General features: G+C 38.5%; 1 long non-coding RNA gene across 3 annotated transcripts; it reads right to left on the bottom strand.

The window, feature by feature from the left end:
- Window positions 1–2,355: 2,355 nt before the first annotated feature.
- LOC147357019 (uncharacterized) lies at window positions 2,356–38,452 on the bottom strand. Of its 3 annotated transcripts, XR_015143723.1 has the most exons (3): window positions 38,106–38,420; window positions 37,283–37,517; window positions 2,356–3,297 (listed from the first exon to the last, which is right to left on the bottom strand). It is a non-coding gene; the product is annotated as an uncharacterized LOC147357019 (long non-coding RNA). The 3 variants fall into 3 exon arrangements; XR_015143724.1 differs by lacking the exon at window positions 37,283–37,517 and having other exon boundaries at window positions 38,106–38,425; XR_015143722.1 differs by lacking the exon at window positions 2,356–3,297 and having other exon boundaries at window positions 37,012–37,517; window positions 38,106–38,452.
- Window positions 38,453–72,089: the final 33,637 nt, after the last annotated feature.

A 72,089-nucleotide genomic window follows, 5' to 3' on the forward strand; every position in this document is an offset into this window, starting at 1 on the left:
CTTTACTAGTGTGTGAGATGAGTGCAATTTTGTGGTAGTCTGAGCATTCTTTGGCATTGCCTTTCTTTGAGATTGGAATTAAAATTGACCTTTTCCAGTTCTGTGTCCACAGCTGAATTTTCCAAATTTGTTTGACATATTGAGTATAGCAGTTTAACCTTGAAGTGAAAGCTGCTCAATTGTATCCAACTCTTTGCATCCCCATGGACTATGCACTCCATGGAATTCTTCAGGCCAGAATACTGGAGGAAGTAACCTTTCCCTTCTCCAAGAGATCGTCCCAACCCAGGAATGGAACCCAGGTCTCCCGCCTTACAGGCAGATTCTTTACCAGCTGAGCCACAACGGAAGCCCTTTTCTATGTTAACACTATTGAAAATCTTGCTTTTATGTATATTCCTCACCAATCGATATTGTGTAAGATGATACATGGTAGACTGTGGAAGAATTCTTATCCCCTCTCTAACGCATGATGCTAATTTCAAGTATTCATTTAAGCTTTCCTTGACTACTTATTATAACATGCTCTATCATAGTAAAGAAAAATTAGCTAATGTTATCTTGGATGTAGCTTGGGTAATAGAAAGGGCAAAGGTTGAAATTTTCTGATTAATATTCAAAGAATAAGGAAACCTATCTAGCAGCTTAAATAGGCAATTTACTGCAATTTTGCAGTAAATCCATGATTATTAAATGACACAGATGACAGATTTTGTTTTACAACTTGAGCTCTGTGCAACTCTTCTCAAAATTTGCTGTGAGACATATTGGAATGTCCTCTACTTGTGCAGCAGAAAATTGGCACAATCCTGTCTTTCCCTTGGTGTTGATAAGCCTTAAAAAAGTGGTGGTTTAAAGACTTGGACTCCTTCCAAGTTGGTCTTAATTTTAGTTTACTACCCAGCATAGAAATGGCAACCCACTTTCCAGGCCCATTCTGGCCTGGAAAATCCCATGGACTGAGGAGCCTGGTAGGCTACAGTCCATGGGGTCACAAAGAGTGGAACACAACTGAGCGACTTCACTTTCACTTTCACTTTCGCCCAGCATAGAGCATTCCTAGGACTTCTTCGACCCTTATCATTTTTTAACATGAAAATACATAACTGTGATATGGTAATAAATATCTCAAATAACATGAAAATATGTAACTTTGGCACAGTAGTAAATATCTTAAATGGTACTGAGTTACTATATAGTCTCTCCTTTTGTCACTGGCATGCAAAACTGAGCTTGCAAGTCTGGACTCTTCTGATTTGACAAGATGACTCATTTTGCATAGTTCAGATTGATCAACTAATATCAGACTCAACTCGATGGGAAAGTTGTTCAGTTGTGTCTGACTCTTAGCAGCCCCGTGGACTGTAGTCTGCCAGGCTCCTCTGTCCATAGAATTCTCCAGGCCAGAATACTTGAGTGTGTAGCTGTTCCAGGGAATCTTCCCAACCCAGGGTTCAAACCCAAGTCTCCTGCACTGCAGGTGGAATCTTTACCATCTGAGCCACAAGGGAAACTACCCATTCCAGTATTCTTGATCTTTCCTGGCGACTCAGCTGCTAAAGACTAAGTTCTTGCAACTTGTCATATGTGATTATGAGCTGATTTGGGGGTGAGTTGACTATTAAGGTAGAAATACCTGTTTGTGTACTAGGCTGTGTCTAAAGGCACATTTAAAACATTTTGTTATATTTAATTGATATTTCTTGTATTCTAGAAGTTTTTTGAAAATGTAAATGTACTTAAAGAAATCCAGGATGTAGAAAATACAGGCATTCTATCTAACTTTTTTTTGCCTATAGTGGGTGCCAAGAGACATAGCAATAATGTAGAAAAAGAGTCTTTCCTTTAACTCACATTAACTTCATGAAATAATGCCTACAAGCTGAGAGTTCTAGCTACCAGATACCCTAACCACCCTAAGACTGCTTCAGCCTCTGTTACTGTGATGTCTTGAAACATGGTCTCCAGAAAAGAAATGGATCCCTGGCAACTGTTTGCAATATTTAGCTACCAAAATAGCAAATAATATTAGAGACAACATATGTGTGGGTGTTGTCAGTATCTATGAATATGTTTGTATAATTTTATATTTTAGGTTAGTGAAAAAACTTGAATGCTCCTATAAAATACATGGACTTCCCTGGTGGCTCAGAGGGTAAAGTGTCTGCCTGCAGTGCGGGAGATCCAGGTTTGATCCCTGGGTTGGGAAGATCCCCTGGAAAAGCAAATGGCAACCCACTCCAGTATTCTTGCCTGGAGAATCCCATGGACGGAGGAACCTGGTAGGGTATAGGCCATGGGGTTGCAAAGAGTCAGACATGACTGAGCGAGTAGATAGATAGATAAAATACATTGTTCAATTAATATTATTTTTCATTTACATTAATACATATCAAATATACAAACATGTGCACATAACTAAAAATCTAACAATTTAATAATAAAAGTATAAAAATAAGCCACAATAATGAGGTAATAAAAAAACCTAGATAATACTATATAGAATGAATAATAAATCAAAATTGAAACCTAAAACTATGCTCAGAGATGAAGAGACCAAGTTTGTTAAACATTAAACAGAATAATTTTTTAAATTTAACTAATGATTTACTTCAAATGATTAAAAGAAATGTAGTTGATTTATAGATGGAAATTAATACACCAAAAACAAAGCAAATTCAATCCATAAAATGTATTAAACAGTTCAGGAACTGATGGCTTTAAAAAAAGATGAAATGGTTTCTGATAAATCTAAATAAAGATGAAAAGAGAAAAAAAAATAGTAACTAAAATGGAATAGCTAAAATGTATGTGTGCATGTGTGTGTGCATGCGTTTGTGTATATATGACTAGATTGTGGTGGCAATTCAATGAATTTGAAAATCCTGAAACAAATTATACTCAAGCAGAGCCAGAATTTCATAAAATTAATCCAATGAAGCACAAATAACTTAATGAATCAATATTCAGAGTAAATAATCATCAAATCAAAATTAAAAAAAAAAACAAATAATGGCGTCTAAAAGTTAGTCAAGTTCAAATTAATTTTATGGGGCATATCCTATTTCTATGACAAATAACAATTCTCATTTTATAAAACAGCTACTGAGCATGGAAAAATACAGTCTTCACTAAGTTTAAGCAATCTTGATTCTAAGCTGGATCACTCCAAAGTAATTGCTGGAGACACAGGTTTGATCCCTCGGTCCAGAAGAGCTGCTGGAAGTCGGCACGGCAATTCGCTCCAGTATTCTTCCTGGAGAATCCCATGGACAGAGGAGCCTGGCAGGCTACAGCCTATAGGGTCGCAAAGAGTCAGACATGACTGAAACAACTGAGCACTAAAGTGATATTTATGAATGAATATATATATATTGTCTTACAAAATATTAGTAAACGTGTTTCAGATGGCCATAAGAGAATTATGATCTACATTGATGGTTTCTTTAGAAAGGAATACATTTTATGTTAATACTGTACGTGATTCCAGTAAGTTAAAGCTATATAATCCGATTGCAAATTTCATGAAAAAGATTTTACACAAAATTTCATTTAATTAAATAAGGCAATCAACCTCTTAATAATTCATAATTATATTAATAAAGAAGTTATGTATGAGATATATATTAACCTTGAAAAGAACATATTGTACCATTTCACACCAGTCAGAATGGCTGCGATCCAAAAGTCTACAAATAATAAATGCTGGAGAGGGTGTGGAGAAAAGGGAACCCTCCTACACTGTTGGTGGGAATGCAAACTAGTACAGCCACTATGGAGAACAGTGTGGAGATTCCTTAAAAAACTGGAAATAGAACTGCCTTATGATCCAGCAACCCCACTGCTAGGCATACACACTGAGGAAACCAGAAGGGAAAGAGACACGTGTACCCCAATGTTCATCGCAGCACTGTTTATAATAGCCAAGACATGGAAGCAACCTAGATGTCCATCAGCAGATGAATGGATAAGAAAGCTGTGGTACATATACACAATGGAGTATTACTCAGCCATTAAAAAGAATACATTTGAATCAGTTCTAATGAGGTGGATGAAACTGGAGCCTATTATACAGAGTGAAGTAAGCCAGAAGGAAAAACATAAATACAGTATACTAACGCATATATATGGAATTTAGAAAGATGGTAACAATAACCCGGTGTACGAGACAGCAAAAGAGACACTGATGTATAGAACAGTCTTATGGACTCTGTGGGAGAGGGAGAGGGTGGGAAGATTTGGGAGAATGGCAATGAAACATGTAAAATATCATGTAGGAAACGAGTTGCCAGTCCAGGTTCGATGCATGATGCTGGATGCTTGGGGCTGGTGCACTGGGACGGCCCAGAGGGATGGTATGGGGAGGGAGGAGGGAGGAGGGTTCGGGATGGGGAACACATGTATACCTGTGGCAGATTCATTTTGATATTTGGCAAAACTAATACAATTATGTAAAGTTTAAAAATAAAATAAAATTGGAAGAATAAAAAAAAAAAAAAAAAAGAACATATTACCCATACTAGGACTAAGGACAGAATGCATGTGCTTATCTGCTAAGGCTTGTATAACAAATTCCACAGACTGACTGACACAAGAGAATTGTGAAAAATGAAATTAAAAGTTGCTCAGTCTTGTCTGACTCTTTGTGACCCCATAGACATAAGTCCATGGAATTCTTTAGGCCAGAATACTGGAGTGGGTAGCCTTTCCCTTCTCCAGGGGATCTTCCCAACCCAGGGATCCGACCCAGGTCTCCCACACTGCAGGCAGATTCTTTACCAGCTGAGCCACAAGAGAGCTATATTTTTTCATAATTCTGGGGGCTGGAAATCCAAGATCAAGGTGCTGGCAAAGTTGATTTCTGGTATGACCTCTCTCCTTGGCTTGCAGACCCTTTTTACTGTATTGGCACATAGCCTTTGCTCTGTGTGTGCTCCTGGTGTCCATTCTGCTTCTTACAAGGACATCAATGTTATTAGATTAGGGCCCCGCTCTTTGACCTCATTTCACTTTTAATTACTTTCTTCAAAGCCCTTATATCCAAACATAATCATGATGGGAGACAGGGCTGGATGTTTTGTTGTCATCATAAATTACATATTATATATTACATCATAAATTACATATTACATATGCATTAACATAAATTTACATCTATGTTATGCCTTGGTCCTTTAAATCATATAGGGACAAGCAGAGAGATTTTAAACAAGAAATATTATAATAATTGAGTTTGCATTTAGTTATGTAGTTCTCTCCACCAGTCTTCTTTATTTTGATGTATGGCTTCAAGTTGCTGTCTAGTGTCCTTATGTTTACATCAGGAAGACTCCTTTCTGCATTCTTATAGGGCAGGTCTACAAACAACAAATTCCTTGAACTTTTGTTTACCTTGATTTTTTTTTAATTGAAGTCTAGTTGACTTACAGTTCTGTGTTAGAAACAGGTTTATAGCAAAGTGCTTCCGTTGTGTACTTACATATATGTGTCTATATATATGTATATTCTTTTTCAGATTATTTTTCATTGTGGGTTATTGGAAAATATTGAATATAGTTCCATATGCTATAAACTGCTTAAATTTCTTATTGAGTTTGAAATTTTGCTAATCAGATATGGAATTCAGTGGATTATTTTGTTGCTATTATCCAGCAGTTTAGGAATGCCACCCCACAACTTTCTGGCCTCCATCATTTTTGCTAAGAAATTGACACTTAATGTTGTCAACCACTTGTTTATGGTAAGTAGCCTCTCTCCTTTTGATTTCAGGGTGCTCTCTTTGTCTTTTGACAGTTTGATTATAATGTGTCTCAATGTGAATACTGTTGTATTCATTCTTCTTGGAGTTCATCGCTGCTGCTGCTAAGTCGCTTCAGTCGTGTCCAACTCTGTGCAACCCCATAGATGACAGCCCACCAGGCTCCCCCATCCCTGGGATTCTCCAGGCAAGAACACTGGAGTAGGTTGCCAATTCCTTCTCCAATGCATTAAAGTGAAAAGTGAAAGTGAAGTCACTCAGTGGTGTCTGAACCTCAGCGACCCCATGGACTGCAGCCTTCGAAGATTACATATCTTATTTGTGTAAAATCATATCTTCCATCAAATTTAGAAACTTTCAGCCATTGTATCATCATATACTGTGTCACTTTTTCCTCTCCCACTGGGACTCCTAGTCTGCATTATCAGTAAGTTTGATGATGTCTTACAAGCCTTTTATGCTTTTTTTTTTTTTTTTTGTCTCTATTAGTTTTTCTTTCTGCCCCTCAGACTGGATAACTGCAATTGATCTCTCTTATATATATACACTTTTGTCTTCCTTAAATCTCTTGTTGAAATTCTCGTGATTTTTTTTATTATTTTATAAAAAATAGTTTAAAGCTCTCCAACTATTTTTAAGTTGACTTCTTGATTTGATATTTATTGATTGCTATAAGCCTTTGACTTTTTTTAAGAGTTAAGCAAAATCAATTCTGATTTTTTTTGTTTACTTTTACTATGTTTGTAGAGAGACAAACTATACAATCATTTTGTACCTTTTATACTTTTCAACTCCAGAATTCTTGTTTGGTTCCTTTTTTATAGTTTCTCTCTTTATTGATATCTATCATTCTTGAGGCATTATTTACATAATGTCCTTTAGTTTTGTCCATAGTTCCTTTACCTCTTTGACTATAAGACAATAGAGTCTTTTTCTAGTAAGTCCAATGTCTATACTTCCACAGAGACAATTTTGGTTAATTTTCCTATGAGTGAAGCATACATTTTTTTTTTTTTTTACATGTTTCATTATTTTTTGTTGAAACCTGAACATTTTAAATTTTAGACTTGTTAATTCTGGAAATTAGATTCTTCTGCCACCTTGAAATTGTTTGTTGTTGCTTTCTCTGCTTTGTAATTGGATGTTTTTTTAATGAGTTTTGTAATCTATGTTTGTAAAGAATGTATTCATTGATATGTGTGGTCTGCAGTCTTTCTTCTTTTGGTTAGGTGATGTTGCGTGATGTCTTTGGATGCTTATAAATGGAAACAGAACCCAAAATTCTCTTAGTCTTTGCATACCGGCTCTTTGTTGCAACACTCCTTAATCCTTAGCTGGCCAGTTACTGACCTTGCTCAGTCTTTACTTCCTATTTGTGCAGAGCCTAAAGATCAGTCTGAAGTAACAGTTTAGAGTCATCTCAGGTTCTCTGTTTTTTTTTTTTTTTTTTAACACAACTCTTTCTCTGGGCATGGACATAAATTTCTATATTCCCTAATACTCATGTGAGATTTTCAATGCCATAATTCTTCAAAGACTCTTTCTTCACAAATTTTCCTCTCAACTTCTATCAGTTTGTTATTGTTCCTCAAGTTGTAATCATTTGCTGTATGCAGCAGTGGGTTCTTCATTTGCCTTCCACATTTTCTGAAAAATAGCCCTCTGTGTAGACACTTTTCTGCCCTGAGGAAGTTCTGGATCAGGTGACGCAGAGGCGAGTGCTTTCGTCAGTCCTATAGGTAGGCATTAGACTAAAACAGATACAAATTACTATTTGAGAATAAGTTCAACTTTGCTTCCTCCAGAGCCAGGGACCAGAATGACATATTGGAATACCGGTTGTCATTTCAAGACCATTTTGGAGCCAAGAGAGAGGTAGGACAAAGGCAAGTAAAAACACTTCAAAGCTCACCAACTATTTTTAAGTTGCCTTCTTGATTAGGCTTTTACTGGTTGCTGTAAGCCTTTGGTAGCTCAATGGTAATGAATTTGCCTACAATTACAGGAGAGGCAGGTTTGACCCCTGGGTTGGGAAGATCCCCCAGTGAAGGAAATGACAACGCACTTCAGTATTCTTGCCCAGGAAATCCCATGGACAGAGAAGCCTGGTGGGCTATGGTCCATGAGGCTGCAAAAGGGTCAGACACGACTTATTGACTAAACATCAAAACTAAGCATTTGATCTTTTTTTTTTTTAATTAAGAGTTAAAACACACACACACACACACACTAAATTTAACACTTTCATTCACTTTTACTGCATTTGTAGAGGGACAACCTCTTGGAACTACCACTACACCATATTCAATGACATCAAACACAAACCATTTGCATACGTTTGGCATTAAAAATATATCTAATACTATTAGAATGAAACTAATAACTTTTCTAATATTTATGAGATGTGTGTGTGTTTCTGTTTATGTGTGTTTTATTGTTTTTGTTCAGTCAGTCGTGTCCAACTCTGTGTAACCCCATGGACTGCAGACTGCAGCACGCCAGTCTTTCCTGTCCTTCACCATCTCCTGGAGCTTGCTCAGGCTCATGTCCATTGAGTTGGTGATTCCATCCAACCATCCTGTCCTTTGTTGTACTCTTCTCCTGCCTTCAATCTTTCCCATCATAAGGGTCTTTTCTAATGAGTCAGCTCTTTCCATCAGGTGGCCAAAGTATTGAGCTTCAGCTTCAGCATCAGTCCTTCTGTTGCAGGAAGGACTTTTGTTTCCAGGGCCCAAATGGGGCTCTTGGCTAACACTCAGATATGAATTGTCTGAGGAGACACATGTGTTGAGAAAGCAAGAGACTTTATTGGAAAGGGGTGCTCAGGTGGAGAGCAGTAGGGTAAAGGAACCCAGGAGAACTGCTCTGCCACATGGCTCCCAGTCTTGAGATTTACGGTGATGGGATTAATTTCCGGGTTATCACTAACCAATCATTCTTACTCAGAGTCCTTCCTTGTTGTGCATGCATTGCTCAGCCAAGAAGGCTGCCAGTGAGAATGATTCAGGGAGGTGGTCAGACATGTGGTGTCTCCTTTTGACCTTTCCCGAACTCTTCTAGTTGGTGGTGGTTTATTAGTTCCATGTTCCTTACCAGGACGTCCTGTCATAAAAATATTCATGCAAATGGTTACTATGGTATCTGGGAAGGGTAGGTCATTTCAGTCAGTGAGCTTCCCCAAACAACTGTCCCCTGAGAGACTTCTTGGGAACTGGGACAGAGGTATCTTTCTTCTGTAACTTCTTCCTGCTGTTCATGCATGTAGTTCTGCCTAGCAGAGTAAAAGTCTCTCTCTACCTGATCTAAGTTGAGGTATTCTGTATCTGAAACTGGCTTCCATCCTTGCGGTAACAGCAATTTAGTCTAAAACTCTCAGATCCTGTCAGAGATGAAACAGACAGAGGCCAAAAAGTATACCTTACAAGATGGTTATCACTGGTCCCCAGAAAAGGAAGGCAAAATTTGGGGTGAGGCAACAGGGTGGTGGTCCAGGAATCTTGTGCTCATTCTGAAGTTAACATCTTCCACCTGGGTGGGGATCCCAGTTCCATAGAAGAACTCAAAGATATTGTTATGGGTCTTCCTTGAGTAGGAACCAGATCTTGCCCTAAGGCTGTACCACCCTTTGATTGTTTCTCCTCTGTTTTTATATCCCCTCCCTTATCAGCAACTCTTTGGATCTGCCCTTTGAAACTGAAGGAAGGTTAGTTCTGTCAGTTCAGTCCCTCAGTCCTAACGACTCTTTGCGACCCCATGAATTGCAGTATGCCAGTCCTCCCTGTCCATCACCAACTACCGGAGATAACTCAAACTCATGCCCATCGAGAGGGATGATGCCATCTCATCCTCTGCGTCCTTTTCTCCTCCTTCCCCCAATCCCTCCCAGCATCAGAGTCTTTTCCAATGAGTCAACTCTTCCCATGAGGTGGCCAAAGTATTAGAGCTTCAGCTTCAGAATCAGTCCTTCCAAAGAACACGCAGGACTTATCTCCTTTGGAATGGACTGGTTGGCTCTCCTTGCAGTCCAAGGGATGCTCAAGAGTCTTCTCCAACACCACAGTTCAAAGGCATCAATTCTTCACTGCTCAGCTGTCTTTACAGTCCAACTCTCACATCCATACATGACCACTAGAAAAAACAGCCTTGACTAGACGGACATTAGTTGGCAAAGTAATGTTTCTGCTTTTGAATATGCTATTTAGGTTGGTCATAACTTTCCTTCCAAGGAGTAAGTTTCTTTTAATTTCACGGCTTCAATTACCATCTACAGTGATTTTGGAGCCCAAATAAAGTCTGACACTGTTTCCACTGTTTGCCCATCTATTTCCCATGAACTGATGGGACCAGATGCCATGATCTTAGTTTTCTCAATACGGAGCTTTAAGCCAACTTTTTCACTCTCCTCCTTCACTTTCATCAAGAGGCTTTTCAGTTCCTCTTCACTTTCTGCTATAAGGGTTGTGTCATCTGCATATCTGAGGTTATTGATATTTCTCCTGGCAATCTTGATTCCAGCTTGTGCTTCCTCCAGCCCAGCATTTCTCATGATGTACTCTGCATATAAGTTAAATAAGCAGAGTGACAACATACAGCGTTGACGTACTCCTTTTCCTATTTGGAAACAGTCTGTTGTTCCATGTCCAGTTCTAACTGTTGCTTCCTGACCTGCATATAGGTTTCTCAAGGGTCAGGTCAGGTGGTCTGGTATTCCCATCTCTTTCAGAATTTTCCACAGTTTCTTGTGATCCACACAGTCAAAGGCTTTGGCATAGTCAATAAAGCAGAAGTAGATGTTTTTTCTGGAACTCTCTTGCTTTTTCCATGATCCAGCGGATGTTGGCAATTTGATCTCTGATTCCTCTGCATTTTCTAAAACCAGCTTGAACATCTGGAAGTTCATGGTTCAGGTATTGCTAAAGCCTGCCTTGGAGAATTTTGAGCATTACTTTACTAGCCTGTGAGATGAGTGCAATTGTGCAGTAGTTTGAGCATTCTTTGGCATTGCCTTTCTTTGAGATTGGAATGAAAACTGTCCTTTTCCAGTCCTGTGGCCACTGCTGAGTTTTCCAAATTTGCTGGCATATTGAGTGCAGCACTTTCACAGCATCATCTTTCAGGATTTGAAATAGCTCAACTGGAATTCCATCATCTCCACTAGCCTTGTTCGTAGTGATGCTTCCTAAGGCCCACTTGACTTCACATTCCAGGATGTCTGACTCTAGGTGAGTGATCACACCATCGTGATTATCTTGGTCATGAGGACCTTTTTTGTACAGTTCTTCTGTGTATTCTTGCCACCTCTTCTTAATATCTTCTGCTTATGTTAGGTCCATATCATTTCTTTCCTTTATCGAGCCCATCTTTGCTAGAAATGTTCCCTTGGTATCTCTAATTTTCTTGAAGAGATCTCTAGTCTTTCCCATTCTGTTGGTTTCCTCTATTTCTTTGCATTGGTCACTGAAGAAGGCTTTCTTATCTCTCCTGGCTATTCTTTGGAACTCTGCATTCAGCTGCTTATATCTTTCCTTTTCTCCTTTGCTTTTCCCTTCTCTTCCTTTTACAGCTGTTTGTAAGGCCTCCCCAGACAGCCATTTGGCTTTTTTGCATTTCTTTTCCATGGGAATGGTCTTGATCCCTGTCTCCTGTACAGTGTCACGAACCTCCATCCATAGTTCATCAGGCAGTCTATCTATGAGATCTAGTCCCTTAAATCTATTTCTCACTTCCACTGTATAATCATAAGGGATTTGATTTGGGTCATACGTGAATGGTCTAGTAGTTTTCCCTACTTTCTTCCATTTAAGTCTGAATTTGCCAATAAGAAGTTCATGATCTGAGCCACAGTCAGCTCCGGGTCTTGTTTTTGCTGACTGTATAGAGCTTCTCCATCTTTGGCTGCAAACAATATAATCAGTCTGATTTCAGTGTTGACCATCTGGTGATGTCCATGTGTAGAGTCTTCTCTTGTGTTGTTGGAAGACAGTGTTTGCTATGACCGATGGGTTCTCCTGGCAAAACTCTATTAGTCTTTGCCCTGCTTCATTCCGTATTCCAAGGCCAAATTTGCCTGTTACCCCAGGTGTTTCTTGACTTCCTGCTTTTGCATTCTAGTCCCCTATAAGAAAAGGACATCTTTTTTGGGTGTTAGTTCTAAAAGGTCTTGGACGTCTTCATAGAACCGTTCAACTTCAGCTTCTTCAGCATTACTGGTTTGGGCATAGACTTGGATTACTGTGATATTGAATGGTTTGCCTTGGAAACAAACAGAGATCATTCTGTCGTTTTTGAGATTACATCCAAGTACTGCATTTCAGACTCTTTTGTTGACCATGATGGCTACTCCATTTCTTCTAAGGGATTCCTTCCCACAGTAGTGGATATAAAGGTCATCTGAGTTAAATTCACCCATTCCAGTCCATTTTAGTTCACTGATTCCTAGAATGTCGACGTTCAGTCTTGCCATCTCCTGTTTGACCACTTCCAATTTGCCTTGGTTCATGGACCTAACAGTCCAGGCTCCTATGCAATGTTGCTCTTTACAGCATCGGACCTTGCTTCTATCACCAATCACATCCACAACTAGGTATTGTTTTTCTTTGGCTCCATTCCTTCATTCTTTCTGGAGTTATTTCTCCACTGATCTCCAGTAGCATATTAGGAGTCTGAATAAAGTCTGTATCCTACAAACAAGAAATGGGCAGTCCATGAATGGAGGATGATGGTAGGGCTCCACAGACCCAACAGTTTGATCGATTTTGGAATATTGCATAAGAATGTGCCCATTAAATGAAAACATTATCATGTGTCCAATCTAAAGGGACTTGAGACGTCATTATTACATTAAGAAGAACAAAATAGAGTAATGTGTGTCTGAGCATGTTATGTTAGAAGAGTTACTCTTCTGGGCCCTTCATGAACAGTCCTTTCAATCCTTATAAGGGGGTGTATTAATATTCTAAACACTAAGAGTTTTCCTGTGAATTTTCCTTTGGGGGTGTTGGATGGTCCTCATGATTTTCTCCAGGAGAATTCCAAGGCTTTCTCTGTGTGTGATGACTCTAGGCATCAATACCTGTAACTTTAACTGTGATGAGTGAGAGAATAATAAAATACGGTCCCTCCCATTTGGGAGTTAAGATGGACTATTATCAGAAATAGCCTTTACTAATACCAGGCTCCCAGGATTATATAAGGACTTTTTATTTGCTTTTGGTTGTGAAATCCCATTTTCTAGGGATTGTAACAGCTTTTGAAAAGAAGCTCAGTTAGTGACACGTTTTGTTAGTTCGGCTGTTTCTTGGTCTAGAAGTAAATCATTTTTGAGAAATGGCCTCCCATATATCATTTCAAAAGAGCTAAGTCCCAGTGACTGTGGAGTATTTCTTATTCTCACTAGAGCTAACGGAAGTAATCAAGTCCAGGAAAGGTGAGTCTCTTGGGAGAGTTTTCATAAATGCTTCTTAATCATATCATTAGCTTTTTCTACCTTCCCAGAGGACTGAGGTCACCAGGCGCAATGTAAATGAGGTCACCAGGCACAATTCCTAGGGCCTGGGAGATGCCCTGTGTTACTGGGCCGTAATGGCAGGGCCTTTGAATTCTGAGTGGCAGGCCAAAGCAAGGAATGATTTCATGTATTAAAGTTTTAACAACTTTTTTCCTTGTTCTGTTCTACAAGGGAAAGCGTCTATCCACCTAGTAAAGGTATCAACACAAACCAGTAGGTATTGATGTCCCTTGGCTTTTGGCATATGAGTAAAGTCTATCTGCAGTCCTCTCCAGAATATCTTCTTGTAAGCTGTAAGCCTGGGAGAATTGACTGGTTGTTATGGGGATTATTCTTTTGACAGACCTCACATCATTTAACAATCTGGCTTATAGTTTTTATTCATCCTTTTCCCCTGAAAAGACTTTTATTGGTAAGTATTTTCAATTCCCAAATGGAAAGCTTGATGTAGAGTTTTAAGAATTTTCCATTCAGTGCTAGAGGGCAATACAAGTATTTCATCTTCTGTTTGAACACATTCAGAGGGGAGTAGAGTTGAAGTTTCTCTGGAGAATACTGGGGTTTTATGTCAGTGGGGATCTTATCCCAGAGGAGGGGAGCCTGAGTGTTAGAAGACTGGATGGCTGCCTTTTTTGCTTATCGGTAGGCACTCCTATTTCCCTCTGTGATGTCAGAATCAGCCCTTTGAGGGCCCCAGCAGTGTGTGACTGCTACTTTGGGTAATTTAATTGAGTCTAAGAGGGGCATACTTTCTTGGCAGTATTTAATGGGACTGTTATCTGAGGTTTTAAAGTTTCTTTCCTGCCAGATAGCAGCGTCAGCATAAAGGACTAAGTAAACATATTTAGAGTCAGTATAGATGTTCACTCTCTTGTCAGTCCCCAGCTCTAAGACTCTGGCTAAAGCAATCAATTTGAGCTAATTAAGTACTAGTTCCAGGACATAGGGGATTACTTTCTATTATTTAAATAATGTGAAGACTGCCTATCCTGCCTTGCCTTCTCCTTTATCCATGAAGGAGCTGCCATCTGTAAATATAGTTTCATCGGGATTTTCTAAAAGCTTATCTTTTAAATCCTCCCTGGCTGAGTAATTTAAAGCTATGACTTGATGGCAATCATGTTCTGGCTTCTTATCTAATGACTCAGGAAGGAATGTTGCTGGGTTGAAAGCTGAGAAAGTTTTCAGGTGAATCATGGGTCCTTCTAAGAGCAGGGATTGGTATATGAGAAACCAATTGTCAGATAGCCATAACCCTCCCTTAGAGTTTAAAATTCCAGAGATATATCTTTATCAAGTATATTTAGGATATGTAATAATAGTTTACCGATTATTTTACACATTAATTATTAAATTATTAATTAACTGCAGATTGTGTATTTATGCCCAAAGGATGAAATGCTTGAAATGACTTTTTAAATAAATATGATTTAGAGTTTAGTATTAACTGTTAAATGTTTTGATTTTATAAAAAGGCATTGATTTAGCCTATTGCTGTGTCATGGGTGGCAACAGAAGACCCAAAACTCATGGGCAAGAGTCAGATGACTTTGTTACTAACAGAAAGTAAGCACTGTGACTGTCGCACCTGCCTTGGTACTGTTTGTGCCCTGTGCGGACACGATGGATGTCTGCACATCCAGTGGGCTGCATCACAGGAGAAGAATGCTGAGCTTGGAATACTGTCTGTCATTACTAAGCAGTATGTGGACTGCTCTTTGCTCTAGAAAGAGACATTCCTTCCTTGGTCAAGCTTCTTTGCAAACTCCAAGAAATGGCTTGGGTAGAAAGCAATCAAGGCCTTGTATTCTATATGTGAGAGACCAGTAGAGGACACTCTCCCTATGATAAAATACAGAGAATAAACAGGTATTTAAAAGTCACTGTGATAAATTCTGTGAATGGGGCAGCTTAGTGTGTCATAGGTGTACACAGGTGTATACAACCAAGAGCTGGGTATGGCAGGTTTGAGAAGGATATGATTTCTAAGTGGGGATCATAATTGTGAATAGAAGTTAGATTAATTAAGTATGAAAAGTTAAATTAATTTGCATACAGGACATTACAGAGAGAAGTACCAGAGAGAACCATTTAACATAGTGAAGAAAAATGAAATGCTATTTCTTCTGGGAATAGGAGTACCAGAGTAGGGACATGGGGAAGAAAAGATGAAAATGAGTTAAGTGCAGTATCATGTAAGAATCAATAAGCTATATTCAGAAGTTTAGACATGATCTTAAAAACCCTAGAAAACCACTGAATGCTTATACCTATTCATCCATCCATCCATCTGACCATTCATCCATCAACATATTCAATACATTCACCTTAGAATTTTCCATATTTAGAAAGTGTGGTTTTGGCGGACAGACAGACACAAAACCCATGGAACAGATTAGAGAACCCAGAAAGAGAACCACACAAAAAACCCACCCGATTTTCAACAAAGATGTAAAAGCAATTCAGTGGATGAAGTGGAGACTTCGGCAAATAGAGCTGGAGCAAGTGGACATACATGGTCAAACAACAAACTTCACCACCAACCTCGCGTTTTGCACAAGTATCTCAAAATGGATTGTGGGCTTAAAAGTAAAATGTAAACATCTAAAATATTCAATGTGTACCCCAATGTTCATTGCAGCAGTGTTTATAATAGCCAGGACATGGAAGCAACCTAGATGTCCATTCAGCAGATGAATGGATAAGAAAGCAGTGGTACATATACACAATGGAGTATTACTCAGTCATTAAAAAGAATACATTTGAATCAGTTCTAATGAGGTGGATGAAACTGGAGCCTATTATACAGAGTGAAGTAAGCCAGAAAGAAAAACACCAATACAGTATACTAATGCATATATATGGAATTTAGAAAGATGGTAATGATAACCCTGTATGCGAGACAGCAAAAGAGACACAGATGTATAGAACAGTCTTTTGGACTCTGTGGGAGAGGGCGAGGGTGGGATGATTTTGGAGGATGGCATTGAAACATGTATAATATCATATAAGAAATGAATTGCCAGTCCAGGTTCGATGCAGGATGCAGGATGCCTGGGGCTGATGCACTGGGATGACCCAGAGGGATGGTACAGGGAGGGAGGTGGGAGGGGGGTTCAGGATGGGGAACACGTGTATACCTGTGGCAGATTCATGTTGATGTATGACAAAACCAATACAATATTGTAAAGTAATTAGCCCCCAAGTAAAATAAATAAATTTAAATTTAAAAAAAAGAAAAAAGGAAAGAAAATATGGTCTACAACCTTGGGGGTTTATGATTAGAAAAAGAGTTCTTAGATTTGATACCAAAAATATAACTCATAAAAGGAAAATTTGATATATTGAACTTCATCAAAATGAAAAACTTGTCCTTCATGAAAGACTCTTTTAAGAATTAAGGAAAACAAGCTCCAGAGTGGGTAAAAATGTTTACAAGCCCTTCTCCAACAAGGGGCAAGTGTTTTACCATAGAAAAACTTTCTAAATTTTCACTGTCTCTATCTACTCATTAAAAGTTCAGCTATCATATTTATTTACTTTTATTTCTGCTTTAAACTCTTAGTCTGCAGGGCTAGTTCACCTTTTTTCCACATCCCCAACTAATTAATATGAAATCAGTTTATTTTAAAAAATGCCTTTATGTGTGTGTTCCTATATTCTTGCTATGGCTTTAGGGACAATTTGGAGAAATAAGGCAATGAATATCTGGTCCTACGATTATTTCATCACAATTCTAAAATACTGACAAGGCTTTTGAATTGCAGTGCAGTCAAGTGTGAATAAAACAATACAGCTAATTATTTATTGCAGGCAGTAAAAAAAAAAAAAAAAAAGCTAAGTATGGAAATCCATGATACATTGGCAAATAATCTATAGGCTGAGGCTCTTTGAAGCAAAAGTTATCAATAGGCTAATAATAAATGTAGATGATGACAATTGAAAACTCATGAGACAATTCAGTATTATTGTCAGAAGCTATCAAATGTAGGGCATGGAAAATGGATTGATGGTACATTCTTTGTGTTTTGCATATGCTTTCACTCATATTTATGTAAGGGTTAGAAAAGAGGCTCTTGCATACATTATTTTGCTGTTTTCTTTGACTTGAAAGTTTAACATGGACCCAAGAAGACCCTGACCTCGTGTACAGGGCAATGCATATGTTACAGGATAATATTTGCTTTAATGTTGTTGAATCTATTTTAATTCCCCCGAACACAGAGGAAGATGGATACTGAGTGACAGGAGACCACGAGAGTATCATTTTTTAGCACTACTTCAACAAAGAATTCTGGCCATGTTGAAGCCAGGAAGTGTGATAATACTTTGAAAAAAAGGGAAGTGAAGTCACTCAGTCGTATCCAATTCTTTGCGACCCCATGGACTATAACTTGCCAGGCTCCTGTGTCCATGGGATTTTCCAGGCAAGAATACTGGAGTGGGTTGTCATTTCCTTCTTTAGGGGATCTTTCTGACCTAGGGATCAAACCCTGATCTCCCACACTGCAGGCAGACTCTTTACTGTCTGAGCCACCAGGGAAGCCCCAATGATGATTCTTTAATAATGATTATTTTTAATGCAAGAACAGGAATGTTCATAATTTTGGGAAAATCCACAGGATAAATAGATTTACTTTTATGAGCTTTAAAAGAGAGAAAAAAAAATGTTGCTTCAAAATAATGATGGAATATACTGCATTCTTCTATACCAGAAAAAATTCTGTGTTTCTTAGAGTCCAGTGATAGCCAATGCTGGGTATTTTGGTTCTAACTGCAGAAAACCAATCCCTGAAAAGAACTGAGATCTGCCTGAGAGCTGAAAATGTCCATATACCATCCTCAGAAGTGCCCGTTCACTTTTATTCTTGCAATAAATTGTAGAAATTTAATGGGCATAATTACAGCACTACCTGGTGTATAGAAGTGGGATTTAACCTAAGATGAGAAATACAGAATGTTAGGAATGAGGGCTATCATTGATAGGGTCACAAACCATCAGACATGACTGAAGTGACTTAATATGCACACAGTAATGAAGAGACAGAGGATATATAAAGAAGGAATTCAGAGCTCAAATCTAGAACAGGAACACAAATACAATTAGACCTGTCATATACCAGTGTCAAACTGTATATTTCTCTTCTAGTTTTGAGCTCTGGATTCCTTCTTTGTATATCCTCTGTCTCTTCATTCCTAACATTCTGTATTTCTCATCTTCGGTCAAACACCACTTCTATCTGTCAAATAGTTTCTTGTGTAATTTTGGACTCCTCTTTGTAATCAACACCATTCCAACATCATCAACACTATCTGTAAGCATTGCCTAACTGTCTTCTTACCTTAACTAGATCCTAGCCAGTTCTGGGAGAGAAAATCTCCCTTAAGACTCTTTCAAGTAAATCTTCTCTCATATTTAACTTACTTCAGTTTTGGAAGCCACACTCCCTGACTTCTCATTCTGCAGTTCTGACTAAAATCTACTATCCCACTACCAGCTTGGAAAAGTGCCCAGGAAGTCATGGCAGACTCCATATGACTAGTGTCTTGATCTAGACAGCACAATATAGGCTCTACATAAATACCTACTGAATGGCATGCAGCTACAGAACTCTCTAAAAACTTCTCATATTTGTCTCCAACTTCTAACATAGGTCCCAGATCTACCTTTTTTTAAATCATCTTCATGAGTTGAAACCTTATCAAAACCATACACAAAAAGACAATCCACAGAATGTGTGAAAATATTTGTAAATGAAGTGACTGACAAGAGATTAATCTTCAAAATATACAGAGGTCATGCAATTCTATATTAAAAAAACAAACAACCCAATCAAAAATGGGCAGAAGATCTAAATAGACACTTCTCCAAAGAAGCCATACAGATGCTAAAAGGCACATGAGAAGATGTTCAACATCACTAATTATCAGAGCAATGCAAATCAAAGATATCAACTACAATGAGATATCTTACCTCCAGTCAAATGGCCATCAAAAAGTCTATAAACAGTAAATGCCGGAGAGGATGTGGAGAAAAGGGACCCATCTTACACTGTTAGTGGGAATGTAAATTGATATAACAATTCTGGAAAACAATATGAGATTCCTCACAAAAGTAAAAACAGAACTCATATTAACCAGTAGTCCCATTCCTAGGCATATATCTGGAGAAAATTACCATTGGAAAAGATTCATGCACCCCAGTATTTATTACAGCACTGTTTACAGTAGTTAAGACATGGAAGCAACCTAAGTGCCTATTGATCGAGGAATGGATAAAGAAGATGTGTTGTGGATATACAATGGAATATTATTCAGCCATAGAAAAGAATGCAATAATGCCATTTGCAGTAACATGAATAGACCTAGAGATTATCATACTAAGTGAAGTAAGACAGAGAAATACAGATATTATATGATATTGCTCATGTGTGGGATCTAATTTACAAAAGGATACAAATGAACTTATTTACAAAATAGAAACACACTTATAGATGTTGAAAACAAACTTATGGTTTTCAAAGGGGAAATGTGTGCACGGGAAGGGACAAATCAGGAGGTCATTATTAACACACTATTATATATGTTACATAATCAACAAGGGTCTACTGTATAACACAAGGAACTCTACTCACTATTCTATAACAACCTATATTGGAAAAGAATCTTAAAAAAGATGAATATATGCATAATGGAATCATTTTGATGGACACATGAAACTAACACAACATTATAAATCAACTAGACTCCAATAAAATTTTTAAAAGTCCTCCATTATTTAAATTATAGCAAAGAATTCAATTGGTTTTTCCTTCCTTTCTTTGGCAACAATCTAGAGATTCACCAGATAGAAACATGTCAGTCAGAATAATCAAACTCTAGAGAAGCTTAATGCCCTATCAAGGAAGGTCAGTTATGCTAGTGTGAAAACCAACTTTAGGATGCCTAAGAAATTTTTAACCCCTAGACTCTGAACTCTTCAGACTTGAAAAGGTGGCCCATCTCTCCCTTTTAGGAGCAAGACTTTCTACAATGTACAAAGGGACGTCTGTCCTATGAGACAATATGTTTTCCCTCAAAATTGGCCCCATCCTTCTCTGTTGTGCACACTAGGCATATAACTGATGTTAAGTTGTGGCATAACCCAGTTGGAAATTTGCTGATCCTCATAATAAAGGAAAGGAACATGATCTTCAATGACCTAATCAGCACGCACCTTCAATAGCTGAGGAAATACAAGTAGGATTTAATTCTGAGATTTTTTTTGATTCAAGGGGACAGAACATAAGATTGAATGTGGAAGAATTTATTTGTTTAGTGGACATCTTTGAAGATACACATTTTAATACCTTGTCAAAACCCCAGGGATGGTATGAACTGGCCATCACAATACATTCTAAAAGCTGGGAAAAGGATGAACATGCTAAGTCAAAATGTCAAAACCCCATCGTAGAGGAGGGAAGAGAGGATTCAAAAGCTTGGGAAAGCAGGACATCTGGAGGGGTTACAACAGGCAGGGCAGGAAATGTCACCAGGTGGTTACATTCCATGGGAAACACTGGGGAATTCAACACTTGCCATGTAAAAGAGCACCAGAATTATTAGAATGTTCATCAGTTCCTTTCCTCAGTAAGCCAGGGCTAACTGTAGCAGAGGCTGTTACAGAATTGGGATCAATAATGGAAACAGACATGATAGCACCCCAAACTGAAAAGGTCTATATATTTGCTCAACTACTGGAAACCAAGAGGACACAATTATTGCAGTGAACAACTAGATTAGAATCACAGGGTTAGACTAGACTAGGTTTATCTAAGCCATAGATATTTATGGGGATAGAAGAAGAACATAGTGGACATAAGTGCAAAGAAATAGGAAGCCCCAATGGGTACCACCTATCTTAACAATATCAGGAGACACCAAATTTAAAACTTTTGGTTGTAATCTTCTAAAAAAGCTATAATTATCTGCCCAGATTCCAGATCTGAGCTCATTTTCAGGTCCTGAAGCCTTTTACTTACAAGGAGGCCAGATCTCCAGGAGGAATGACCTAGCAACACTATCTAAGAAACACATGTGAATGACCTCCAGACTTCCTCCAAGAGTATCTCATAGATGTTTACTTGGATAACTGCATTGGGGAAAGGAGAGCATCCAGACTTTAGAGGATGATCTTTCAATGTCTGAGTTACCTGAATACCTGGAGATCTGAAGCACCATCATGGTTCTCTGTCTGACTGGATGAGACCAGGTAAGAAATACATTTCTTCACATAGTTCAGCAAATAGTTGGTAAACTGGGTTCCTAGACCATCTTGTAATTATTTTCTGGGCTCAAGGGGATATGATTGGGATTGATGTATCAGGAAGTTGTTGAAATTCCCATATCAAGCTCTGTGCTCATCAGAAAGAGTGACACCAAATGCAAGCTTCTGTATTTGAGCCACAAGATGATATTTCAGAAGTAATATCATATTATGAAGCAAGAAGGCAGACCTCAGTGGACTCTCTGGGATCTAAAAGATACAGAGATCATAACCCTCAACAGTACTGTATTAGATTTACCAGCTTGCCTCTGCAGATACCAAGTGGATTCTGAAGAATGACAACAGACTATCCCAAATTCAATTAAGTTGTAGCATCAATTGCAGTTGCCATTTCATATGCTGTATTTTTTTTTTAAGATTTGTTTTGAGAGTTTTCAAGCAGAAAACGATGAAATGCTTCTTGTATTGGAACAATCAGTGAATAGAGTCTTAGACTACTTGATTGTGCAAAGTTTTGCTTGATATCAGTTCAGTTCACTCAGTCATGTTTGACTGTTTGCAACCCCATGAACTACAGCACGCCACGCTTCCCTGTCTATCATCAATACCCACAGCTTGCTCAAACTCATATCCATGGAGTCAGTGATGCCATCCAACCATTTCATCCTCTGTCGTCCCCTTCTCCTCCTGCCCCCAATCCTTCCCAGCATCAGGGTCTTTACAAATGAGTCAGCTCTTCGCATCAGGTGGCCAAAGTATTGGAGTTTCAGCTTCAGCATCAGTCCTTCCAGTGAATATTCATCACTGATTCCCTTTAGGATTGACTGGCTGGATCTCCTTGCAGTCCATGGGACTCTCAAGAGTCGTCTCCAACACCACGGGTCAAAAGCATCAATGCTTTGCTGCTCTAATGTCAAATTTCATCTGAATGTTTGAGGCTAATTACTTTTGGATTGTTTACCTCCTTTGTCTTCTCTGCTGTTAGCCCATTATATTATCCCCATTCACGTCACCTATTTTTGCCCTCTTTCTCAAAATGCTCTTTGATTCTCTTACAGTAAAATCAAGCTCTTTATTTTAATGAGGATTTTTCCTTTCTCATTAGTAAGTACTTTGTACATCTCTTAAAATAATGAACAGATATACATTATTTTCTCTATATTTGAAATTTTTAATGGAAAGTGCACACTGGACAAGTCATATATAATTTCATATGTATATGGTTTCATATATATATATATATATATGCCATGAGAAAAATTGCAAGGCTTATTTTAACTTTAATTTTGTGTAATTTAAGAATGACTTCATGAAGATGATTTTCCTAAACACACAGGCTCGTGACATTATACAGGAAACAGGGATCACACCATCCCCAAGAAAAAGAAATGCAAAAAAAGCAAAATGGCTGTCTGAGGAGGCCCTACAAATAGCTGTGTAAAGAAGAGGAGTGAAAAGCAAAGGAGAAAAGGAAAGATATAAGCAGTTGAATGCAGAGTTCCAAAGAATAGCAAGGAGAGATGAGAAAGCCTTCCTCAGAGATCAATGCAAAGAAATAGAGGAAACAACAGAATGGGAAAGACTAGAGATCTCTTCAAGAAAATTAGAAGTACCAAGGGAATATTTCATACAAAGATGGGCTCAAAAAAGGACAGAAATAGTATGGAGATAACAAAAGCAGAAGATATTAAGAAGAGGTGGCAAGAATACACAGAAGAACTATACAAAAAAGATCTTCATGACCCAGATAATTACGATAGTGTGATCATTCACCTAGAGCCAGATATCCTAGAATGTGAAGTCAAGTGGGCCTTAGGAAGCATCACTAGGAACAAAGCAAGTGGAGGTGATGGAATTCCAGTTGAGCTATTTCAAATCCTGGAAGATGATGCTGTGAAAGTGCTGCACTCCATAAGCTAGCAAATGTGGAAAACTCAGCAGTGGCCACAGGACTGGAAAAGGTCAGTTTTCATTCCAATCCCTAAGAAAGCCAATGCCAAAGAATGCTCAAACTACTGCACAATTGCACTTATCTCACTCTCTGGTAAAGTAATGCTCAAAATTCTCCAAGCCAGGCTTCAGCACTACGTGAACCATGAACTTCCAGATGTTCAAGCTGGTTTTAGAAAGGGGAGAAGAACCAAGAGATCAAATTGCCAACATCTGCTGGATCATCGAAAAAGAAAGAGTTTCAAAAAATCATCTACTTCTGCTTTATTGACTATTCCAAAGCCACTGACTGTGTGGATCACAATAAACTGTGGAAAATTCTGAAAGAGATGGGAATACCAGACCACCTGAGCTGCCTCTTGAGAAACCTGTATGCAGATCAGGAAGCAACAGTTAGAACTGGACAGGGAACAACAGACTTGTTCCAAATAGGAAAAGGAGGACGTCAAGGCTGTATATTGTCACCGTGTTTATTTAACTTATATGCAGAGTTTATCATGAGAAACGCTGGGCTGGAAGAAGCATAAGCTGGAATCAGGATTGCTGGGAGAAATATCAGTAACCTCAGATATGCAAATGACACCACCTTTATGGCAGAAAGTGAAGAAGAACTAAAGAGCCTCTTGATGAAAGTAAAAGAGGAGAGTGAAAAAGTTGGCTTGAAGCTCAACATTCAGAAAACTAAGATCATGGCACCCGGTCCCATCACTTCATGACAAATAGATTGGGAAACAGTGAAAACAGTGGCTGACTTTATTTTGGGGGGCTCCAAAATCACTGCAGATGGTGATTGCCACCATGAAATTAAAAGATGCTTACTCCTTGGAAGCAAAGTTATGACCAACCTAGACAGCATATTAAAAATCAGAGACATTACTTTGTCAACATAGGTCCATCTAGGCAAGGCTATGGTTTTTCCAGTAGTCATGTATGGAAGTGAGAGTTGGACTATAAAAAAGGCTGAGCACTGAAGAATTGATGCTTTTGAACTGTGGAGTTGGAGAAGACTCTTGAGAGTCCCTTGGACTGCAAGGAGATTCAATCAGTCCATCGTAAAAGGAGATCAGTCCTGGGTGTTCTTTGGAAGGACTGATGTTCAAGCTGAAACTCCAATACTTTGGCCACCTGATGGGAAGAACTGACTCATTTGAAAAGTCCCTGATGCTGGGAAAGATCAAAGGCAGGAGGAGAAGGGGACGACAGAGGTTGAGATAGTTGGATGGTGTCACCGACTCAATGGACATGAGTTTGGATAAACTCCAGAAGTTGGTGATGGACAGGGAGGTCTGGTGTGCTGTGGTTCCTGGGATTGCAAAGAGTCAAACACATCTGAGCCACTGAACTGAACTGAACAGGAATGCACTGGGATATTTGTATCACTAAAAATGAATTAGAATTATTTATCATATGAATATAGTGATTTCTCGAGTGGAATATAGTAACTTCAAGTGTGGGATGGGATTTAGTTTGAATAGCTTTCCATGTCAAAAACTCTGGAAAATGGTTACAGAAAGTGTATCTTTGAAGAATAGAGGAAAAATTCCTTGTCTTGTAAAATGACAAAGGAATTAAAAATCACTGTCTAGCCTGCTGATTTTCTCATTCTGGCTCTGGAGCCAACAACCACAAGAACAAGGAAATTGCATGGTTGACAATTTAGTAGGTCTAATTCATCAATAAACACCTTGACAAAAGGATAACTGCAGTTTTTTTTAACTCCGTAATAGGCAGTGATTTTCTTCCCTTCAAAAAATCTGAGATATCAAAAAAGCAGCATCTGTCTACTTTTAGAAAATACTGGTATGATCCCTCTCTAAATAAACCCAAAGAACAAAAGTATTTCAAAAAACAGTTGGTTAAAACTAACACAGTCCTATTTTGTAAAGTTTCTGGAAAACGGGTCCACTATTTAGGAGATGGTTAAATTAGTACGTTTGTCAAATAATGTATAGTCTTACTTCTAAGTACACTTAAGATGTAAATTCATGTTTTTTGTCCTTTCTGAGTATTTTCCTCAATGGTTTTCACTAAGGAATTGGATACATTATTTTTAAACAACTGTCTTTTAGCAAGATTTTCTAAAATGCTTTCTCATCTGTCTTTCCTTCTCAGTTCTCTTATAGATTCTCCTGATACAATCACTCATCATGTGACTTCAAAGCATATATTTTTTCACTTCCAATCCATATATTTTAGTAAAAATCATCAGTTATATTTAATTTAGGTATGAATCCTCATTTACAGGTTCACACCTCTTACCCAGGCACAATTACTAATAGTGCCATGTTTCATTCAGAAAGTATCCCAGTTTTTGTAAATGTAAATGTGATTTACAATGTAAATGTACAATGCAAATTACAATGTAAATGCAAATTATATGGTCACTCTCCTTCATAATCAAGGATATCAGTCCCAGACTAGCCTTCTAGAATTTCACCACATTTTTGCCAAGTAGATCATACAATTATATTCAGTAGTTTGAGGAGGTTTTCCTATTGTACCTTCCATTACATATGATTTTACAGTGTTTTCCCATTCTCCAGTATTTGTTGGAGGTAACTCAACAAAACTAGACCAAGCTTCTACATCTTTAATGGAGTATTTATTCACTAAACAATCATTAAATCTTTCCTTATTTATAGCTTTGATTCTCTAGAGCAATCATACAAGTGTTGTCACCAAAAATTCATTTGAAATCTTTATACCACTTTCTGCCACCATAGTTACTTCATTTAAGCCTCCGTCACTATAACACTTATTTGTGTTTCTGATTTCTTTTAGAGTAGGTATTTTCTCTTAAATTTTAGATAAAAATTGAAAACTACAAGAAAATAAAGATACCAAACAGAAATAACCATATTCCTGTTATCCAGAATTGACAAGCTTAATATTTGTTTCCTTCAGGTAACTGTTTAAGTGAATAAGGTAAATTATAGATACATTTGAAGAAAACATTAACTAATTTTAAATTATTTTTACTTCACTTCCTCTTCAAATGATCTTTCATCTTTTCCTAAAAAATAAAATTAAAAAAAAAAAGCTAAAAAAACTAAAACCTGGGGTATATACTCATATTTTAATATATATGAGTATCTATGTAGAACATATAACATTATGTAACTTTTGAGTTTTTTTTTTTTTTTAGGTGGCTCAGACTGTAAAGCATCTGCCCACAATGCGGGAGACCCAGTTTCATCCCTGGTTGGGAAGATCCCCTGGAGAAGGAAATGGCAACCCACCCCATTATTCTTGCCTAGAAAATTCCATGGAGAAGCCTGGTGGGCTACAGTCCATGGAGTCACAAAGAGTCGGACACGACTGAGTGACTTCACTTTCTTATCCTTAAGGTATTTATTGAATTTATTACAATAAATTGTAACATAAATACACTGTTAAATAGAACTGCTTCTGTTTTGTTTTGGTTTCTTGGCCAGGAGGCTAGATCGGGATCCTAGCTCTCCGACCAGGGATTGAATCTGCACCCTCTGCATTGGAAGGGGAAGTCTCAACCATTGGGCTGTCAGGTAAGTCTCTGTAACTTAGTTTTTATGGCTGTTCCCAAAATACAGCTGAGGAAATGTGCCCTTTTTACTCACAATTTACTTCTGAGCTGTATCTTTAGTTGATGGATACTAGAACTGACTACTATTGGCTTGCAAAAGATCATTGTTTCATTTTCACATCAGTAGCCTGAAATCAGCCACAGCTTATTTACAACATACAAATTGGCAAAACATTACAAATCAGGACTTTATTTTTTATAAACTGACTATATTCCTCATGAATCTCATTTTACTGTTGCTTTTTATGATCATAGTAAACTCAATGAGCTGTTGCTTTATTCCTAGAGCTGTTTCCCTTCTTTTGTCTCTCTCCCCTTCTCTCATTTGGTACTTCGGAGAGGAAATAAAGCAGAGGATATGGGGGAGGGTCTGTCTCCAGACGCCCCCATAGGGTACTGCTCTGTTACAAAACCACTGACACTCACTACTTCTTGATACATTTGTATTTAATCCTTTAACAAAAAGTGAACTATGGTATGTACTCTTGATATAAAGTATACCTTACAAAAGCAAAATTAACACTTGTTCAATCAATGATTTAATAAGATGCTAGTGCCATTTTGAGAAATGTTTTTATTATAGATTTTTAAATTATCACCACTACTGTCTGTAAACAGGCTTAAACAGTGTAATTAGTTAACTTACAATAGACGGAGCACATATTCAACACCATTTCTCCAGTACTTCAGATTAATTTTTCTCACACTGAAGCAGGCTGGTAATTCAAATCAGTTGATTTATTGTTGCCTTGTTTCCAGTAAAATTCTAGAGGTCACGTGAATATAGATTGAATGAATGCAATTTTAAACCATTATGTGTATTCATACTAAAAGGCAAGGGATAAGAAGGAAAATTTTAATAACTGTACTCCACCCTTTACAAAACTTAAATTGATTTGACTTCAAGGTGAGAGCTAAAAGCATATTCAATGTATTAAAAAGCACAAATCTACACTATTGTTCAACACACTGTTATTACTACTAGTACACCATTTTCCCTTCAGACTTGAATGCACAAAGTTTTAAGAAAATGATTGCAATCAATCTTTTAATAACTTGAGTGTAGTTCTTCTAAAGTCTAATATCTAACGCTGAGGGAGTTTTAGTCATTCTTTGCCTCAGTTTTCCTATGCAAACAGACAATTTTAATTATATCACAAATTCAGTCTCCCACTCTCATATGCAAACAGATAACAATTATATCACAAATTCAGTCCAGCCCCCTCCACCTCAGTAATATCCTGACCCTCAAAACAATAGTAAAAAAGAAAGAGAAGCCAGAACGGTAATAATTTGCTAGCCTCCTGGCTTGAACATTATAAACCCAGATGTTCTGATACTTTTATTTCATTGTAAGTCTGGGTAAGATTTATTGTGAGTACTGGTTTCTATGAAAAGAAAAAGAGGAAAGAGGAGAAAAGAAGGACAGTAACTTAAACCACTAAAGTGAATTAGTAACAAATTAGCAGTTTTAGTTTTACTGTTATTTTCCAAGTGAACACTTTAGCTGACAAACTACTCATGTTTCTTCACTTTTTAATTTTTTTTAATTGACATATAGTTAATTTACAATATTGTGTTAGTTTCAGGTATACAATAAGGTGATTCAGACATATACGTGTGTGTGTGTATATATATATATATATATATATATATATATATATATATATATCTGAATATATATATTCCTTTTCAGATCCTTTTCCATTATATGTTACACAGTAGGTCCTTTGTAATAAATGATATCATTCTACATACACCATTCTAGAACTTGCCTTTTGTTGTTGTTGTTCTGGCTATACCACATAGCACTGTGGGATCTTAGTTCTCTGGACCTTGTCCTCTGCATTAGAAGCACAGATTCCTAACCACTGGACCATCAGGGAAGTCCGTGTTTATCAATTTTATTTGGAGTAGTGTGTATCAGTCCTGAAATCCTAATTTATCCCCCTGCACCTGCTATCCCCTTTGGTAACCATCAGCCTGTTTTCAGTGTCTGAGTCTATTTTTGTTCTGTAAGTAAGTTCATTTGTATCATTATTTTATATTTTGCATACAAGTGACATCATATATTTGACTTAATATGACATCATATGTATGACTTAATATGATAATCTCTAGGTCCATCCATGTTGTTGCAATTGTTATTATTTCATTTGTTTTATGACTAACAAAATACTCATTTTTACATATATTTTCATGTCTGAAAATGTATGTATGTTTAAACATACATATATATACTAGCATAGTGTTTGTTGTTGTTCAGTCCCCAAGTTGTGTCTAACTCTTTGCAACCCCAGGGACTGCAGCACACCAGGCCTCCCTGTCCCTCACCATCTCCTAGAGTTTGCCCAAGTTCATGTTCATTGCATCCGTCATGCTGCCCATGCATCTCATGCTCTGATTCCCTATTCTCCTTCTACCCGTGATCTTTTGCAGCATTAAAGACTATTCCAACAAGTCATGTTTGCATTAGATGACCAAAACACTGGAGCTTCTGCTTCAGCATCAGTTCTTCCAGTGAATACTTAGGGTTGATCACCCTTAAGATTGACTGGTTTGATCTCCTTGCTGTTCAAGGGACTTTCAGGTGTCTTCTCCAGCACAATTCAAAGGCATCAATTCCTCGGTGTTCTACCTTCCTTAAGGTCCGGCCCTCACAACTGCACATGACCACTGGGAAGACCAGAGCCTGGACTATATGAACTTTGTCAGCAGAGTAATGTCTGCTTTTCAACACACTATCTAGGTTTGTCACTGCTTTTCTGCCAAGAAGCAATCGTATTATGATTTCATAGCTGCAGTCACAGTCTTCAGTGATTTTGGAGCACAGGAAGAGGAAATCTATCACTGCGTCCACCATTTTCCCTTCTATTTGCTGTACAGTAATGGGCCTGGATGTGATGATCTTAGTTTTTTAAGTACTTAGTCTTAAGCTGGCTCGTCCACTCCCCTCTGTCACTCTCATCAAGAGGCTCTTTAATTCTGTCAAGAGAATGCACTAATCACAGCAAATATCCTTTCTGAACAACACAAGAGATGGCTTTACACACGGATATCACCAAATGGTCAATACCAAAATCAAACTGATTACATTCTTGTAGTCGAAGATGGAGAAGCTGTACAGTCAGCACAAACAAGGGCCAGAGCTGACTGTGGCTCAGATAATCAGCTGTTCATAGCAAAATTCGGGCATAAACTAAAGAAAACTGGGAAAAATACTAGGCCAGTCAGGCATGACTTAAATCAAATCCTGTATGAATTCATAGTAGAGGTAGCAAATAGATTCAAGGGATTAGATCTACGTAACTGTGTGCCTGAAGAACTATGGACAGACGTCCATAATATTGTACAGGAGGCAGAAAACAAAACTATCTCAAAGAAAAAGAAAAGCAAGAAGGCAAAGTGGTTATCTGAGGAGGCCTTACAAACAGCAGAAGAATGGAGAAGTGAAAAGCAAGCGAAAGAGGGAAAGGTAAATCCAATTAAATGCAGAGTTTCAAAGAATAGCTAGCAGAGACAAGAAGGCCTTCTTCAATGAACAGTTTTTAATAATAAAAGAAAATAACAAAAGGGGAAAGACTAGAGATCTCTTCAGGAAAACTGAAAACATCAAGGGACCGTTACATCCAAAGACGGGCACAATGAAGGATAAAAATAGTAGAGACCTAGTAGATGCTGAGAGATTGAGATGGAAAAAGCACATGGAAAAACTGTATTAAAAAATATCTTAATGAATCGGATTACTATGATGGTGTGGTTAGTGACCTACAGCCAGACATTCTTGAGTTCAAAGTCAAGTGGGCCTTAAGAAGCACTGATGTTAATAAAGCTAGTAGATGTAATGAAATTCCAGAAGAACTATTCAAATCCCTAAAGGATGATGCCATCAAAGTTTTGCATTCCTATGTCAGCAGATCTTAAAGATCCAGCAGTGGCCACAGGACTAGAAAAGGTCAATCTTCATCACATTGCCAAGAAGGATAGTACCAAATAATGTGCTAGCAATCAGATAGTTGCTCTCATTTCCATGCTAGTAAGGTCATGCTTAAAATCTTGCATGCTAGGCTTCAGCATTATGTGAACCAAGAACTTCCAGATGTCCAAGCTGGGTTTAGAAAAGGAATAGGAACTAGGGATCAAACTGCTAATATTCGCTGGATTATAGAGAAAGTGAGGGAATTTAAGAAAAACATCTCTATCTCTTTCATCAACTACACTAAAGCCTTTGACTGTGTGGATCATGACAAACTGTGGAAAGCTCTTAGAGAGATTGGAATACCAGACCATCTTACCTGTCTCCTGAGAAACCTGAATGTGGTTCAAGAAACAGCAGTGAGAACCCTGTGTGGAACAACTGATTGGTTCAAGACTGAGAAAGGAGTGCCACACAGCTGTCTGAAGTCACCCTGTCTGTTCAACCTATACATGGAGGGCATCACAGAAATGCTGGGCGGGCTGAGTTACAAACTGGAACATAGTATTATGCACACATAAATATCACCATCTTCCTTCCCAGAGACACATGCTATGCATTTTATTATATTTAAATTTTCTATGGGTTAATCTTAAATTTTAACAAATACATTAACCCTCTAGGTCTTTTAGAACTCTTAAGAAAATTCTTGGACCCACAGCAGATTTCCCAACCTGGGGATCGGGCAAAGGTACTGAGAACCCCAGGGAATTTGACTTTGGAGGCCAGTGGGATTTGATTTCAGAACTTCCACTGGACTGGGGAAACAGACTCTTGCAGGGCACAAAGAAAACCTTGTGTACACCAGGAACCAGGAGAAAGGAACAGCGTCCCCACAAGAGACTGTGCCAGATTTGCCTGTGAGTGACCAAAAATCTCTGGTGGAGGCATGGGTCCACAGTGGCCTGCTGCAGGGTCAGGGGCACTGAATACAACAGTGCATACACAACTCCTTTTGAAGGAAGTCGCCATTATCTTCATTACCCTTACCATAGTTTGACCTCAGGCCAAACAACGGGGAAAGAACAAAGAAACCCAAATCAAGAGAAAATTAGATTAAAGACTGATTAAACATGACCCCGCCCATAAGAACAAGACCCAGTTTCCCCCAAAATCAATCTCTCCCATCGGGAAGCTTCCATAAACCTCTTATCCTTATCCCTCAGAAGGCAGACAGAATGAAAACCACAATCATAGAAAACTAACCAAACTCATCACATGGACCACAGCCTTGTCTAACTCAATGAAACTATGAGCCATGCCCTGTAGGGCCACCCAAGACACATGGGTCATAGTGGAGAATGCTACAAAATGTGATCCATTGGAGAAGGGAATGGCAAGCTGGTATTCTTGCCGTGAGAACACCATGAACAATATGAAAAGGCAAAAAGACGTGGCATTGAAAGATGAATTTCCAAGGTCAGTAGGTGCACAATATGCTACTGGAGGTGAGTGGAGAAGTAACTCTAGAAAGAATGAAGAGAAAGAGCCAAAGCAAAAACAATGCCCAGCTGTGGATTTGACTGGTGATGGAAGTAAAGTCAGATACTGCAAAGAACAACAATGCACAGGGACCAGGAATATTAGGCCCATGAATCAAGGTAAATTGGAAGTGGTCAAACAGGAGATGGAAAGAGTGAACATCGACATTCTAGGAATCAGTAAACTAAAATGGACTGGAATGGGCAAATTTAATTCAGATGACCATTATATCTACTACTGTGGGCAAGAATCCCTCAGAAGAAATGGAGTAGCCTTCATAGTCAACAATAGTCCAAAATGCAGTACTGGGGTGCAATCTCAAAAATGACAGACTGATTTCTGTTCCTTTCCAAGGCAAACCATTCAATATCACAGTAATCCAAGTCTATGCCCCAATCAGTAATGCTGAAGAAGCTGAAGTGGAATGGTTCTATGAAGATCTACAAGACCTTCTAGAACTAACACACAAAAAAGCTGTTCTTCTCATCATAGGAGACTGGAATGCAAAAGTAGGAAGTCAAGAGATACCTAGAGTAACAGGCAAACATGGCCTTGGAGTACAAATTGAAGCAGGGCAAAGGTAACAGAATTTTGCAAAAAGAATAAACCGGTCATAGCAAACACCCTCTTCTAACAACACAAGAGATGACTCTACATATGGACACCATCAGATGGTCAGTACTGAAATCAGGTTGATTTCAGTCTTTTTTGCCAAAGATGGAAAAGCTCTATACAGTCAGCAAAAACAAGAACAGGAGCTAAATGTGGCTCTGCTCGTGAACTCCTTATCACAAAATTTAGACTTGAATTGAAGAGGGTAGGGAAAAGCACTAACCATCCATTTATGACCTAAATCAAATCCCTTACAAGTATACGGTGGAAGTGACAAATAGATCCGAGGGACTAGATCTGAGAGTGCCTGAAGAAATATGGATAGAAATTTGGGACATGGTACAGGAGGTGGTGATCAAGACCATTCCCATGAGAAAAAAGTGCAAAAAGGCAAAATGGTTGTCTGAAGAGGCCTTACAAATAGCTGAGAAAAGAAGAGAAACAAAAAGGCAAAGGAGAAAAGGAAAGTGATGCCCATCTGAATGCAGAATTCCAAAGAACAGAAAGGAGAGATAAGAAAGCATTCCTCACTGACCAATGCAAAGAAATCGAGATCATAGAATGGGAAAGAACTAGAGAACTCTTCAAGAACATTAGAGATACCAAGGGATCATATCAGGCAAAGATGGGCAAAATAAAGGACAGAAATGGTATGGACCTAACAGAAGTAGAAGATATTAAGAAGAGGTGGCAAGAATACACAGAAGAACTAGACAAAAAATCTTCATGACTGAGATAACCACGATGGTGTGATCACTCACCTAGAGCCAGACATTTGGAGTGTGAAGTCAAGTGGGCCTTAGGAAGCATCACTATGAACAAAGCTAGTGGAGGTGATGGAATTCCAGCTGAGCTATTTCAAATGCTAAAAGATGATGCTGTGAAAGTGCTGTACTCAATATGCCAGCAAATTTGGAAACTCAGCAGTGGCCACAGGACTGGAAAAGGTCAGTTTTCATTTCAATTCTCAAAGAAAGCCAATGCCAAAGAATGTTCAAACTACCACACAATTGCACTCATTTCACATGCTAGCAAAGTAATACTCAAAATTCTCCAAGCAGGCTTCAACAGAACATGAACCAAAAACTTTCAGATGTTCAAGCTGGATTTAGAACAGGCAGAGGAACTAGAGAGCAAATTACTAACATCTGCTGGATCATAGAAAAAGCAAGAGAGTTCCAGAAAAACATTTACTTCTGCTTTATTGAATACACCAAAGCCTTTGACTCTGTGGATCACAAAAATTTGTGGAAAATTTGTAAAAGAGATAGGATTACCAGACCACTTTATCTGCCTCCAGAAACATTTGTATGAAGATCAAAAAACAACGGTTAGAACCGGACATGGAACAAGGGACTGGCTCCAAACTGAGAAAGGAGTACATCAATGCTGCATACTGTCACTCTGCTTATGTAACTAAAGGAAATCAGTCTTGAATATTCATTGGAAGGACTGATGCTGAAGCTGAAACTCCAATACTTTGGCCACCTGATGCAAAGAACTGACTCATTTGAAAAGACCCTGATGCTGGGAATGATTGAAGGCAGGAGGAGAAGGGGACGACAGAGGATGAGATGGCTGGATGGCATCACTGACTCAACGGACATGAGTTTGAGTAAACTCCGGGAGTTGGAGATAGACGGGGAGGCCTGGCATGCTGCAGTCCATGGGGTCGCAAAGAGTTGGACATGTCTGAGCAAGTGAACTGAACTGAACTGATGCAGAGTACATCATGGGAAATGCCGAGCTTGATGAAGCGCAAGCTGCAATCAAGATTGACTGGAGAAATATCAATAAACTCAGATATGCAAATGACACCACCCTTATGGCAGAAAGTGAAGAGAAACTAAAGAGCCTCTCGATGAAAGTGAAAGAAGAAAGTGAAAAAGCTGGCTTAAAACGCAACATTCAAAAAACGAAGATCATGGTCCCATCACTTCATGGCAAATAGTTGGGGAAGGAATGGAAACAGTGACAGACTTTATTTTCTTGGGCTCCAAAATCACTGCTGATGGTGACTGCAGCCATTTCTTCCACAGCCTTTTCTGTGGAAGAAAAGCTATGATTCAACCTAGACAGCATATTCAAAAGCAGAGACATTACTTTGGTCACAAAGGTCAGTCTAGTCAATGCTATTCTTTTTCCAGTAGTCACGCATTTATGTGAGAATTCGGACCATAACAAAAGCTGAGCGCCAAAGAATTGATGCTTTTGAACTGTGGTGTTTGAGAACACTCTTGATAGTCCCTTGGACTGCGAGGAGATCAAACCAGTCGTTCCTAAAGGAAATGAATCTTGAATATTTATTGGAAGGACTGATGATGAAGCTGCAGCTCCAATACTTTGGCCACTTGATGCAAAGAACTGACTCAATGGAAAATACCCTGATGCTGGGACAGATTGAAGGCAGAAAGGCTGGACAGAGGATGAAGTGGTTGGATGGAATCACCAGTGTGAAGGACATGGGTTTGAGCAAGCTCTGGGAGTTGGTATGGATAGGAAAGCCTTGTATGCTGCAGTCCATGGGCTCTCAAAGAGTTGGACATCACTGAGCAACTGAACTCTAGGTCTTGTCCCATACAGCTTAGACTTTTTACATTTATTCATAATCACTCCTTGGTGTCCAACTCTTTGCAACCACATGGTCTGTAGCCTATCATGCTCCTCCATCCATGGACTACTCCAGGGAAGAATACTGGAGTGGGTAGCCATTCCTTTTTCCAGGGTATCTATCCAACCCAGGGATGGAACATGGGTCTTTATAGTCTGAGCCACTAGGGAAGCCCAATCTAAGATTAAGAAGTTGAATGTCTATACTTTTTCATCCCTTTCCCATCTTCTTTGGGTTACAATGTGACATAATTTCCCTTATTAGTTTTTTTCAGTCCAACCTCTTATCTAGGCCCTAATTAACTGAAGAATTGTATAGAGGAAAAATTACTATTTGTACTTTGCAAGCTTAGTCCTTTAAAGCCATCACATTTTGTTTCTTCAAAATTCTTAGCCATGGAACAACCAGTGTATTTGAAGCCAGGGGTTAAATGAAACATAATTTGAGGTGGGGAAGTATTTAAGTAGAACACATTAATTCATTATTTCTTATATCAAAATTATTTATCTACTTATACCAATATTATTCCTCCCTTAGATTGTGAAACTGCTTTGTGATAGGAATGGGAAGGAAGGGAGATGGCATAAACTGAAGCGAGGTTGAACCGTTTCCAGGTCTTGTTTAAGTGCAGACTTAAGAGCAACGTATTGGTGCTTTCAGCCAAAATTTCAACTCGCCATCACATTTGTGGTAAAGAGACCAATAGCGTTACAATTATTGAAGTAGAAAATGTGTTTTCCATGATCATAGCTAATATATAGTGAAATATAGATCTTGGTTAAGGAGCTAAACTATTTTAATGGATTTTAGTGACAATATGTCTACTTTTTCCAAGTTTAAACTAAGAAATGGGAAAGATGTTTTTTCAACAAACATATCTGTACTTCAATAACATCATTTCTAATACTGACACTTGATTGATATGTTTATTTTCATTTTTATTAGGAAATTGTTCTTTATAATCCTTATCAAGATTATATTTTCTTAAATCATCAAATTTTATATTAGTATGTTCCTAAAATAAAATGTTGAATAATGAATCTTCTCTTTAATATCACCATAGGTTTTCAGTATGTTAAATTTATATATAGTTTATGAAAATTTTTAATATGAATAGACTTATGAATCATGCTAAAATCAACACTGCATTATATAATTTTAAATTATACCCTATCATACGTATTTACCTTTATTCTTTTGTGATATAAGCTCCCCAGCTGATTTTTATCTAAACATTAAGGAACATATTTGCAGTTTTGCAGTATAATCATGCATACAATTTTCATACACATTTCAACCATTTATAAATGTTTATAAAAATGTGCATTTCCATTTATGATGTTACAGCCTTTTACCTGCTTGCGAGCAAAGGTATGTATTGCCAACTGAAGGTGTATCCCCTGGTGGGTGGCCAATGATGTTATGGATGAATGAACATTTCGCAAACCTTATTAATAAGAAAATGGGGAGCTGGAACCCCCACTCCCACCACGGTAGGGAGGGGTCCCTTCCACTATGGACTGTCAACAGAGACTGCGTGGAGAGCCCAGCCTTTTACCTGCACCTCACAGGAACAGAGCAGGGATCTCAACAGAGAACAGGAGAAGGAAATGGCGAAGAGTTGGGACCCGTGCTCTCATAGGACAAAAGAAGGTCAGAACCAGCACCGAAGCAAATCAAAACTCAGACCACAGGAAACAATAGGAGACTATGTTCAGCTGAGGCGAACAGGCGTTTTCTTAGAATGACATCCCGGCCAGGAGCTTTAAAAATAACATTGACATATCTACTACCTACAGAGAGAAAAAATTTAAATTTATAAAGAGAAATCCATAATTAACAAAGTTAAACCTATGAGAGAGACTCGTCGTCGGACATTAAGGCCCAACTAATTAACGCACAATCTTCCAGTTCCTCAAATCCCCCCCCCAAAAAAAGTTGTTTGTTTTTTTTTTCCAGTTCTTGTCTCCTCAACCTGAGAAAATTAGTAACCGAAATGGCCTCGTCCCCACCCCGCCGCCTCCCGGGGCGCAGGCTCGCTCTCCCCCAAACTCAATCGCGGCCGGAGCCAGGGACGAAACCGCAGCCCTCGACCCCGCGGGCCCCGAGCTTCCGGACGCGCCCCTGCGGCGCCCGTCTCCGAAAACCCCACCCAGGGCCCCAAGGAGCCGGGCCACCCGACCCGGGCCGACCGCCGCGCTCCGCCTTCAGGCCGCGGGCTGCCTCCGCCGGCCGCGGGCCACACCCCGCACTCCCCGCCCCCGGCCTCGGGTTGCGGCGTCTTCAGCCCCCGGCCACCGCCGGGACCGCGCTTCCGCGCCGAGGTCTGGCTAAGGAGCGGGATCAGCCCCGCAAGGGTGAAGAAAGGGGCGCCCACGCACCTCAGCGGAACAGGATCCTCCCGCGGCGGGAGTCCGGCCGTCCTCGGCCTGCGTTGGAGGCTCGACGGGGACCGATCTGCTCCTCTGACTTTGCTCCGTCTGCGCCTCCCGTCGTTTTCCGCGGGCGCGGCCGCCACAGATCGAGAGGCTTAACATGGCGCCTCAGAAGGAGCGCCTATAATTCGCGCAGGGCCCACCGTGTCCCGCCGCCAGCGGCGCCGCGCGGGACGTTCGCCGCGCAAGGACAAGGAGCCGGGCGCGGACGGGCGGCGAGTAGTCCCCGCGCTGCGGAGCCGCCCATCGCCGCCTCACGCCAGCCCGCTCCCCGGAGGCTCTCCTGGGTTGAGGCCGGCGCTGCCCCGCCGCGTGGGACAGGAGGGCGGCCCGCCAGGGCGACAGAGCTCCTGTCTTCAAGAACTGTTAAATGCTCTCAGATATAATTTTGCATGAAAGTGTTGAAACAATATGAATGTGATAGTCGCGCACTCGTGTCCGACTCTTTGCGACTCCATAGACCTTGGGGAATTCTCCAGGTCAGAACACTGGAGTGGGTAGCCCTTCCCTCTCCAGGGCATCTTCCCAACCCAGGGATGGAACCCAGGGATCGAACCCAGGTCTCCCGGATTGCAGGCAGATTCTATACCAGCTGAGCCGCCAGGGGAAACCCTGTTAGACAAAATTGTTTATAACATTTTGAATGAAAAATGCTTTTGATTAGTTTCATAGGGAGGAAAACAAATCACAGTGATAAACCTCACTGTTCTCTAAAATGCAAATGTTTGCTGGAAAGCAAGATGTTCACAGATTAGTGGTACTGAATGAGCCTCTCAGAGAAGATTAGAGACCTGGGTTACTAAAATCATTGGAGTGGAATGGTTAAGAGACTTCTCTGCCAGAGAAATCTTCTCTGCTATATTTCAAGTAACTTTAGAAAGAAGAAACGAGCATTTCAAAGTGCATTTTCTTCTAGGAAATTCAAAATGCATTCCAAGAATGGGCCAGTTACTTCATTTTTGCATGAGAAGAAAAATAATTTTCTTTTAATAATAGAATCACTGAACAGCTGTGCCTAAACATAATAACAACCAGCATTTCAAATCTTTTTAGTGTCCCTAGGCAGAAAGCTACTGACAAGCAAATGGAACTCGGTAATTAATAAGCATTTTGTTCTGGTCAGACTGTATGTTTAATAAAGTCCATCTTTCATTTACTCCATTTACTCATATTTAGTTAGCCCCTAATTTTGGTAGGCTGAATGCTAGTTACTAAAAAGGAATAAATACAGGGATATACAGTATGGTGTTACGACAGATACATATAAATAATTATACAAATAAATGCAAAATATCTGAACAGTGTGGCAGATGACAGTCACAAGACATCATGAACATTTAACAAACAATAAGATATGGTGTCAAAACTATCCCTGTAAAATCTGATAGCATAGTATGTTTCATTTCTTAAATATGCTAATAGCTATGTTTATTTGCCTGTTAATTGGTTGGTTATTCATCACTCCAAGTACATCTGAGAAATAAAGATAATTCGAAATATCACGCTAGAGATACACTTCACTGATGGAATTCAGACATGTGAGTACTCGTTGCAAACTGTCATCTTGGTAGAAACCTATGTTCATAAAATACATTTTGATCTCCGAAAACCATTTTGTATTTTTCAAGATAATAATGATTCTAAATGCAATGTCATTCAAATTTATCTTCAGGCTAAATCTTTAAAAGTATACACAGGACTCCTGTGAGGCAGTGGAGTATGAGAAACAGAAAGAAATTCTCTTTTGATAACTAGTGAAACACCTGAGGCTAAGTGACATTTTATGATCCCGTGTCATGCAAACTCAGGGGGAGGAAAGGATGCCATGATTTTTCAGTTATCTCTGAAGATTTTAACTATGATGTAAGTACAGAAAAGATCTATCAAACATTTAAAATACTTATAAACTACCTTGCTAGCTCCTTGTCCCTTTTCCAAACTTGTGTCTTCTCCTGAATTTCCCAGAAAATTGAGTGTCTCACTATTCACTCAACTACAGCAATTCAAAACTTGAACTTCATACTTTTTTCTTTTGTTAGTCAAATATTGATGAAGTCACTGGTTAAGTTTCTACATACTAATACCACTCCAAATACCTTACTATATTTTAAAAGGTATTCAATTTGTCTTCTGAAATTTTCATGAAGCTCAGTACTTCACAAACTATCTAGAATCAGTCACCACCTCCCCCACAATTTAATGTGGAAAAATAATTTTGTAAAATGCAACAGGTATAAAGCACTAGAAAAATAAAAGCAATGAAGACATATAAAAGGCAAAATCTATTTTTATTAGAAGCAAGAAAGAAAATCACATTACAGTAAATATATTCAGGATAAATATGATAGGAACAAAGTACAAATATTTTATACATTGTTATGGAAACTATACAAGGGGATTAATTTGGATAACTGCTTTTACAATTGATTGTTTGCCTCCTGCAATATTAAATGAAGAAAACAGTGATTCCTCATTTTAACTACCTATCAGTTCAGTACAGTTGCTCAGTTGTGTCTGACTCTTTGCGACCCAATGAACCGCAGCACACCAGGCCTCCCTGACCATCAGCAACTCCTGGGGTCCACCCAAACCTATGTTCATTGAGCCAGTGACGCCATCCAACCATCTTATCCTCTGTCGTCCGCTTCTTCTCCTGCCCTCAATCTTTCCCAGCATCAGGGACTTTTCAAATGAGTCAGGTCTTCACATAGGGGGTCAAAGTATTGGAGTGTCAGCTTCACATCAGTTCTTCCAATGAACACCCAGGACTGATCTCCTTTAAGATGGACTGGTTGAATCTCCTTACAGTCCAAGGGGCTCTCAAGAGTCATTTCCAACATCACCAATGCCGAAGCATCAATTCTTTGGCACTCAGCTTTCTTTATAGTCCAACTCTCATATCCATACATGACCACTGGATAAACCATAGCCTTGACTAAGCTGCAAAGACCATCTGCAGTGATTTCAGAGCCTAAAAAAATAAAGTCTGACAGTGTTTCCACTGTTTCCCCATATATTTCCCATGAAGTAATGGGACTGGATGTCATTGTCTTAGTTTTCTGAATGTTGAGCTTTAAGCCAACTTTTGCACTCTCCTTTTTCACTTTCATCAAGAGCCTCTTTAGTTTTTCTTCACTTTCTACCATAAGGGTGGTGTCCTCTGCCTATCTGAGGTTATTGACATTTCTTCTGGCAATCTTGATTCCAGCTTGTGCTTCTTCCAGCCCAGCATTTCTCATGATGTACTCTACATATAAGTTAAATAAGCACAGTGACAATATACAACTTTGATGTACTCCTTTTCCTATTTGGAACCAGTCTGTTGTTCCATGTCCAGTTCTTACTGTTGCTTCCTAACCTGCATACAGATTTCTCAAGAGGCAGGTCAGGTGGTCTGGTATGCCCAGCTCTTTCAGAATTTTCCACAGTGTATTGTGACCACACAGTCAAAGGATTTGGCAAAGTGAATAAAGCAGAAATAGATGTTTTTCTGGAACTCTTTTGCTTTTTCGATGATCCAGCGAATGCTGGCAATTTGGTCTCTGGTTTCTCTGCCTTTTCTAAAATCAGCTTGAACATCTGGAAGTTCACAGTTCACCACTGAAGCCTGGCTTGGAGAATTTTGAGCATTACTTTGCTAGCGTGTGAGATGAGTGTAATTGGTCAGTAGTTTGAGCATTCTTTGGCATTGCCTTTCTTTGGGACTGGAATGAAAGCTGACCTTTTCCAGTCCTGTGGCCACTTCATCTTTTAGGATTTGAAAAAGCTGAACTGGAATCCCATCATCTCCACTACCTTTGTTCTTAGTGATGCTTCTTAAAGCCCACTTGACTTCACATTCCAGGATATCTGGCTCTAGGTGAGTGATCACATGATTGTGATTATCTGGGTCATGAAATCTTTCTTGAACAGTTCTTCTGTGGATTCTTGCCACCTCTTCTTAATATCTTCTGCTTCTGTTAAGTCCCTACCATTTCTGTCCTTTATTGAGCCCATCTTTGCATGAAATGTTCCCCTGATATCTCTAGATTTCTTGAAGAGATCTCTAGTCTTTCATATTCTATTTTTTTCCTCTATTTCTCTGCATTGATGGCTTAGCAGGGCTTTCTTTCCTCTCCTTTCTATTCTTTGGAACTCTGCATTCAAATGGGTATATCTTTCCTTTTCTCCTTTGCTTTTCACTTCTCTTCTTTTCACAGCTATTTGTAATGCCTCCTCAGACAGCCATTTTGCTTTTTTGCATTTCCTTTTGTTGGGGATGGTCTTGATTCCTGTCTCCTCTACAATGTCACGTACCTCCATCCATAGTTCATCAGGCACTCTGTCTATCAGATCTAGTCCCTTAAATCTATTTCTCACTTCCACTGTATAGTCATAAGGGATTTGATTTAGGCCATACCTGAATGGTCTAGTGATTTTCTCTACTTTCTTCAATTTCAGTCTGAATTTGGCATTAAGGAGTTCATGATCTGAGCCACAGTCAGCTCCTGGTCTTATTTTTGCTGACTGTATAGAGCTTTCCCATCTTTGGCTGCAAAGAATATAATCAATCTGATTTCGGTGTCAACCATCTGGTGATGGCCATGTGTACAGTCTTCTCTTGTGTTGTTGAAAGAGGGTGTCTGCTATGACCAGTGCATTTTATTGGCAGAACTCTATTAGCCTTTGCCCTGCTTCATTCTGTACTCCAAGGCCAAATTTGCCTATTACTCTAGGTGTTTCTTGACTTCCTACTTTTGCATTCTAGTTCCCTAAAATGAAAAAATCATCTTTTTTTGGGTGTTCATTCTAGAAGGTCTTGTAGGTCTTCATAGAGTTGTTCAACTTCAGCTTCTTCAGCATTACTGGTTGGAGAATAGACTTGGATTACAGTGATATTGTATGGCTTGCCTTGGAAAGGAACAGAGATCATTCTGTTGTTTTTGAGATAGCATCCAAGTACTGCATTTCAGACTCTTTTATTGACTATTATGGCTACTCCATTTTTTCTAAGGGATTCCTGCCTACAGTAGTAGAAAGAATGGTCAATTGAGTTAAATGCACCCATTCCAGTCTATCTTAGTTCGCTGATCCCTAGAATGTTGATGTTCACTCTTGTCATCTCCTGTTTTTTTTTTTTTTTTTCTTTTCCAAGAGCAAGAACTGCATTTTTTTTATTTTTTATTTTTTTTAACAATGAATAATTTTAATAACACTTCTTGAAAACATTCAAATTATACAGTTCAGTTCCAACCCAGCATTTCTCATGATGTACTCTGCATAGAAGTTAAATAAGCAGGGTGACAATATACAGCCTTGACGTACTGCTTTCCTGTTTTGGAACCAGTGTGTAGTTCCATGTCCAGTTCTAATTGTTGCTTCTTGACCTGCAAATAGATTTCTCAGGAGGCAGGTCAAGTGGTCTGGTATTCCCATCTCTTTTTTTTCTTTTTTAATTTTATTTTATTTTAAAATTTACAATATTGTATTGGTTTTGCCAAATATCAAAATGAATCCGCCACAGGTATACCCGCGTTCCCCATCCTGAACCCTCCTCCCTCCTCCCTCCCCTACCCTCCCTCTGGGTCATCCCAGTGCACCAGCCCCAAGCATCCAGTACCGTGCATCGAACCTGGACTGGCGACGCATTTCATACATGGTATTATACATGTTTCAATGCTATTCTCCCAAATCTCCCCACCCTCTCCCTCTCCCACAGAGTCCATAAGACTGATCTATACATCGTTGTCTCTTTTGCAGTCTCATACACAGGGTTATTGTTACCATCTTTCTAAATTCCATATATATGCATTAGTATACTGTATTGGTGTTTTTCTTTCTGGCTTACTTCACTCTATATAATAGGTTCCAGTTTCATCCATCTCATTAGAACTGATTCAAATGTATTCTTTTTAATGGCTGAGTAATACTGCATTGTGTATATGTACCACTGCTTTCTTATCCATTCATCTGCTGATGGGCATCTAGGTTGCTTCCATGTCCTGGCTATTATAAACAGTGCTGCGATGAACGTTGGGGTACACGTGTCTCTTTCCCTTCTGGTTTCCTCAGTGTGTATGCCCAGCAGTGGGATTGCTGGATCATAAGGCAGTTCTATTTCCAGTTTTATAAGGACTCTCCACACTGTTCTCCATAGTGGATGTACTAGTTTGCATTCCCACCAACAGTGTAAGAGAGTACCCTTTTCTCCACACCCTCTCCAGCATTGACTGCTTGTAGACTTTTGGATCGCAGCCATTCTGACTGGCATGAAATGGTACATCATAGTGGTTTTGATTTGCATTTTTCTGATAACGAGTGATGTTGAGCATCTTTTCATGTGTTTGTTAGCCATCTGTATATCTTCTTTGGAGAAATGTCTATTTAGTTCTTTGGCCCATTTTTTGATTGGGTCATTTATTTTTTTGGAGTTGAGCTGTAGGAGTTGCTTGTATATTTTTGAGATTAGTTGTTTGTCCGTTGCTTCATTTGATATTATTTTCTCCCATTCTGAAGGCTGTCTTTTCACCTTGCTAATAGTTTCCTTTGATGTGCAGAAGCTTTTAAGGTTAATTAGGTCCCATTCGTTTATTTTTGTTTTTATTTCCAATATTCTGGGAGGTGGGTCATAGAGGATCCTGCTGTGATGTATGTCGTAGAGTGTTTCGCCTATGTTCTCCTCTAGGAGTTTTATAGGTTCCGGTCTTATATTTAGATCTTTAATCCATTTTGAGTTTATTTTTGTGTAAGGTGTTAGAAAGTGTTCTAGTTTCATTCTTTTACAAGTGGTTGACCAGTTTTCCCAGCACCACTTGTTAAAGAGATTGTCTTTAATCCATTGTATATTCTTGCCTCCTTTGTCAAAGATAAGGTGTCCGTATGTGCGTGGATTTATCTCTGGGCTTTCTATTTTGTTCCATTGATCAATATTTCTGTCTTTGTGCCAGTACCATACTGTCTTGATAACTGTGGCTTTGTAATAGAGCCTGAAGTCAGGTAGGTTGATTCCTCCAGTTCCATTCTTCTTTCTCAAGATAGCTTTGGCTATTCGAGGTTTTTTGTATTTCCATACAAATTGTGAAATTATTTGTTCTAGCTCTGTGAAGAATACCGTTGGTAGCTTGATAGGGATTGCATTGAATCTATAAATTGCTTTGGGTAGTATACTCATTTTCACTATATTGATTCTTCCAATCCATGAACATGGTATATTTCTCCATCTATTAGTGTCCTCTTTGATTTCTTTCACCAGTGTTCTATAGTTTTCTATATATAGGTCTTTAGTTTCTTTAGGTAGATATATTCCTAAGTATTTTATTCTTTCTGTAGCAATGGTGAATGGAATTGTTTCCTTAATTTCTCTTTCAGTTTTCTCATTATTAGTGTATAGGAATACAAGGGATTTCTGAGTGTTGATTTTATATCCTGCAGCTTTACTATAATCATTGATTAGTTCTAGTAATTTTCTGGTGGAGTCTTTAAGGTTTTCTATGTAAAGGATCATGTCATCTGCAAACAGTGAGAGTTTTACTTCTTCTTTTCCAATTTGGATTCCTTTTATTTCTTTTTCTGCTCTGATTGCTGTGGCCAAAACTTCCAAAACTATGTTGAATAGTAATGGTGAAAGTGGGCACCCTTGTCTTGTTCCTGACTTTAGAGGAAATGCTTTCAATTTTTCACCATTGAGGATAATGTTTGCTGTGGGTTTGTCATACATAGCTTTTATTATGTTGAGGTATGTTCCTTCTATTCCTGCTTTCTGGAGAGTTCTTATCATAAATGGATGTTGAATTTTGTCAAAGGCTTTCACTGCATCTATTGAGATAATCATATGGTTTTTGTTTTTCAATTTGTTAATATGGTGTATAACATTGATTGATTTGTGGATATTGAAGAATCCTTGCATCCCTGGGATAAAGCCCACTTGCTCATGGTGTATGATCTTTTTAATGTGTTGTTGGATTCTGATTGCTAGAATTTTGTTAAGGATTTTTGCATCTATGTTCATCAGTGATATTGGCCTGTAGTTTTCTTTTTGTGTGGGATCTTTGTCAGGTTTTGGTATTAGGGTGATGGTGGCCTCATAGAATGAGTTTGGAAGTTTACCTTCCTCTGCAATTTTCTGGAAGAGTTTGAGCAGGATAGGTGTTAGCTCTTCTCTAAATTTTTGGTAGAATTCAGCTGTGAAGCTGTCTGGACCTGGGCTTTTGTTTGCTGGAAGATTTTTGATTACAGTTTCAATTTCCGTGCTTGTGATGGGTCTGTTAAGATTTTCTATTTCTTCCTGGTCCAGTTTTGGAAAGTTGTACTTTTCTAAGAATTTGTCCATTTCTTCCACGTTGTCCATTTTATTGGCATATAATTGTTGATAGTAGTCTCTTATGATCCTTTGTATTCCTGTGTTGTCTGTTGTGATCTCTCCATTTTCATTTCTAATTTTATTGATTTGATTTTTCTCCCTTTGTTTCTTGATGAGTCTGGCTAATGGTTTATCAATTTTATTTATCCTTTCAAAGAACCAGCTTTTGGCTTTGTTGATTTTTGCTATGGTCTCTTTTGTTTCTTTTGCATTTATTTCTGCCCTAATTTTTAAGATTTCTTTCCTTCTACTAACCCTGGGGTTCTTCATTTCTTCCTTTTCTAGTTGCTTTAGGTGTAGGGTTAGGTTATTTATTTGACTTTTTTCTTGTTTCTTGAGGTATGCCTGTATTGCTATGAACTTTCCCCTTAGGACTGCTTTTAAAGTGTCCCACAGGTTTTGAGTTGTTGTGTTTTCATTTTCATTAGTTTCTATGCAAATTTTGACTTCTTTTTTGATTTCTTCTGTGATTCGTTGGTTATTCAGCAGCGTGTTGTTCAGCCTCCATATGTTGGAATTTTTAATAGTTTTTCTCCTGTAATTGAGATCTAATCTTACTGCATTGTGGTCAGAAAAGATGCTTGGAATGATTTCTATTTTTTTGAATTTTCCAAGGCTAGATTTATGGCCCAGGATGTGTTCTATCCTGGAGAAGGTCCATGTGCACTTGAGAAAAAGGTGTAATTCATTGTTTTGGGATGAAATGTCCTATAGATATCAATTAGGTCTAACTGGTCTATTGTATCATTTAAAGTTTGTGTTTCCTTGTTAATTTTCTGTTTAGTTAATCTATCCATAGGTGTGACTGGGGTATTAAAGTCTCCCACTATTATTGTGTTATTGTTAATTTCTCCTTTCATACTTGTTAGTATTTGTCTTACATACTGCGGTGCTCCCATGTTGGGTGCATATATATTTATAATTGTTATATCTTCTTCTTAGATTGATCCTTTGATCATTATGTAGTGATCTTTGTCTCTTTTCACAGCCTTTGTTTTAAAGTCTATTTTATCCGATATGAGTATTGCTACTCCTGCTTTCTTTTGGTCCCTATTTGCATGGAAAATCTTTTTCCAGCCCTTCACTTTCAGTCTGTATGTGTCCCCTGTTTTGAGGTGGGTCTCTTGTAGACAACATATGTAGGGGTCTTGTTTTTGTATCCATTCAGCCAGTCTTTGTCTTTTGGTTGGGGCATTCAACCTATTTACATTTAAGGTAATTACTGATAAGTATGATCCCGTTGCCATTTACTTTATTGTTTTGGGTTCGAACTTATACACCATTTTTGTGTTTCCTGTCTAGAGAATATCCTTTAGTATTTGCTGGAGAGCTGGTTTGGTGATGCAGAATTCTCTCAGCTTTTGCTTGTCTGAAAAGCTTTTGATTTCTCCTTCATACTTGAATGAAATCCTTGCTGGGTACAATTATCTGGGCTGTAGGTTATTTTCTTTCATCATTTTAAGTATGTCTTGCCATTCCCTCCTGGCTTGAAGAGTTTCTATTGAAAGATCAGCTGTTATCCTTATGGGAATTCCCTTGTGTGTTATTTGTTGTTTTTCCCTTGCTGCTTTTAATATTTGTTCTTTGTGTTTGATCTTTGTTAATTTGATTAATATGTGTCTTGGGGTGTTTTGCCTTGAGTTTATCCTATTTGGGACTCTCTGGGTTTCTTGGACTTGGGTGATTATTTCCTTCCCCATTTTAGGGAAGTTTTCAACTATTATCTCCTCAAGTATTTTCTCATGGTCTTTCTTTTTGTCTTCTTCTTCTGGAACCCCTATGATTCGAATGTTGTAGCGTTTAATATTGTCCTGGAGGTCTCTGAGATTGTCCTCATTTCTTTTAATTCGTTTTTCTTTTATTCTCTCTGATTCATTTATTTCTGCCATTCTATCTTCTAATTTACTAATCCTATCTTCTGCCTCTGTTATTCTACTATTTGTTGCCTCCAGAGTGTTTTTAATTTCATTTATTGCATTATTCATTATATATTGACTCTTCTTTATTTCTTCTAGGTCCTTGTTAAACCTTTCTTGTATCTTCTCAATCCTTGTCTCCAGGCTATTTATCTGTGATTCCATTTTGATTTCAAGATTTTGGATCAATTTCACTATCATTATTCGGAATTCTTTATCAGGTAGATTCCCTATCTCTTCCTCTTTTGTTTGGTTTGGTGGGCATTTATCCTGTTCCTTTATCTGCTGGGTATTCCTCTGTCTCTTCATCTTGTTTAAATTGCTGATTTTGGGGTGTCCTTTCTGTTTTCTGGCAGTTTGTGAAGTTCTCTTTATTGTGGCTTTTCCTCACTGTGTGTGGGTTTGTACAGGTGGCTTGTCAAGGTTTCCTGGTTAGGGAAGCTTGTGTCGGTGTTCTGGTGGGTGGAGCTGTATTTCTTCTCTCTGGAGTGCAATGAAATGTCCAGTAATGCGTTATGAGATGTCTATGGTTTTGGGGTGACTTTGGGCAGCTTGTTTCATGAAGCTCAGGGCTGTGCTCCTTTGTTGCTGGAGAATTTTCTTGGTATGTCTTGCCCTGGAACTTGTTGGCCCTTGTGTGGTGCTTGGTTTCAGTGTAGGTATGGAGGCGTTTGATGAGCTCCTGTCAATTAATGTTCCTTGGAGTCAGGAGTTCCCTGGAGTCAGGGTTTGGACTTAAGCCTCCTGCTTCCAGTTATCGGTCTTATTTTTAGAGTAGTTTCAAAACTTCTCCTTCTATACAGCACCATTGATAAAACATCTATGTTAAAGATGAAAAGTTTCTCTACTGTGAGGGTCACTCAGAGAGGTTCACAGCGTTACATGGAGAAGAGAAGAGGGAGGAGGGAGTTAGAGGTGACCCAAATGAGATGAGGTGGAATCAATAGTGGACAGTGTGGGCTAGCCAGTAGTCACTTCCTTATGTGCACTCCACAACTGGACCACTCAGAGATGTTCACGGAGTTACACAGAGAAGAGAAGAAGGAGGAAGGAGACAGAGGTGGCCAGAGGGATAAAAGGTGGGAATGAAAAGGAGGGAGACAGATCCAGCCAGTAATGAGTTCCCTAAGTGTTCTTCACTGTCTGGAACACACATAAACTCACAGAGTTGGGTAGAGTAGAGAGGGGTTAGGGAGGAGACACAGGCGATCTGGTGGAGAAAAAGGAGAGTCCAAAGGGAGAGAGAGCAGTCAAGCCAGTAATCTTGCTCCCTATTGAAAAATGGGTCCTGAAGATTGGGTTCTTAAAGGTACAAAATTGGTAACAAATACATAAAAGCAAAAATTAAAAATCTAGAGTAGAGTTTGGAATTTCAAAAATATGATGTTAAAGAAAAGAAGAAGGAAAAGAAAGAGAGAAAAAATGAACAAAGGAAAACAAACAAGGTCACGAAAATTATAAAGAAAATACAGGTACAAATTTGATATCAAATACCAAAAAACATAAATTAAAAATCTAGAGTAGAGTTTGGAATTTCAGATATGCAATGTTATATAAAAGAAGAAGAGAAAGAAACAAAAAAAAAAGTCACAGAAATTATAAAAAAAAAGACTGTAGGTACAAAATTGATAACATATACCAAAAAGCTAAAATTAAAAAACTAGAGTTTGGAATTTCAAAAATACAGTGTTAAAGAAAAGAAGAAGAAGAAAAAAAGAAAAAAAAAACAAGGTCAAAAAATTATAAAATATATATATATGAAGTTTGCTGAAGAAGAAAAAATAGGGTCTTTTTTTTTTTTTTTTTGCAAAGTAATAGGTTATAAAAGTGAAAATTAAAGGAACATTAGAGGACTTAAAAAATTTTTTTAAATTAAAAAAAAGAAAGAATGATAGTAAAAATAATAAAAATATATCTAGGACTTTCTTTGGTTTTGTGAGTATTGTGGGTTCAGTTCATTTTTGGCTAGTTCCTTGGTCCGACTTATATTTCTCAAGATCTATAGGCCCCTTCCTATGTAGTCCGTAGTAACCACAGGTTTTTAATCTATTGCCCGTAGCTTCCAAGGAGTTTCCCTCTGTTATAGCTTCTTCTGTTTGCTGGTCTCTTCAGTGTCTGGCTTCCGCCCTGACACAAAGGGGACGGTGGGGGAAACTTTTTTTTTTTTTTTAGGCTCACTTGTTCAGTCGCGCTGTGGGGAAGGATGGAGGGATGCTGTAAACAAATAACACTGGCATGCGCTCGCATTGCCTCAGCCACACTGGGTCTGCCCCTGCTCTCGGCGCGTGTAGCCTCCCTGCCCACACTGCTTGGGCTCTAGGTTGTTCTGCCGGGAACAATTTGAGGCCGGCCCTGGGCTGCATGCACCTCTCAGGTCCAAGCCGCTCAGGTTCAGGCACTCGGGTAGTCCCCAGAGTCGCAGACTCAGTTGGGCCTGCGTTTTGTGCTCTTCCCAGGTCCGAGCAGCTCAGGTGATGAGGTGTTTGGCGAGCGCCAATGTTGCGACTTATCGCCTCCCCGCCACTCGGTTATCTGGGTGTAAAACTGGCGCACCTTCTCAGGCAAATGTTGACCGTCCAAACCCCCAAGAAGTTTTAGTTAGCAAAGAAGCCTGCTTACAGTTTTATAGATAATGTCTCTCTGGGGCTGCGATTGCCCCCTTCCGGCTCTGGCTGCCTGTCACCGGAGGGGGAAGGTCTGCAGCCTGCTATCTCTGTTCAGTCCTTTGTTCCGTGCGCGGGCCTAGTGGTGTCTTAGGTTGGGGCTGGCTTTTCGAGTGGTAGATATCCCAAAGTCTGGTTTGCTAGCCCAAATTATTTCGCTTAGATAGTGCTCGGGGTATTCAGGCCAGATTCTTGCGATGCAGCCTGCGTCGCGCCTCCCTGCCCAGCCCCCGCTTGCTAATGGCGTATGCAGGTGTCTGCGCTGTTTCTCCACTGGGGGAGTTACTGTAGGGCTCACAACGTGCGGGTTTTAATTGTTTATTTATTTTTCCTCCCTGTTATGTTGCTCTCTGTGCTTCCAAAGCTCGGCACAGATTCGGCGGTGAGAAGGTTTCCTGGTGTTTGGAAACTTCTCTCTTTTTGAGACTCCCTTCCCGGGACGGAACTCCGTCCCTCCCTCTTTTGTCCCTTTTTTTTGTCTTTTATATTTTTCCCTACCTCCTTTCGAAGACTTGGGTTGCTTTCATGGGTGCCTGATGTCCTCTGCCGGCTTTCAGAAGTTGTTTTGTGGAATTTACTGGCGTTTAAATGTTCTTTTGATGAATTTGTGGGGGAGAAAGTGTTCTCCCTGTCCTACTCCTCCGCCATCTTAGCTCCTCCCTCTGTCATCTCCTGTTTAACCACTTCCAATTTGCCTTGATTCATGGACCTAACATTCCAGGTTCCTATGCAATATTGCTCTTTACAGCATCGAAGCTTCCTTCTATCACCAGTCCCATCCACAACTGGGTGTTGTTTTTGGTTTGGCTCCATCCCTTCATTCTTTCTGGAGTTATTTCTCCACTGATCTCCAGTAGCATATTGGTGACTTACCGACCTGGGGAGTTTATCTTTCAGTGTCCTATCTTTTTGCGTTTTCATTCTGTTCATGGAGTTCTCAAGGAGAATACTGAAGTGGTTTGTCATTCCTCTCTCCAGTGGACCACATTCTGTCACAGCTCTTCACCATGGCCCATCCGTCTTGGGTGGCCTCAAATGGCATGGCTCATAGTTTCATTGAGTTGGACAAGGCTGTGGTCCATGTGATCAGATTGGCTAGTTGTCTGTGTGCAAACATTAAACAAGCCCATTTGTCATATTAAAACTCAAAATATTGATATACACAGTGTTTGTCCAATGTGTGCATATACTTTGACAACTGTAAATCAAAAATGTATAAAAATGTGTTTGTTGAGTTATCTGTTAGGTTAAAGGCAGTCAGAAAACTAAGATCACGGTATTTAGTCCCATCATTTCATGGCAAATAGATGGGGAAAGAGTGCAAACGGTGGCTGACTTTTTTTTTTTGGAGGGGGAGGGGGCTCCAAAATCACTGCAGATGGTGACTACAGCCATGAAATTAAAAGACACTTGCTCCTTGGAAGAAAAGTTATGACCAAACTAGCCAGCATATTCAAAAGCAGAGACATTACTTTGTCAACAAAGGTCTGTCTAGTCAAGGCTATGGTTTTTCCAGTAATCATGTATAGATGTGAGAGTTGGACTATAAAGAAAGCTGAGTGCTGAAGTAATTGATGCTTTTGAACTGTGGTGTTGGAGAAGACTCCTGAGAGTCCCTTGGACTACAAGGAGATCCAACCAGTCCATCTTAAAGGAAATCAGTCCTGAATATTCATTGGAAGGATTGATGATAAAGCTGAAACTTCAACACTTTGACCACCTGATGCAAAGTACTGACTCTTTTGAAAAGATCCTGATGCTGGGAAAGATTGAAGGTAGGAGGAGAAGGGGACAACAGAAAATGAAATGGTTGGATGGCATCACCGACTGAATGGACATGAGTTTGAGTAAACTCCGGTAATTGGTGATGGATAGGGAGTCCTAGCATGCTGCAGTCCATGGGGTTGCAAAGAATCAGTGATGACTGAGCGACTGAAGTGAACTGAACTTACACATGGATTATTTTTTCAGTAGTAAATACTCCTGGGCTATTAGGTCTGTGGTCAGTTGCATCCACACATGGGGAACCTGAATCGGGGGGGGGGGGATCACCTGCCTATTAGGAGATCCAGATTCTGAATTTCATGTGGATTTCTGACTACAGGGAGGGTGGGTGCCCCTAAGACATGCATTATTCAAGGATCAAGTGTATGTTTAAATTAAAGAAAAGTCGAATCTCAAAATTTATCTGCACTTCATTGTTCCAGCTTAGAGAGAGGGAAATCCTGTCATTTGGAACAAGAAGGAGCAACCCAGAGCTTACTATACTAAGTGAAATAAGCACCAGAGGATGAAAACGATGCCAGCTCACTTACACACGGGATTTAAAAGCGACTCACTGAAGCCAAGAGCATAATGTGTTTGCTGGCAGGAAATGGGGAGATGCTCCTCACAGGTACAGAGTTTCAGTTACACAGGATCAATGAGTTCTGGGGATCTAACTTAAGGGCATGCTGCCCAATGTTCATACTAAATTGTAAATATGAAATTTTCTAAAAGGATCTTAAATCGGTTCCACATTCACACACATACACACATTTTAAAAAGTAACTATATAGAGATGATAAACATGTGGCTTGATTATGGTCTTTTTACAATGTGTACATCTATCAAATCATCAAGCTCTATATCTTAAGCATACAGAGTTTTATACTTATATAAAAAAAGAAACGAACATGAATAATGACTGTCCTTTCTATCCTCCTTACACTTTCACTTTTACAGTATTCACTTTTCTCAGAAAAAAACAAAAATGTTTTTGTGCGTGTGCGTTTTTGGTAAGTCCACATTTTCCCAAACATCATCTCTTCAACTTGAATTTAATGAGCACCTAATTTATGGACCAGGCACTCAGGCACTCATAGGTTCTGGACATGTCAAGAAGAATGAGAAATGATTTCCACCCTGCAGAAACCCACTAGCTACCGATCCTACAACAAGGCTTTGAAAATTTTTGAGTCAATAGAAAAATTAAATTTTCATCAACTGGTTTTAAAATTATTTTTGAAAGAAGATAAATATTATAGACTAGTAAACCAATTAACATAATGCAACCTAAGGATATGCTTAACGCTAATAGTAATAACATTACAATTATAAAGTTAAAATTATCTTCCATTTTCCTTACGTTTGAGCCTCTGACTTTTGTCTTTTAATTAAAAATCTAATAACCTTTTATCTGCAAGTGTATTCTATCCTTGCTATTAAAATCTTTAAGCTCTAGAGATCTTCTGTACAACACTGTACCTATTGTCAACAGTAATGTATGATAGACTTAAAGATTTGTTAAGAGGGAAGATCTAATATTAAGAGTTACTAACCACAATAAAATAACATGAAAAAACTCAAATTAATAACCTTAACCTCAGGTCTAAAAATTACAAGATGCTTTTGATGTTATGTGGAAAAAAATACTTTTATCTGTGTAATGAGATAGAGACCAGTAGTTGTACACATTGATTTTCCTATTCTTAGTAATAGATCTAATCTTATGGGAGGCAATAAAATACCCAATAAAGCACTACATTTTCCAGTCTCTCATTTCACCCTGTGGGTTTATTCTGACCAGTGAAATAAAACACAGATAGCTTATGCTCCTTAAAAGCAGATATCTTTCCTATTCCTTATTTCTGCTGCCTGGAATTTGAAATTGATGGCTAGAGCTCCAGCAGACATTATGGTAATATAAATATAAGACATTCACTCAAGAGAGTGAGGTAAAACATAGGCAGTCATGAATCTCTGATGTGTATGAAACACTGCATTACCTAACACTGAAAACAAAGCAAGTTTCTTGAAGTCTTTCTTACTATATTTCTTCTTTTAATGAATTAGGAAAAATAATCTAAAATCATGTGCACCTAGTATCCAATGATAAATAAATCTGTTTATTCCTCTTTTATGGGAGGATTATTTAATTACTAAAAATTCTGTGTCTAGCACTAAATTTAAAAAAATATGATATAAGTAATAAATGAAGATAGTGTAAACTCATTCCATAAGCTACAAATTCCATCTTTTTAATATTAGAAAAATAATACATTATTTTCAAGTGTGCTACTAGGTCAAGAAATATGTATTAATCATACAACAAGCTGATTACAACATGGCATTTGTCCAATAACTAGGATATATTATAAAAATTAAAAATGTGATTTAAATATACTGCATAATTAATTATTTTATAAAGGGAAATTCTAATCTATAACCATTCAGGATTAATGCATGATGCTGTCTTTTCCAGTGTTTTATACAAGCTTAAGGGCATCCCTAAGTGGCTTAGTGGTAAAGAATCCACTTGCCAACACAGGAGACATAAGAGATGTGTGTTTGATCCCTGGGTCAGGAAGATCCTGTGGAGAAGGAAATGGCAATCCACTCCAGTATTCTTGCCTGGGAAATCCCATGGGCAGAGGAGACTGAAGGGCTACTCTTACAAAAGAGTTAGACACTACTTAGCAACTAAACAACAACAATGTTGTCTTAAAGTGATTATAACCACTGCCAAGGATGTTCATCTACATAAATAAAACACCAACATCACAATCAAGATATGAACATACCATCATCCTCCAAATTTTCCCGTGCTCATTGCTAATGCTCACTCTTGCCTTTCCCTTCCTGCCCAGGACATCAGTGATCTGTCTTCATCACTGTCAGTTAGTTTGCATTATCCAGAAATTTGTATGAATGAAATCATATAGAATGCATAATTTTTGTGTTTTTCTATTTTATTTTTTTGTTTTGCTCTGTGCTTTACTATTTCTCCTCTAGAATTAAAGTTTTTTGTTTTGTTTCTTCTTTTTTACAATTCCACTTTATCTTCTTCTTCTTTTTTTTTTTTTTTTGCTTAGTAGCTGTCAGTTTGGGTTTTGCTATCTTAATGGTTGCTTTAATAATATGTATATTCAACTTATAACTTTGCCTTCAAGTAATATTAGTCTTCACATATAGTAAAAGGAACTTCTCATAATGTACCTCCCTGTCTCTTTTCTTGGTCATTTTCCCATTACTTTCACACATTTAGTTCTACTTTGGTTAGAAACCTCACATTTTATTGTTACCATTGTTTTTCAAATAGTTAATAATGTTAAGGATTTTTAATGAAGAAACAGTATTATGTACTTACACACATGGTTAATATTAACTCCACATCTGAAGCAATTCATTTAAGATTTCATGAAGTGCAGATCTGCTGGTTACAAATTCCTTAAGCTTTTATACATGTAAAACAGTTTTTATTTCATCAGACCTTGTGAATTTCACTGTATTGTAGACTGTATCTGTCTGTGTCCCATAAATGCCAAGGGAAGGTTTTTTGTTTGTTTGTTTGTTTGTTTTGTTTTTATCTGAAATGTAGTTGGTTTTCTTGGAAATGTGATATGTTCACATTTCCCTTCTTGCTTTTAACATTGGTTTTGCAGAATCATGGGCTTCCCTGGTGACTCCAGGGTAAAGTGTCTACTTGCAATGCAGGAGACCTGGGTTCGATTCCAGGGTCAGAAGATCCCCTGGAGAAGGAAATGGCAATCCACTGCAGTATTCTTGCTTGGGAAATTCCATGGACAGAGGAGCCTGGCAGGTTACAATTCATGGGATTGCAAAGAGTCGGACATGACTGAGCAACTAACACACACGCAGAACCATAACAGGATTTAGTTTAAAGCTAAAAGGATGCCCCACTGCTAAAACCACACTCTTTTGAGTACCCTGTTTTGTTGTTTAGTTACTATGTCTTACACTAAGTAGTATAATAGTTAGTCATTCAGTCATGTTGGATTCTTTGCAACCCCATGAAATGTAGCCTGCCAGGCCATGGGGTTCTCCAGGCAAGAATACTGGAATGGGTAGCCATTCCCTTCTCCAGGGTTTACCCAGAGCCAGATGAACTACAAGAATCCCAGCCTAGCTTGTGGGAATAGACACTATTCCCAGCCTTATGTGAATTCCAAGTACCCTTTCCTTTGGGGTGGTTCTTTCCTCAGCCTAAATCAATATCTTGCTTGGGGCTGGAGGTGGCCCATGCAGATCTCTGGCGCCCTCTCGCTGTGCAGCAGTTGCCTTCCTTTTTATAGTAAAAGAGGAAGAGAACCTCTAAAGTGGGAGAATGTATTTGGAATTCACTAAACTGACAAAGGCTTTTGTTGTTGTTTAGTCACTAAGTCACATCTAACTCTTTTGCAACCCTATGGACTGTAGCCCACCAGACTCATCTGTCTATGGAATGTCCCAGGCAAGAATACTGGAGTGGGTTTCCATTCCCTTCTCTGGAGGATCTTCCGAACAGAGGGATCAAACCCATGTTTCCTGTGCTGAAGGTACATTCTTTACCACTGAGCCACCAGGGAAGCCCTGACAAAGGCTTAGTACCAGCATACAGGAACAACATTTTTAAACTATAAAATTAAAATTAGAAAAATGTGAGGAAAAACTTGATCCAGGATTTAGAGAGGAAAATTTTAAAATATGACCTTATGAAAAAGTGATTAGCATCACTCAGTTCAGTTCAGTTCAGTCACTCAGTTGTGTCTGACCCTTTGCGACCCCATGAACCACAGCATGCCAGGCCTCCCTGTGCATCACCAACTCCTGGAGTCTACCCAAATTCATGCCCATCAAGTCGGTGATACCATCCAACCATCTCATCCTCTGTCATCCGCTTCTCCTCCTGCCCTCAATCTTTCCCAGCATCAGGGTTTTTTCAAATGAGTCAACTCTTCACATCAGGTGGCCAAAGTATTGGAGTCACAGCTTCAACATCAGTCCTTCCAATGAATATTCAGGACTGATCTCCTTTAGAATAGACTGGCTGGATCTCCTTGCAGTCCAAGGGACTCACGAGAGTCTTCTCCAACAGCACAGTTCAAAAGCATCAATTCTTCGGCACTCAGCCTTCTTCACAGGCCAACTCTCACATCCATACATGACCACTGGAAAAACCATAGCCTTGACTAGACGGACCTTTGTTGGCGAAGTAATGTCTCTGCTTTTGAATATGCTATCTAGGGTGGTCATAACTTTCTTTCCAAGGAGTAAGCGTCTTTTAATTTCATGGCTGCAGTCACCATCTGCAGTGATTTTGGAGCCCCCCAAAATTAAGTCTGACACTGTTTCTCCATCTATTTCCCATGAAGTGATGGGACCAGATGCCATGATCTTCGTTTTCTGAATGTTGAGCTTTAAGCCAACCTTTTCACTCTCCACTTTCACTTTCATCAAGAGGCTTCTTTTTAGTTCCTCTTCACTTTCTGCCATAAGGGTGGTGTCATCTGCATATCTGAGGTTATTGATATTTCTCCCGGCAATCTTGATTCCAGCTTGTGCTTCTTCCAGCCCAGCGTTTCTCATGATGTACTCTGCATAGAAGTTAAATAAGCAGGGTGACAATATACAGCCTTGACGTACTCATTTTCCTATTTAGAACCAGTCTGTTGTTCCATGTCCAGTTCTAACTGTTGCTTCCTGACCTGCATACAGATTTCTCAAGAGGCAGGTCAGGTGGTCTGGTATTCCTATCTCTTTCAGAATTGTCCACAGTTTATTGTGATCCACACAGTCAAAGGCTTTGGCATAGTCAATAAAGCAGAAATAGATGTTTTTCTGGAACTCTCTTGCTTTTTCCACGATCCAGCGGATGTTGGCAATTTGATCTCTGGTTCCTCTGCCTTTTCTAAAACCAGCTTGAACATAAGGAAGTTCACGGTTCACGTATTGCTGAAGCCTGGCTTGGAGAATTTTGAGCATTACTTTACTAGCATGTGAGATGAGTGAAATTGTGTGGTAGTTTAGGCATTCTTTGGCATTGCCTTTCTTTGGGATTGGAATGAAAACTGACGTTTTCCAGTCCTGTGGCCACTGCTGAGTTTTCCAAACTTGCTGGCATATTGATTGCAGCACTTTCACAGCATCATCTTTCAGGATTTGGAATAGCTCCACTGGAATCCATCACCTCCACCAGCTTTGTTGTAGGTGACCTGTCCTCAAGGGATGCGCCACCTTCAGTGCAATCAGGTGGGACTGAGAAGGAGTGGGGGTCTTGACATAAAACATACCGTTAGTTTGCTTCTGTTCCTGAGGGAACAGTTATGGCAACGATAGAACCTGAGATGGATTCCTTCTTATACATTTATATTCCTGAAACCTTTATTTATCTTTATGTGATTTGCATTTTTATTTTATTTTCCACTTTCTTCATGTATATCGTGTTAAATAATAGTCATTATGGCCTTAGTACTTAACATAAACTCCCAAACATTAATATAATTAAGGAAACTATTACAAATATAAGTATTTTCAACTTTAAAAATTGCATTTTGAATGTCGAAGCGGTGGTACAATTCAGCCTACTGTGGAATAATTTCAAAAGTGTGAAACTTTTGTGTCAAAATTGCCAACCAAAAATATGAGTCTATTTTTGAACTCATTGAAGTTGTGTATTATCATAATTTCAGAAATTTTGACGGAATGACTGGTGTGTTCTCCACATTTTGAAGCTTTTTAATAAATGCAAATGTTTATTAAATTATTCTGAGCAGTCTGCATAATTTATTTAAGGTTTAATAAGCTCTAGCTCTGCTATATTCTTAAATATTCTAATTTTGTTTTTTTTTTCTATATATTGATTCCTTTGGAATTTACAAAATATGTACTAAAGAAGCTTCTCTTTGGGCTGTAAGAGTGTTTTAGCTGCTTTCTGACCTTTTTCACATGATAGTATACAGACAGTCTAACATTTGTTTAGCATGAAGTTGCTCAGCAGGTCCAGCTACCATAGCTGCCTGCAGGTGATGCAAATTGAAATTCTGGTTTAATGCAGAATACAGTGCTGGCAAAGGCAAGGTTTGGGGAGCTTATCTTAAAGTTTTATGGTTTATTTATTAGAATATGTTTTGTAATGCTTTGAAAAGGTACTAATGAGATTAAGCATATATTTCTAAAATTTTTCATTTGTACCAGTATTTGACTTGACCTGATCAACAAGTTTTCATTTTATTTATAATGTACTGGCAGACATTATTTCAGGAAGTGTTTTAGGAACATGTCACAAGCCAAAGTGCTTCACCTTGCCTCTCCTAAGGGCATTATTGAGTGTGAATCCAAGCCTGGTCCACGGTAGTAGAAACACTAGTTAGTGGTCACACCGTGTCCCTAAAAGGAGTTTGCATTTGGCTAAAAATTGTGTAGGTTCATGTTTGAAAGTGGAGTTAATTTTTTGAATGCAGATTTTGCCACTGTTGTGGTTTTCCATGTCGATTCATATGTTCTGCACGTTTAATTCAGATGTCAAGTTTACTATCTCCTCTTTTCTCTAACTTACCATTATAAATTCAGAAAGTCGAAGTTTTGGTTCATTTGTGAATTTTTGTAGCCAATTGGAAGTTGACTTGTAACTTTCTTCCCGTCATTGCTTTCTTTCTCATAGTTACTGTTCTAGGACTTAAAATCCTCCAGTTAATTCCTCGTGCAAACTAAGCTTCTTCCCTCTAATTTGCTGGTAAATTTGAGTTTTCCAATATAAATAACTGCTTAAAATCCTTTTATGAAGAAAAAGCTCTAACTGCGCTTTAGATATTAAAATATATTTATCCTTGTAATTCTACTTCTTTTCTTCCACAATTTCTGTTCTTTCCAACTTTTTTTGGTGTCGTTCTCTCTCTCAACCTTCAAATGTGTTCAGTCACTTCAGTTCAATTCAGTTCAGTCGCTCAGTTGTGACCGATTGTTTGCGGCCCCATGAATCGCAGCACATCAGGCCTCCCTGTCCCTCACCAACTCCTGAAGTTCACTCAAAGTTACATTCATCGAGTCGGTGATGCCATCCAACCATCTCATCCTCTGTTGTCTCTTTTTCCTCCTGCCCCCAATCCCTCCCAGCATCAGAGTCTTTTCCAGTGAGTCAACTCTTCTCATGAGGTGGCCAAAGTACTGGAGTTTCAGCTTTAGCATCATTCCTTCCAAGGAACACCCAGGGCTGATCTCCTTTATTTTTTTTGCTTTTTTATTTTGTTTTATTCTTATAGTGAAATCCACACAACATAAAGTTAACCATTTTAAAATGAACAATTCAGTAGCACTTAGCACATTAACAATGTTGCATAACCATCATCTTTATCTAGTTCTAGAATATTTTTTTTTAACTTTACAAAATTGTATTAGTTTTGCCAAATATCAAAATGAATCCTCCACAGGTATACATGTGTTCCCCATCCTGAACCCTCCTCCCTCCTCCCTCCCCATACCATCCCTCTGGGTGGTCCCAGTGCACCAGCCCCAAGCATCCAGTATGGTGCATTGAACCTGGACTAGCAACTCGTTTCATACATGATATTTTACATGTTTCAATGCCATTCTCCCAAATCTTCCCACCCTCTCCCTCTCCCACAGAATCCAAAGACTGTTCTATACATCAGTGTCTCTTTTGCTGTCTCGTACACAGGGTTATTGTTACCATCTTTCTAAATTCCATATATGTGCGTTAGTATACTGTATTGGTGTTTTTCTTTCTGGCTTACTTCACTCTGTATAATACGCTCCAGTTTCATGCACCTCATTAGAACTGCTTCAAATGTATTCTTTTTTATGGCTGAGTCATACTCCATAGTATGTATGTACCACAGCTTTCTTATCCATTCATCTGCTGATGGACATCTAGGTTGCTTCCATGTCCTGGCTATTATAAACAGTGCTGCGATGAACATTGGGGTACACGTGTCTCTTTCCCTTCTGGTTTCCTCAGTGTGTATGCCCAGCAGTGGGATTGCTGGATCATAAGGCAGTTCTATTTCCAGTTTTTTAAGGAATCTCCACACTGTTCTCCATAGTGGCTGTACTAGTTTGCATTCCCACCAACAGTGTAAGAGGGTTCCCTTTTCTCCACACCCTCTCCAGCATTTATTACTTGTAGACTTTTGGATCACAGCCATTCTGACTGGTGTGAAATTGTACCTCATAGTAGTTTTGATTTGCATTTCTCTGATAATGAGTGATGTTGAGCATCTTTTCATGTGTTTGTTAGCCATCTGTATGTCTTCTTTGGAGAAATGTCTATTTAGTTCTTTGGCCCACTATTTGATTGGGTCATTTATTTTTCTGGAGTTGAGCTGTAGGAGTTGCTTATATATTTTTGAGATTAGTTGTTTGTCAGTTGCTTCATTTGCTATTATTTTCTCCCATTCTGAAGGCTGTCTTTTCACCTTGCTAATAGTTTCCTTTGTTGTGCAGAAGCTTTTAAGGTTAATTAGGTCCCATTTGTTTATTTTTGCTTTTATTTCCAATATTCTGGGAGGTGGGTCATAGAGGATCCTGCTGTGATGTATGTCAGAGAGTGTTTTGCCCATGTTCTCCTCTAGGAGATTTATAGTTTCTGGTCTTACGTTGAGATCTTTAATCCATTTTGAGTTTATTTTTGTGTGTGGTGTTAGAAAGTGTTCTAGTTTCATTCTTTTACAAGTGGTTGACCAGATTTCCCAGCTCCACTTGTTGAAGAGATTGTCTTTAATCCATTGTATATTCTTGCCTCCTTTGTCAAAGATAAGGTGTCCATATGTGCATGGATTTATCTCTGGGCTTTCTGTTTTGTTCCATTGATCTATATTTCTGTCTTTGTGCCAGTACCATACTGTCTTGATGACTGTGGCTTTGTAGTAGACCCTGAAGTCAGGCAGGTTGATTTCTCCAGTTCCATTCTTCTTTCTCAAGATCGCTTTGGCTATTCGAGGTTTTTTGTGTTTCCATACAAATTGTGAAATTATTTGTTCTAGCTCTGTGAAGAATACTGTTGGTAGTTTGATAGGGATTGCATTAAATCTATAAATTGCTTTGGGTAGTATACTCATTTTCACTATATGATTCTTCCAATCCATGAACATGGTATATTTCTCCATCTATTAGTGTCCTCTTTGATTTCTTTCACCAGTGTTTTATAGTTTTCTATATATAGGTCTTTAGTTTCTTTAGGTAGTTTTATTCCTAAGTATTTTATTCTTCCCGTTGCAATGGTGAATGGAATTGTTTCCTTAATTTCTCTTTCTGTTTTCTCATTATTAGTGTATAGGAGTGCAAGGGATTTCTGTGTGTTGATTTTATATCCTGCAACTTTGCTATAGTCATTGATTAGTTCTAGTAATTTTCTGGTGGAGTCTTTAGGGTTTTCTATGTAGAGAGTCATGTCATCTGCAAGCGCACATGGAACCTTCTCCAGGATAGATCACATCCTGGGCCATAAATCTAGCCTTGGAAAATTCAGAAAAATAGAAATCATTCCAAGCATCTTTTCTGACCACAATGCATTAAGACTAGATCTCAATTACAGGAGAAAAACTATTAAAAATTCCAACATATGGAGGCTGAACAACACGCTGCTGAATAACCAATGAATCACAGAAGAAATCAAAAAAGAAATCAACATTTGCATAGAAACGAATGAAAATGAAAACACAACAACCCAAAACCTGTGGGACACTCTAAAAGCAATCCTAAGGGGAAAGTTCATAGCAATACAGGCATACCTCTAGAAACAAGAAAAAAGTCAAATAAATAACCTAACTCTACACCTAAAGCAGCTAGAGAAGGAAGAAATGAAGAACCCCAGGGTTAGTAGAAGGAAAGAAATCTTAAAAATTAGAGCAGAAATAAATGCAAAAGAAACAAAAGAGACCACAGCAAAAATCAACAAAGCCAAAAGCTGGTTCTTTGAAAGGATAAGTAAAATTGACAAACCATTAGCCAGACTCATCAAGAAACAAAGGGAGAAAAATCAAATCAATAAAATTAGAAATGAAAATGGAGAGATCACAACAGACAACACAGGAATACAAAGGATCATAAGAGACTACTATCAACAATTATATGCCAATAAAATGGACAACGTGGAAGAAATGGACAAATTCTTAGAAAAGTACAACTTTCCAAAACTGGACCAAGAAGAAATAGAAAATCTTAACAGACCCATCACAAGCACGGAAATTGAAACTGTAATCAAAAATCTTCCATCAAACAAAAGCCCAGGTCCAGGTGGCTTCACAGCTGAATTCTACCAAAAATTTAGAGAAGACCTAACACCTATCCTGCTCAAACTCTTCCAGAAAATTGCAGAGGAAGGTAAACTTCCAAACTCATTCTATGAGGCCACCATCACCCTAATACCAAAACCTGACAAAGATCCCACAAAAAAAGAAAACTACAGGCCAATACCACTGATGAACATAGATGCAAAAATCCTTAACACAATTCTAGCAATCAGAATCCAACAACACATTAAAAAGATCATACACTATGACCAAGTAGGCTTTATCCCAGGGATGCAAGGATTCTTCAATATCCACAAATCAATCAATGTAATACACCACATTAACAAACTGAAAAATAAAAACCATATGACTATCTCAATAGATGCAGAGAAAGCCTTTGACAAAATTCAACACCCATTTATGATAAAAACTCTCCAGAAAGCAGGAATAGAAGGAACATACCTCAACATAATAAAAGCTATATATGACAAACCCACAGCAAACATTATCCTCAATGGTGAAAAATTGAAAGCATTTCCTCTAAAGTCAGGAACAAGACAAGGGTGCCCACTTTCACCATTACTATTCAACATAGTTTTGGAAGTTTTGTCCACAGCAATCAGAGCAGAAAAAGAAATAAAAGGAATCCAAATTGGAAAAGAAAAAGTAAAACTCTCACTATTTGCAGATGACATGATCTCCTTTAGAATAGACTGGTTGGATCTCCTTGCAGTCCAAGGGACTCTCAAGAGTCTTCTCCAACACCACAGTTCAAAAGCATAAATTCTTCAGCTCTTAGCCTTCTTCACAGTCCAACTTTCACATCCATACATGACCACTGGAAAAACCATAGCCTTGACTAGATGGACCTTTCTTGGCAAAGTAATGTCTCTGCTTTTCAATATGCTATCTAGGTTGGTCATACATTTTCTTCCAAGGAGTAAGCATCTTCTAATTTTATGGCTACAGTTACCATCTGCAGTGATTTTGGAGCCCCTAAAATTAAAGTCTGACACTGTTTCTACTGTTTCTACATCTATTTGCCATGAAGTTCACCTCAAGAAACGTTCCCTTTTTATTCTATTTTTTCTTATTTTACTCTTGCTGTTAAACTCTCAGAAGAGTTCAAATATGATGTCCATTGTATTCCTTATCCATGTCTCTCAGTTTTTCCTCACTCTGATCAATTCTGTTCTTACTAAAAATCTCTTTTAGCCAAAAGTATTGGCATTTTAAATTAGTTGTAATTTGTTTAAACACTATAGAAGCTTTAACTGGGTTCATTTCTCTTACACCTTAAAATTCTCTGGTCAGTTTTCTTTTTATGAATAACTTGTTTATCCTGGTTTATTTCTTTTCCTCCTTTGTGTTCTGTTCAGTTTCTGCCTATAACAAGTCATTTTATTTAAAAATATGTTTTAAATCTTTATTGAATTTGTTACAATATTGCTTCTGTTTTATGTTTGTTTGTTTTTTGGTTCCAAGGCATGTGAGATCTTAGCTCCCAGACCAGGAATTAAACCCATATCCCCCGCATTGGAAGATGAACTCTCAACCTCTGGACCACCTAGGAAGTCCCAATACCAACTCATTTTAGATTCTGGTACTGTGATCTTCCATCTGAAAGTTTGTCTCTAATCTGTCCTGGGATTGGCTCTAGAACTCAGGACCTCAAGGAGAGGTAGGGATTTACCTCCTATCCTAGGATGTGCCTTCATCTTTGAATTTCAGGAAGTACACCATGATTTAAGGGTGGGTTAAGCTTCACTGCAGATTGTCTCCCCAAGAGTGTTAATCTTGATCTCTGCCCAATGCTGAACACGTTCTTATTTAATCCACACAGAAAGTTAATATAGCATATGATGTTATTCCCATTTGTAAATAAGCTGAGGCTGAGACACTTAACTTGATAAAATAAAAATCTTAGGAAGTAGAAGACCTGGATTTGAACTCATTCACATTCTGACACCAGAACCTTTTTTTTTTTTTTAATCATTAGATTTCACTAAAGGAGCCTCTGCCAATTTCTGGCCACTTCTCTCTTTTCCGTCACCTGCTTTAAGATCTCAAAGTGCTTTGTTTGAGAATCAACACAGGAACTGACAAAAACCAAAACCAGGCATTCATCAAAGCCATGTGTATAGTCTTTCCTCTTTTTCCACATATGACCTTGGAGCACTCATTGACTCTTTTGGTTTCAGTGATTACTCTGAGGTTGATGGAGGGCACATTTGTGTTTTATGAGCTTGCTGTTCTAATTTCTAAGCATGAAGAACAAACTCATTATCTGCCATATCTTCTGTGTCTTATCTCCCAGAATTAGACATTTCCTGAGCCTAGGTGCTTGGAATGAGTCAGCAAACGTACAAGAAAGATTTCACAAAAAGCAGATGTGAGCTTTTCATGCCTATTCTTGGATTTAATGACTTATTGGTGGATATGCTGTATCTGAATTCTCTTCCTTCAAGATCTTGCCTAATTCATACAGATAAATGATCATTTTCTTTGAATGATGCATATATAGTGGATTTTTGATGCCTACCATACCAAGTCAATTTCTTGTAGCTGGATTTTAGACTTCTGTATTTTAGCCATTCTTTATGCTTCTTCTGTCTCTGTTCCTAGAAGAAACATTTATCCAATTATTTTGCCTGACCAAATAAGCTCTGGACTTGGAACCAAATTATCTATGTTTAAAGTTTGCTCCTACTTTTACTACTGTGTGTGAACTTTGCCTGTTCTCCACACATAGCAGAGTGGAAATTATGTCGGGAACTTATTATTATCTCTTCATTAATTAGAAAATATCAGAAATGTTTTAAGTGAATTGTTCACAGTTAATGGCAAATAATTGTATATGGTAAGGTATATGGAATAACATAGATCCCTTCTCATCATTTTTCACTGCTGCATTATTTCTGAGTGGATGACACTGCTTCAGAAAATGTTTGTGTCAATACACTTAAATTTATAAATAAAATAATAGTAACTATTCCAGTGATTTGGATAAATGCTTTATAATATTTTCAAATGTAGATATATTCACTTACCTGAAATGTATTTTAATTCATACACATACACACACCATGTGTCTGAGTTAATCTATAATATTCTTTCATTTTTCTCTTATAAAATTTTACTCTTGGATACTTTTATTTATTATTCTTTTTTCTAATATTTCCTAGCTCTACTAATTCTTGTCTTATTTGTTTTCAACCCTAGGAAAGCATTTCTTACTTGTCTTATTTATTTTAAGTTAAGAGTTTCACTATACAGATGACTAACAAACACATGAAAAGATGCTCAACATCGCTCATTATTAGAGAGATGCAAATCAAAACCACAATGAGATATCACCTCACACCAGTCAGAATGGACATCATCAAAAAATCTACAAGCAATAAATGCTGGAGACGGTGTGGAGAAAAGGGAATGTTCTTGCACTGTTGGTGGAAATGTAAATTGGTACAGCCACTATGGAAGACAGTATGGAGATTCCTTAAAAAACTAGGAATAAAACCACTATATGACCCAGCAGTCTCACTCCTAGGCATTTACCCTGAGGAAACCAAAATTGAAAAAGACACATGTATACCATTTTTCACTAAAGCACTTTTTATGATAGTTAGAACATGGAAGCAACCTAGATGTCCATCAACAGATGAATTAATAAAGAACTGGTGGTATGTATAAACAATGGAATATTACTCAGCCATAAAAAGGAATGCATTTGAGTCAGTTCTGATTAGGTGGATGAACCTAGAACCTATTATACAAAGTAAAATGAGTCAGAAAGAGAAAGATAAATGTCACATTCTAACACATATATACGGAATCTAGAAAAATGGTACTGAATAATTTATTTACAGGGCAACAAAGGAGAAACTGATACAGAGAACAGACTTATGGACATGGGGAGTGGGGAGGAGAGGATGACATGCATGGAAAGAGTAACATGGAAACGTACGTTACCATATGTAAAATAGATAGCCAACGGGAATTTGCTGTATGGCTCAGGAAACTCAAACAGTGGCTCTGTATCAATCTAGAGGGGTGGGATGGGAGGGCAATGGGAGGGAGGTTCAAAAAGGAGGGGATATATGTACACCTATGGCTGATTCATGCTGAGGTTTGACAGAAAAGAAAAATTACGTAAAGCAATTATCCTTCAATAAAAAGATTAAAAAAAAAAAAAAAAAAGAGTTGCACTGGCACATCTAGTAGCAAGAAGCTATTTAAATGCATCCAGTCTGCTTGATTTAACTACACAGCCCTGGCTTTCTGCTCACTTAGTGCCTTAAACTGCATGGACATCATTCTTTCACTTTGCCCTGCCACAGGAAATAAATTAAGCCTTTACTCACAGCTTCTTGGTGCATGACTGCTGGAGTTTATGAAATTAGAACTGAATATAAAATTATAAGGTTGATCTGAGTCATTCCAGTTTTCATAAGGAAGAAGTAATTTATAAGCTTTAATATACTTGGATCAATAATAACATTTTATATAGATTCTTTCCATAAGAATATGAATATTCATTGAAGCTTAACTTAGCTGCAGTGCCCTATGGATACTTCTTATGACTCTGGGTATCAGCATCTTTGTTATTGCAGAGGTACAGGCAGCAGCAACAGAAGCATTTTGTAGGGTTCCAGGGAGCTGTTTTCAGGAGTGTGGATTTCAGCATGGCAACTACTCTTCTTCCACATAAGTACCCACATAATCTATCTCTGTGGTACCCAGGGTTTTCCCTGAACACTCTTTGGAATGGAATTTGATGTCTGCTTTAGACACATAGCCAATGGGCACAGGATAAGGATCTTTCACTGAGCTTAGTGCCAGTCATGCCCTTTACTGGAATCTAGACACGCAACTCAAGGTGGAACACACAAAGAAGTCTTGAGACCTGTGACACAGAGCCCCAGTTCCACCCTCTTGTTCTTAAATGCCAAAGATTGAAGCTTCTAACTTAAATTGGTGAAACCCAGAAAGAAGTATGAGAGGACTGAACAAATGCAACTTAAAACTGTGCAGCTCATAGCAAAGACTTGACAGTAGGCAGTGGCATAATTCAGAAAGCATGCTTATCTGCAGGTGGTACAACCAGTTATCAAGTCAGAGCCAAAAACCGAGCCTCCGTATGGCTGTCATGGCAGTAAATTCTGCCTGATTCAACTTAATCTTCCATCATTATCCCATACTCTTAACATCCATACATTCTCTACAGACTCTGGTCTGTAGAAACATAAAAGCTGAAGTAGTTCTCTTGGAGTGTAACTTCCTAAACATATGATAAAAAGTAAAATGAGTAACATATATGCTGTCTAGTGTCTGCATATTTATGAATCATTTATGAGGCTCCTAGGAAAATAATACAAGCAGCCAAAATAAAGCCTAAATTATTTCTCAGTTTGCTTTTATGAACCAAGGAGACTTACTCAGATTAATGAATTTAAAAGCATTAATTTACAATATTTTAATAATTTATGATTAATTTAAATATCAATTAAATAGCATTTAGGGTAATTATAAAATAATTAATTCATTTCTTAAGGGAAGACATCTACCATGTAGTTAGTAATTACATGATAATAGTATTCAAGATCCTAAACGGAGAAGAAAAAAGAAAGATTTTATGGGCTTAAAGCACTAGGAGAGTCATCAGTTCAGTTTAGTCACACAGTTGTAACCGATTGTTCACGACCGCATGGACTGCAGCATGCCAGGCCTCCCTATCCATCACCAACTCCCAGAGTTTATTCAAACTCATGTCCATTGAGTTGGTGATGTCATCCAACCATCTCATCCTCTATCATCCCCTTCTCCTCCTGCCTTCAATCTTTCCCAGCCTCAGGGTCTTTTCTAATAAGTCATCTCTTTGCATCAGGTAACCAAAGTATTGGATGCTTCAGCATCAGTCCTTCCAATGAACATTCAGGACTGATTTCCTTTAGGATGGACTGGTTGGCTCTCCTTATAGTCCAAGAGACTCTCAAGAGTCTTCTGCAGCACCATGGTTCAAAAGCATCAATTCTTTGGTGCTCAGATTTCTTTATACTCCAATTCACACATCCATACAAGACTATTAGAAAAACCATAGCCTTGACTAGATGGAACTTTGTTGGCAAAGTAATGTCTCTGCTTTTTAATATGATGTCTATGTTAGCCATAAATTTTATTCCAAGGAGTAAGTGTATTTTTATGTCATGGCTGCAGTCACCATCTGCAGTGATTTTGGAGCCCCACCCCCCCCACCCAGTAAAGTCTGCCACTGTTTCTGCATGTACTTGCCATGAAGTGATGGGACCGGATGGCATGATCTTAATTTTTTGAATGTTGAGCTTTAAGCCAACTTTTGCACTCTCCCCTTTCACTTTAATCAAGAGTCTCTTTAGTTCTTCTTCACTTTCTTCCATAAAGGTGGTGTCATCTGCACATCTGAGGTTATTGATATTTCTCCCATCAATCTTGATTCCAGCTTGTGCTTCATTCAGCCCAGCATTTCTCATGATGTACTCTACATATAAGTTAAATAAGCATAGTGACAATATACAACTTTGATGTACTCCTTTTCCTATTTGGAACCAGTCTGTTGTTCCATGTTCAGTTCTTACTGTTGCTTCCTGACCTGCATACAGATTTCTCAAGAGGCAAGTCAGGTGGTCTGGTATTCCCATCTCGTCCAGAATTTTCCACAGTGTATTGTGACCACACAGTCAAAGGCTTTGGCAAAGTGAATAAAGCAGAAATAGATGTTTCTCTGGAACTCTTTTGCTTTTTCGATGATCCAGTGAATGCTGGCAATTTGGTCTCTGGTTTCTCTGCCTTTTCTAAAATCAGCTTGAACATCTGGAAGTTCACAGTTCACCACTGAAGCCTGGCTTGGAGAATTTTGAGCATTACTTTGCTAGCGTGTGAGATGAGTGTAATTGGTCAGTAGTTTGAGCATTCTTTGGCGTTGCCTTTCTTTGGGACTGGAATGAAAGCTGACCTTTTCCAGTCCTGTGGCCACTTCATCTTTTAGGATTTGAAAAAGCTGAACTGGAATCCCATCATCTCCACTACCTTTGTTCTTAGTGATGCTTCTTAAAGCCCACTTGACTTCACATTCCAGGATGTCTGGCTCTAGGTGAGTGATCACACCATCGTGATTATCTGGGTCATGAAGATCTTTTTCGTATAGTTCTTCTTTGTATTTTTGCCACTTTTTCTTAATATCTTCTGCTTTTGTTAGGTCCGTACCATTTCTGTCCTTTATCGAGCCCATCTTTGCATGAAATGTTCCCTTGGTATCTCTGATATTCTTTTTTTTTTAACTTTACAATATTGTATTAGTTTTGCCAAATATCGAAATGAATCTGCCACAGGTATACATGTGTTCCCATCCTGAGCCATCTTCCCTCCTCCCTCCCCATACCATCCCTCTGGGTCGTCCCAGTGCACCAGCCCCAAGCATCCAGTATTTTGCATTGAACCTGGACTGGTGACTTGTTTCATACATGATATTATACATGTTTCAATGCCATTCTCCCAAATCTTCCCACCCTCTCCCTCTCCCACAGAGTCCAAAAGACTGTTATATACATCAGTGTCTCTTTTGCTGTCTCATACACAGGGTTATTGTTACCACTTTCTAAATTCCATATATATGCGTTAGTATACTGTATTGGTGTTTTTCTTTCTGGCTTACTTCACTCTGTATAATAGGCTCCAGTTTCATCCACCTCATTAGAACTGCTTCAAATGTATTCTTTTTAATGGCTGAGTAATACTCCATTGTGTATATGTACCACAGCTTTCTTACCCATTCATCTGCTGATGGACATCTAGGTTGCTTCCATGTTCTGGCTATTATAAACAGTGCTGTGATGAACATTGGGGTACAAGTGTCTCTTTCAATTCTGGTTTCCTCAGTGTGTATGCCCAGCAGTGGGATTGATATTCTTAAAGTAATCTCTAGTCTTTCACATTCTATTGTTTTCCTCTCTTTCTTTTTGCTGATCACT

Source organism: Bos grunniens, chromosome 16 (genome assembly GCF_055505025.1).
Source record: "Bos grunniens cultivar Pamir isolate PY7600 chromosome 16, Bosgru_T2T1.0, whole genome shotgun sequence".
NCBI classification, from domain to species: Eukaryota; Metazoa; Chordata; class Mammalia; order Artiodactyla; family Bovidae; genus Bos; species Bos grunniens.